Source organism: Dendropsophus ebraccatus, chromosome 6 (assembly GCF_027789765.1).
Source record: "Dendropsophus ebraccatus isolate aDenEbr1 chromosome 6, aDenEbr1.pat, whole genome shotgun sequence".
Taxonomy (NCBI): Eukaryota; Metazoa; Chordata; class Amphibia; order Anura; family Hylidae; genus Dendropsophus; species Dendropsophus ebraccatus.
In genome coordinates, this window is record NC_091459.1 from 32,154,659 (window position 1) to 32,226,747 (window position 72,089).

Genomic DNA, 72,089 nt, shown 5'->3' on the forward strand with positions numbered 1-72,089 from the left:
CACCTTGAGGTTGAGGACCTTTGGGTCATGTGATCAGGTCCTTCACCCTTCTCTCTTTGTGCAAGTCCTGCTCAGTCTCTGATGTTCAGCCCCTCACCCTGCACTACAGTGATCGAGCTGAAAATTTGAACAATGGGTCCCTAGAGGCCCTCTGGGCCCTGGCACTTGCCCTGGTAAGCCCTGTGCTGACGCCGGCCCTGTTTACAAAACATGTGTCCTCCAGCAAAGGTCTTGCGAGTTTGTTTGTAAATTTCAAATATATTTGGCAAACATTTTAACCACATTTTAAATTACAACTACCGTTATTTTAGTTAATTTATTTAATCCAAAAAATCATTCAATACAATATTTTTCAGAAGTCGGAAGCACTTGAAAACGTTGGACACTCTCTGGATGTTTTTTTTTTTAATTTTTATGATTAAATAGGGTGACATATTGCCATACCATTATGATTAAGTCTGCCCAGATGAATTTATTACCAATGATCCGGTCCCTTCATAGCTGGCCTGATATAATCCCGTCCTTGACATGGCGGTGTATGTAGGGGCAAGTGACAATTATAGCACCCAGTGGAGGGAATTTATTAAGACCTGTATACGGTCTTTAATGAGGACTCATCCCCATGCACCCTGCTAGATTTACTCAGAGGCGTATGTAAATCTGGTGGACCTGGGTCTGCCGCATGGCAGGTGCAGAAATTTACACCCTCTCTAGAGAAGGTGTACATTTTTGCATATGTCATGATAAATTTGAGATGGAAAGAGGCCATGACACCTCCCACCTTGATGCCACACCTCCCCCCTCCCTGCTTCATACCTTGGGGCGCAGACTTTTGCACAAACGAGATGGTTTTCCCTGGCATATGCCAGACGTGTAAAAGTTCTCTTCAGTATGTTCCTATGGAGGTGGCTTAATGACATAAATAGCACATGCCCCTCCCTATGCACCATGTCATTGATGGGATTTCATTAGCATAGCACAGTCGGGCCAGCAATGAAGGGGGCAGATCATCAGTAATGTAATCATCGGGGCAAACATAATCATAGCGGTATAGCAATATGTTGACCCTTTTCCTCATTCTCAAGTTTTAAAGGGGTTATTCAGCGCAACAAAAACATGGCCACTTTTGCACCACTCTTGTCTCCAGTTTGGGTGCAGGTTTTGAAACTCAGTTCCATTGACGTAAACGGAGCTTAACTGCAAACCACACTTGAACTGAAGACAAGAGACAAGTGGCCGTGTTTTTGTAGCGCTAAATGACCCCTTTAAGGGGAGTAGCCAACCCCTTCAAAGATCTAATTATTATGATTTCAGCAGGTTTAACTTGGTAATTCTTCATGTTAGAAGCCAATATATTGTATAATCAATTACCCACTCATTCTTTTAACAGTCCCGTGTTCCGGTAAGTAATAAGTGATAATAAATTACCTAGTAATAGTTCCGATATAGAGATACCTGCTTTGGATAGCTGTCAAAATCCTGTTTATTGCTACACGTGTTCTTGACCGATCAATCTTTCCTGGGTACAGTAGCTTTTGATAAATGATACAAACATGTCGGGAGTCTCGGTGCGGCAGCTGTCACTAATCTATGTGCACAAACAGGGGGAGTAAACTGCTGACACAAAGACTATAATAAGAGATACAGGTAAAATATACTCAATTACAGTACCCAAGGTGCTAGTGTGGCATGGTACTCTTCACTTGCAATTAGTAAACATTTCCTTTAAATTATCTCGGCTACTCATTTAATATTATCAGCTACTTAGAACCAATAGATAATTAGACTTTAATGAAGCATGTAGCTGCTTGCTCAAGTCTAACATTTGTTTCTCTGCTGGGACTCCATTTTACTTTGCACTTATCCTTCAGCAAAGCTTCTCTACAAAGTCACTTTGGCAATAAGAAGTATTTAATTAGATTAATGAATTCTTATCACCTCTCGTAGGGACTAAGCTTGTTAATTCCTGGCGACAACAGAACAACAGATTTATATTACTAAATGTTTAGGGATGCTTGTGTTGTCTAACTGTAGCAGTCCTCATAAGTCAGGCAGCTCTGGGCAGATCTACCTCATATCCCAAGATAGGCCTAAAAATATTTGGCAGGGACAACCTGTGCCTTGAGTTAATTTGCACAAGTCAAAATGCAAATGATTTTGTTTTCCTTTTACGCATGCTGTTTTATTTACAGACTCTTCTTTTGAAGTTTTTGACAAAATTTATTAAGGTAGAATTACGCCTCTAATACAATTTGTTTCATTTAAGAGTTTATCATGACTACATTTAGGAGCCGAGCGAGGGCTTAAAGGTTTCATTGTGGTACATTTATTGCTATACTATATAGAAGAGTAAAAATATATATATGCATTTTGCCTTTTAGGGTCTGTTCACTTTGAGCAAAACAGGCACTGCACAAAATTGCCTTTTAAGACAAAATGTAATGTAATGTAAAGTGTGGCTCTGGATGCACTTTACATTGTCTGTTATGGTTAATTGGAATGTAAGCACACCGTAATGTGCCTGCATCCCAATTCAAAGAAGTGATGTTTCTCCAGCCGGTACTGCAGTACTGGCCGGGGTGAACTTCACAGACAGCGGCTGTTTTTGTGACACGCTTTTATACAGCCTGTAAACGAGGCCTTAACGTGCATTCAACATGTAAACAGTTTGCAATCCTAGTTTAGCATAAATGCATGAAATATGCTGAAAAAGTGCTATTGCCTAGACTTACATGCCTCAGTATGCTGAGTAGGGTCAATAATTATAGCAAGTAAATGCAGATGCACAAGAACAAATGTTACCTGTGTGTACACAAAGTCCCAGTCTCAGTGAATTGCCGCTGCAGAAAGACCTTTCAGTTAACACAATGAAGCGAACGGCTCCGGCCACTTTCTTCATTGTGTGCTATGAGAGTTCTGGTGCTGGCGCATCTTAAGTACCGTCCGGGATGATGTTTGCAGAGACCGGCCGTTCCTTGATCCGGACAGGTCACGGAACGGCTGGTCTCTTACAGCGTGTGAACATAGCCTAAAAGTAATCATTTAAAAACAGATCCGTAGTAGAAACATAACTACTGGGGTTAGGTGTGGGGCCAATCTCTATTGTAAAACAATAGTGAAGGTGCATGACAGTATAGGGTAAATAAAAAATTGTGACCTCCTGATCACGTGTTATGCCTCTGCCTAGTAGAAAATAATAAAAAAAATACTTTCATCATGATAAATTGAAGTGAAACATAATATATAAAGGCTATATACTAAATAACCAACCTACCAACCAACCTACCAACCAACTAACCAATCTAATATTTTGTGATAATTTGGAGAAACAGAACTTCTAAGTTCACATTGTGTGTTTCCAGCCCATTTAACGGATCCATTTTTAAATGGTTCCTTTTAACATACAGAAAAACGTGATCCACCACATTTTTGAGTACAGTATTTTTTTAAATAACGGAAGTCAATGGAAAAACGGATCCAAATGGATGCACATCTTTGCATTAATTTTTACATCTGTTTTTTTTTTCTCTCTCTCCATAAAACAGATCGGTTAAACAGACTGCAAAAAAGCAGTGTGAACTCACCCTAACATTTTTTTAGATGTTAATGTGTTTGTTGACTATTTCATTAAATAAACCTTCTGTGCCGTCGGATAAATGAAACATATCCAAGTCAACATTATAACCAAGAAATAAAATACCCTTATACAATGTTAGTAACTGATGTATTCTTTGATCACATGATACATTTTCGATCCCTAATTCTATAGCTATTAAGTCAACTGTAGAATTTCAATTTACTACTTTAAATTTGGTTTACATGCTAGGATTAGAATAAACCATTCCAGTCATTTTCTATAGTAGAATCATCTTGTATCTACTTGTATAGCATAATATGTCTGTACTCTGAAGCCTTATGTTACTCTATCGGTAAGCCTTTTGATACTATAGAAAAAAGCTCAGATAATTGAAGATTCTTTTTATTAGTTTTGCTCATTTATTAAATCCCTAACTTGCACCATAACCATCCTGCCAGTCTTAGCTTACACAAAGATTCTTCATGGTCTTAGCCTTCTTCCATTGCCATGAATATTTCTAGTCTATGCATAATGATGCCGGCTACAAGGCTACTTGCTGAGTCTGCAGGCTTGATACTGCAAGGCCAGATTACATGAAAATTTCATCAAATGAAACTCTTTCAACAATGAATTTTTATACCTCTGTGCTGAAATAATAACACCCAGTGCTAGATACAATAAAGTTATATTGAGCAGCTACCCCGTGTAATCCCCCAGAGTTTAACTATTTACTACGGCACTCGAGATTTTTAAAATATAGTTAAATACCATTATAGACTCTGATCTATGTTCTTAACGTCTTTTTAACTCCTTTTTTATTTTTGTAACAAGGAGCCTGAAATTCATTTTCTATGAAATGAAAAATGATTTGATGGAGAAGTAAAAGCTTTAGCCAGTACTAAATAAAGCCTAGGTTTCTCTACCTTACTCATTACAGATACGGTCATTCCTTGCTCTACAATGGACACATTTTACAATAGTTTCATTTTACAATGGACCTTTCATGCCTGCTGAAAAAGAGAACCCACAGTTTTTCCATCTACAGTAGCAGAAAAGTGGCTTGTGCTCATGGAAAGCACCATCTTTGTAAAAAGAAGAAAAACTTTGTCGCTAGGCCATGGTGGCTGCCATGACTGAGGTACTGATACATTCCGCCACAGGCAGGCTGTACCAGTAGAGCACTGATCTGATAGTCCAATATAAGACGTAAAAAATATATATATACATATATATCATATTTGACATCACCAAGGGCTTGTTCGCACTAAGCAGAAGTAGTGGCCCACGCCGCAGAAGCTGGTTGAAATTCCAACTGTGCCATTCATTTAGTGGGATTTCTCCCGCGCCTCTGCTCTCCACATGTCAATTCTTTGAGCGGAGAAGCACAAGAAACAATGGGACAGGCAGAATTTCAAGTTGCGATGCGGGCTCCGGTTGAAATTCCACCACTTTTGCTCAGTGTGAATGGGCTCCAAATCTGTAAATGTTGAGCAGACTTGCTGAACTGTTTTGGTTCAACAACGTTCCCAACATGAACACTCGTCATTTGACTCCCGGTGGCTGGAAAAGTTAGATGCAAACCTAGGGAGTCCTGGAAAACAAGCCATAGGCTATATCCATGTTTTTAATGCAGCCCTAGGGCAACATCCAATTTCTCCAGCCTACGGGAGTCATATGAGGAGTGTTCATGTTGGGAGAACGTTGCTGAACCAGGAATAAGCCACCTTTAGCCATACATTTACTCTGCTGTACAAATGTAGTAATACACACTACTAAAATGAATGCCCATGTAATATATAAAGATGCTGGTTCTAAAATCCAGGTTTCCCAATCTTATTAATAGTGAGGAAACCTTAGCATAGAACCTTTGCTATGATATTTACATGCAGTTATGAAACAACTCCTTAAAGGGAATCTGTCACTAGATTTATGCCTTAAATGAGGGCAGCATAAACTATTGACAGAACTGCAGAACTGATTGGTGTATTACTTACATCATATTGTTCAGCCGTTCTCCTAATATGCAGGAGAATAGGATTCTTGCCACACCCCTTTGACAGTTGGCTGCCTATACACAGCATGGCTAGATAACTGCCAATCAGCAGCTGGTGGGTGGAGTTTTCTGCTTCTCATGAATATCCAGGACTACAGGGCTCATGCACATAATGGAGAGGACTACTTATTGTCCATGTTATTCAGGAGGATATCTCTGAATCAGCTACACAAAACAATGTAAGTGATACATCATTTTGTTCAGCTTCTCTGTCCCTAGTTTATTCTACCCTTAGAAAAGACTGCATAAACCTGCTGACAGAGTCTCTTTAAACAGTTGCCTATAGAGGTACAGCCCTGGACTGATAGAACAGAAGTGTCTGTCACCAGTTAAACTTTGTACACAAAACCAGATCTTGTAATAGTCCTGTACAATGCAGTTAATATCCCTTCGCAAATTGTACTTCTATCCTTTTTCTTTTTTTGCAAATTGTCATTGTCATTTTGGAACATTAAATGTACCTTTTAGATAGATTTAGAATACATTAAAACATATGTACAGCTTTCAATGATTTGTATAATATTTCAGATAATATTATGTAAGGGGTTTTTTTTGTTTTTGTTTTAGAAACAGAGAATTTTAAATAGAAAAAGCCCACACACAGAGTTCCTTCACTATGTGTGATTCTATGGGAAATATAATGGGAAAATATAATATAATATTATATATATAATATATTGGGAAAATATAAAATATAATATATATATATATATATATATATATATATATTATAATGGAAGAATATAATATAATATATAAAATATAATGGGGAAATATAATATAAAATATTTTTTTTTTCATGTCAGATTCATATATGAAATGGGAAGTACATAGCGATATATATATCACTCAGTAGCCTTTTTTGGGCTCTGTATTACTGCCCTGAACAACCTACAAGTAGAAAATACTGGATAAGGAAAAAGCCTCTATTTAAATATCTAAAAGATCTAATAAAAAAAATGTACATCTGTAAAGTATATGGTTGGCACAATGTTGCTGGGATGAGCCCGAAGCATACTAGGCCTCAGGGCTGCTGTCTCCTATATCTTGTTAATTCTGTCATTTCAAGAAAGCGAGATTAGGTGGTCTTTGGAATTTTAGTCTGTCCAGAGATTTCCGTGATTGTTAATGACAATAACCACTTTAAATCTTGGTCAGTAAGTACAAACTTTTGTAGACATGTGATTTTGCTATGCTGGTTGTATAGTCCCAGCAGTAAATTGCCTGTCAGGAGTATGAACTACGTAATCAGTCACATTGCGCTTCGGCAGGGGACACTCTGATATTGTCTGGTTATGAAATGTTAAGTGCTCATATAGTAAATTCACTCATAATATATTTGTTAAACGATTATTAGAAGACTGGATTCTGGGAGATGAAATACACTTTGATATTGTCAATTGTTTTCGTCTTTGTCACATGCTCCCATTTAATTAAAAAATAGAATGAATGTACCGTTCTGCAAGTAATCTGGTGCCTGATAGATTAATGCTTGACGCTTCATTTCTAAAAAGACCTGGAATCACTTAAGGATCATTTGTTAACTTTTAGGCTGTGTTCACACAACGATTTTGTTTGATGTTCAAAATTAGTGCCAAATAACGGCTGTTATTTAACATACTTTGGCGGGCGTCATTGCAGTTGGTGTTCGTACATTAGGTGTAGGTTGAATGATGGTGGCGTTCAACACCCTTTTGGGTGTGGCTACTTTTAACCCCTTCATGTCGGCAATATGTATATATACGTTCCTACTGTGCATACCCTGTGTAGTAGGAATGTAAATATACGTTCCTGACTCTGAGGGGTTTGATGTGTGCAGGACCGCTGCAGTGAGAGTAGCCCCGCACACATCAGTGTCTTAGGAGCCCAGCATAATGACAGGCAGATGCGATCCCGCAACTGCCTGTCATTAACCCCTTAAATGCTGCAATCTATAGCGACCACGGCGATTAAGGTAGTCAGTGACAGGAGAAGCTCCTGTCACTGACTGATCGGGACCCCTGCAGCTATGTACTGCCGGCGGGGGTAATTCACTTACCTCTGTCCTGTCGGATGGGTGATCTATCCATAGAATCTGCTCTCAGGTAGGCTCTATGCATAGATAAAAAAGGTTTTGAAAGTATTAAAAAAAACACCTTTTATCCCCCCCCCCATTATAAAAATAAAAATAAACATATTATATATCGTAGCATGCGGAATGGTCCGATCTATTAAAATATAACATTATTGTTCCTGCACAGTGAATGGCGTAAACAGAAAGGACACCCCAACGAGCCCTGTAGGTGGAAAAATAAAAGCGCTATGGCTCTTAGAAGGCGGAGAGGAACATTACATTGCATTAATCTGACCCGGGCATCAATGGGCTCTGTCTTGAAGGGGTTAAAGGTCCATGAATTTGTTTAAATAGACAGTGAAAGGACATCCATAAGTAAAAAAAATCTTTGGAGCACATTTATTGTTCGACATTTTTTGCGCCAGGCTTAAGAATGTCCCAGCAGCGCCGACAGTTCGCAGATTTATGTAGAGGCTTCCTTATCATTTTTCCGTCCGAAAAATTAGAAATTCAGCAGACCCTTTCCCCCCTTTCCGTCTCCAACCCAACCCCTTCCTGCCCCTCTTTCACAATGGGTGTAACATGGGCAGATGCAAAAAATATTTTTGCAAACAGGTGTTTGCAAATACATTTATCGACATCTGCCCATTTTAAGCCAAAAAATATAACTTTTTGGCTTGATAAATCCTTCCCTTTGTGTGAACAACTTAAAATAACATCCGTTAATAAATGCCCTGAACATTAATTTGACACCCTTTGTGAACAACGGCCATTATTCTATGCATTGTGTGAACTAACGGCCATTGTTTCCATAGACTTTAATGGAAATCGTTATAGACTGGAAAAAAAAACAGCCATTATTTTACTTAAAAAGACAGGTGTGAACATCACCTTAATGGTGTGAAAGGGACTGCTGATGAAGACAGTGACCCTCAACCCCTTAGGGACCAAGCCTATTTGGGCCTTAAAGGACAACTCCTGCGGGACCCCCCGTCACCGCCGTCCGCCGTCCACCGATGTCTCTGATTTCCGGGTCCCGGGGATGGAAAAGGCTGCCAGTGCGCTTGCGCACCGGCAGCCTTTTCATTGGCTGGAGCGCATCACATGGCTTCCAGCAACCTCAGCCAATCAGGGCTAACGAAGCTGGAAGCCATGTGATGCGCTCCAGCCAATGAAAAGGCTGCTGGTGCGCATGTGCACTGTTGCGCTGTTGGAAAGTATTCACAATTAGGCCGGAAAAAAATGGAAAATAGAAATTTTCCAATAATATATTTGTTAAGATTAAAGTATCTCATTTTCATAATAAACATGAGAGAAAATGCACCCCAAATTTTGTAAAACAGGTTCTCCTGAATACAACGATACCCCATATGTGGGCATAAACCACTGTATGGGCACACAGCGGGGCTCAGAAGGGAAGGAGCGCCTATTAGCATTTCCAGTTCAGATTTTGCTGAAGAAGTTTATGAGCGCCAGGTGCGTTTGCAGAGCCCCTGTAGTGTCAGCAGAATAGAACCCTCCCAAAAGTCACCCCATTTTGGAAAGTTCACCCCTTAAAGAATACATCTTGGGGTGTGGTGACCATTTTGACCTCACAGGTATTAGAGTAAAGTATTCAAAAGAAGACAGTTAAAAGGAAAAAATAGAATTTTTCCAATAATATGTTTGTTTAGTTTGAAATTTCTCAATTTCACGAGGAACAGGGGAGAAAACTCACCCCAATGTATATAACGCAGGTACTCCTGAGTAGAACGGTACCCCATATGTGGGCATAAACCACTGTATGGGCACACAGCAAGCCTCAGAAGGAGGGGAGCACCAATTAGCATTTTCAGTGCATGATGTTTATGAAGAAGTTTCTGAGCGCCAGGTGCGTTTGCAGTGCCCCTGTAGTGTCAGCAGAATAGATCCCCCCCAAAAGTCACCCCATTTTGGAAAGTACACCCCTCAAAGAATTCATCTTCGGGTTTGGTGACCATTTTGACCCCACAGGTATTAGAGGAAAGTATTCAAAAGAAGACAGTAAAAATGAAAAAATTGAATTTTTCCAATAACATGTTTGTTTAGTTTGAAATTTCTCAATTTCACGAGGAACAGAGGAGAAAACTCACCCCAATATATGTAACGCAGGTTCTCCTGAGTAGAACGGTACCCCATACGTGGGCATAAACCACTGTATGGGCACACAGCAGGGCTCAGAAGAGAAGGAGTGTCATTTTAGTTACAGGCAATATGTGGGTGTTTACTGGTTATCTGGGGTGGTAATGGACAATCTCGGGGTGTTTACTGGCTATCTGAGGTGGCAACAGGCAATCTGGTGGGGTTATGGGCAATCTGGGGTGGTTACGAGCAGTCTGTGCCAATCTGGGGTGGTTACGGTCAATCTGGGGTGGTCACGGGCAATCTGGGGTGGTTACGGGCAATCTGGGGGTGTTTACTGGCTGTATGGGGTGGTTATGGGCAATCTTGGGGTGTTTACTGGCTATATGGGGTGTTTATGGGCAATCTTGGGGTGTTTACTGGCTATATGGGGTGGTGATGGGCAATCTGGGGGTTTCACTGGCTATCTGGGGTGGTGACGGGCAATCTGGATGTGTTCACTGACTATCTGGGGTTGCAACGGGCAATCGGGGGTGGTGACGGGAAATCTGGGGTGGTGACGGGCAATCTGGGGTGGTTACAAGTAATCCAGGGTGGTTACGGGTAATCCAGGGCACTTGACTTTGGTGACAGGCGTAAAAAAGTGTCGGCACCATTTGGAACAAGTGATCAGTGGTATATAGTATATACCGCTGATCACTTGTACTGGGACCACACCGGGTGGTCACCGATCATTGCCCCATGCTCTCCGCCACCTCTGGTGGTGGAGAGAATGAAGCTTTGATCATTTTTAGGAATCCATCACTGTGAACAGAGTCTGTTCACAGTGATGGCGGCGGCCATCTTTGATCAGATGGCCACCCTGGGAGGGGAGGGTCAGTGACCAGGTCACTAGGGTTAATTCTGGGGACAGGGGGGGGACATGTTCTCATCTCCTCTCACTGTGGATTCACGGTGAGAAGAGATGAAAGCGTTCAACTGCGCTGGCAATGTCCGTTACCGGTGGCCGCCGTTATATACTAATAAATTACAAATTTTCTTAAAGTTGCCTGGACTATTGATTTTTGCAAAAAAAACATTTATGACAGTGACACTTTAAAGGGAATCTCTCAGCTGCAATTCACATCCCAAACTGCTGACACTGTTAGGTAGCTGTTAGATCAGGGAGACACCTGGTACCTTTCATATATCAGTCTGTGTTTTTAGAATGTAAAAGAATCAAAGAGGCTTTCCCAAGATCCTGAAGTGCAGCAAGCTGTAACAACTCCTTACTCCTCCTCCCTTACTCCCCCCCCTGCCATACCTGACCCTACCTGGGACTCAGCTTCCAGGTGTCAATCAAACAGGGAGGGGGAGAGAGAGTGTTGGACTGGCCCACCAGAGAACCAGAGGATCCTCCTGTGAGCCCCCAGCTCAGAACCTGCACTAACACTGACTGACATGTCATTTCTCACTGGTTCTTCATTGGTGGGCCCCCAGGATAATTTCCTCTGGTGGGCCCCAGGTACCCCAGTATGACACTAGATAGATAGATAGATAGATAGATAGATAGATAGATAGATAGATAGATAGATAGATCTTCTGAATCTTTATTGTTAATGTTAACCCTAATCTACTACTGACTAAGCAGTTCAATGCACTTAATCGATATCACCTAAATGACAATCAATAGTGTCTATTTATTGATATACCCTTAACCAGTTGAGATATTCTTTTAAATCATTTTATTACATTGTAACTATTTGTAATTCATCCTAAATCACAGGAGAGAACATGAAGTGACTGTGTTACTCATGGAAGATCTGCAGCCTTTAATTGCTTACCAGTCATACATTGGTAGACTAGCTGCAATACCAGGGACAGTCATTGCACAATGTACAATGTAATAAAGAGGTCACAGCCCTAGCACAAGCATTGTGGCCTCTCAATAGTGGGGTGCTGGGAACCCCACAGATTGGATATTGTTGGCCTATCATGTGGACAGGACATTCATATTAAAATCCGGAAAACCTCCTTGTTTATCATTTAATGATAGGTTTTATATCACAAAAGATGTTGCTGCTTCCTTTCTCTTTTGCCTTGAACATAGAGTGTAGCAGCAGTCAGCAGTGTCACACTGGGGTCATTACAGGAAATTATTCTGCGGATCTTCCCTCTAGCTATACATTTCTGCATTTGTACTCTTAATTGCATAGCATAGTAAAATCTGATGATTTAAGTTCACATACAAGCCATACTATTACTAATGCAGATGAATAGGTTATTTATGGAACAGCCTAAAAAAAAGAGATAAATCTGCTTTAGTTGCCCCCTGAAGGATCATATGAGTCCTGGGACCAGAAAGATCAATTTTGTTTCCATGACATGATGTGACTATAGGGGGCTGGTTCAAAGCTCAATCTGACAGTTGTCCTTCACCCCAGCATAGTCACTGATACTAACTGCACTGCAGTGGTCAATGGGTAACATGTTACATTTGAGATTTGTAATTTACTTCCATCAAAAAATCTCAAGTCTTCCAATACTTATCAGCTACTCTATGTCCTGCAGGAAGTGGTATTCTTTCCAGTCTGGAGAGCAGGAGAGGTTTTCTATGCTGTGGACAGTTCCTGTCACAGACAGAGGTGTCAGCAGAGAGCCCTGTGTCAGACTGGAAAGAATACACCACTTCCTGCAGGCTGTACAGCAGCTGAAAAGTACTGGTAGAGTTGAGATTTTTTAATAGAAGTAAATTACAAATCTCTGGCACTTGCTAGGTCCTGTTGAGTTGAAATAATTTTTTTGTTGTGAACTTTAATCTTTCAGGTTATGAACTACTGACACTGTTAGATCAAGAAGACATATGGTATCCTTCATATATCCATCTGTGCTTCCAGAATGTAGGAAAATGCTTGTATTCTCTAAAAAAAATGTGTCAAAGACGCTTCTGAAGTGCTGCAAGATGGAATTTCTCCTTACTTCCCTTCCACTCCCTACCCCTGCTTGTTTGATTCACAGTCAGTTGGAAGCTGAGCCCTGACTCAGAGATAGGGATGGGAGGGGAGCGAGGAGGCATTACAACCCTCAGCACTTAAGGGGCATAGAGACTCCTCTTCGACACTGTCCAGTAGAGAATGAAATTTTTTTTCTACATTCTGGAAACTCAGGCGGATATATGAAAGGTACGTCTCATTGACCAAAGGCTATGTGCACACAAGATCAAAAATAGAGAAAAGGCGGACGATTTTGCTATTTAAAATAACGTCCATTTTTGCTGCGATTTAACTGGCTGCAATGGTTATACACTGAAGTCAAAAGAAAGAAGGACATGCAATGCACACAATGTATTAAATAACGGACGTTTGTACCGCGGACGTCAAAATAATGATCATGATCATTATTTTCGGATGTCTTTTGCAAACAGCGGACGTTATTTATTAGTTGTACTGTGGACTTTTATTAGTTGGACTGATTTTATTAGTGGAATCTGATCTGATTGCTAGGGGCAACTGAGCCAGTTTGACTTTACACCAGTTTGATAAATCTCCCCCAATATTTATTGTTTAAAAAAAGTCATCTGTTTACAGCATTAAAAAGCAAAAAGATCCCAAATTGACCCATAGATGTGTAACTATTACTTGCATCTGGTTAAAAACCAACTTTTTTGGAAGCCTATTGAAATTTTAGCACAGTCAACAAAGTGAGTAGGAGACAATTAAGTACAGATTGATACAGCCTACATATTAGAAGCATATGTAGCAGACACATCCCTGGAATTAGGTTTGCACAGGCGTTGAGGTGCAAAATATAAGAAACAACCCCAATACTGTAACAAAAAAGCATAAAAATTACATTATGGCGATCAGCAGCACTTAGGATCCACCATCACCACTACTATTATTACCATCCAGTGTACCAGTATGCTGTTATTGAATAAAATCCACTATATAAACACATATTCTACCTAAGCAGTGGCCGTACAGAAATAGATCCCAGCCCGACACAGTTTCTGCAGACCTTATAAGTGATTATAGTGCAGTTATATTCTCTGACTGGCCCACTCTGTGCTCCTGTAACCTTTTGTCCCCTCTGTTCCCCCATGTGCCCTTTCTGTGCCTTTATGGTATAGGCCTCCTCTCTATCTCATATAGAATTAGGCCCCCTATATAGTTTAGATCCCCACTGTGCCCCCATATAGAGTTAGACCTATAGTATATGCTCTTCATATAGTGCTATGCCTCCATATATTATATCCCTGCATGTTACCCCATGTAGTGTAGGCTCTCTGTGCCTCCATATAGTATGTAGTATAGTCACTGTCTGAGCCTTTCTATAGTATCAAGCTCCTATGTGCACCTGTATAGTATAGATTTACTTTAGGGTGCGTTCACACCTACAGGATCCGCAGCAGATCTGCAGCAGATCCGCAGCAGATTTGATGGTGCAGATTTGATGCTGTGTTCAGTTACTTAAATGAAATCTGCTGCGGATACGCAGCAGAAAATATGCTGCGGTTCCGGTAAGTGTGAATGTACCCTTATGCTTTCATATAGTATAGGCCAATTCTGTAACCCTTTCTAGTATTGATCCCTCTGTGCATATCACTTATAGTATAGGTCTCGTGTCTCTGTATTCTATAGGTCCTCTCTGTGCCTCCATATAGTACAGCCCTTTATGTTACCCCATATAGTATAGGCCTTCTCTGTGCCTCCATATAGTACAGCATCTCTCTCATCCCAGTGCTCCAATCCCAAGCAGCTACTCCGATAGCTTCTGTTGCAGGCAGCCTGCATTACCCATTGTCTCTAGCTATATAACATTATGTTCGCCCGGGGGTTCAGGAGATAAATCCCAGATCCCCAGATGGGCCTCACATCCTCTGTGAAAACATGTAATGGGGGACCGGCCTGGGGGTGCTTTTGCCATCCTATGTACCCTAAGTCCAAGTCTGGGATAAAGGAGATGCAGTCACATGATTATGTAGCACAGCATACATATAGCACGCTGGAGGGATGAAGCACTGGGGGATCACATCAAAAGGGTAATGACTTTCCGGGAGATGAAGACATAACCAAACCCCCTTTATAAGCTGACTGATGACACAGTGACACGGAAGGCAGGGGGGTACGACTTGCTGCTAGCATCGACCTGTTTCGGCACATAATTCTAAAAGAAACTATACAACTTTGGTCTCAGCAGTGCTGCAGATGGATATCTCAAACGGATATGAAATTCTAAATGGTGGTAGATGATGAAAGTATATCTACCACCTTGTGGAATTAACTACATCTTATCAGATCGGATCAATGTCCAGCAAGTGTACAGTATATAGTATCACTATATACATTTATTATCTGATTTTTTTCTGTACATGCATTGGTTGTGTAGGAGCAATGTATACCAACTACTCATACAACATCTAAAACTCTTCCAACAGATAAATATCACTTTAATTGCAGATTCACAGTTATTCTTGCCTATAACCTTTCTGAGATCTGGAAATTTATTTTAGTGGTCAACGAGAAGTTTCTGATTCCCAGCAGTTTTCAACCCTCATTGACATCCCATACCACATGAGAATTTCATAAGTGGTTTAAAAAAAAAAAATCTGTACATTTTGTTCGTTCCTCTTTGGAAAGTTTTGCCGACACCATCTAAAATTGTATATCAAACACAAAAATGCTGCCTACAATATAAAACAAAAACAATTCCGAGAATAAAACAATAAAACGCCAACGTACATATAAGAACGTATTATTGCTTTGTTCCTTTTATTGAATGACAGACTTGTGCCTCTCCGGAGTGAATCCGCTAGCTCTCCCTTCACCCACTAATAGATGTCATTAAGAAATAGACACAAATGCAGCGACAATGGAGACGCTGAAGGCATATACACATGTGAAGGCACCGATGTATGAAGGCATCTGTGAAAGATAAACTTCTTTCCTTTATTTCTTTTTATCTGCAGGAAAGGTGGAGCATTTTCCAGAAAAAAGCGCTGAGTGGATGTCTTTGTGCTAATAATATCACTGTGAAGCCTGTGGCCTGAGTGACAGGTCTGATTCATCAAGGTAACAGGATCTGTTCTCATTCAGATGACTCTTCTCTATGCACACGACAGGCACAAGGCATAATTGCTAGTCTCTTGGTGAAAACATTAGTACAGGACTACCCCCTACTGGATCCTGACTATAAAACAAAAAGACAGACATAAAACACCATAAAATATAAACATTCAAAATTCATACTTGATCTATCTATTTTATTCTTCTCTGTGATGCGAATGCAACGAATACTATTAGCAAACCCAACAGAAATCGTGAGCTGCAAGCACACAGACAACGTTATTTACCCGTACCAAACATAAATGTCGTAAACGTGTCATAATATAACAAATGTCACAAAGACTTGTATTGCCAAACAAAGAGCAAATTATTGCCCATAGATAGGATGCCTTCAGAAACCATCGGTATCCAACAAGTAATCAGAAAGTTTGTGCAAATAGCATTATTTCCATCAGAACAATCCTTGTTCTAGAGGGAGGGGGTAACTTCTTTGTTGCATATTTTTATGGTAACACAATTCATGGAGATTGGTTATAGATCAAGTTTGCCAGATTCAGAAAATGATCTTCTGATTTTTAAAGGGATTATCCAGCGCTACAAAAACATGGCCACTTTTGTTCCAGAGACAACACAACTCTTGTCTCCAGTCCAGGTGGGGTTTGCAGTTGAACTCCGTTCACTTCAATGGAATTAAGTTGCAAAATGCCACCAAAATTGGAGACAAGAGAGGGCCTGTCTCTAAAAAAAGTGGCCATGTTTTTGTAGCGCTGGATAACCCCTTTAATGATTACTGCTTAGACTTCACTCCTAGAAACTCCGAAATGTGTTGAAAAAAAAAGACTAAGAGATGGAGAGCCATATGGCCACCATTAGTGGATACACAAAGACAAGCCATAACCAAGGGCAACCAGTTATCAAAGCAAAGCAGGCACATAGGGAAATTAATGATTCTATGGGGGAAATTTATCAAACTGGTGTAAAGTAGAATTGTCTTAGTTGCCCCTAGCAACCAATCAGATTCCATCTTTCATTCCTCACAGACTCTTTGGAAAATGATAGGTGAATTCTGATTGGTTGCTAGGGGCAACTGAGCCAGTTTCACTTTACACCAGTTTGATAAATCTCCCCCTATACCTTTCAAATTAGACATTTTAAGAAATGCTTGTACATTTGAAAAGTTTGGGCTTGACCGAACCCATATGCACAGCTTTTTACGCCCGGTGGCTGGTTTTTCTCCTCCTTCCCGGTCCGCGGGGAAGGAGGAGACAGCCCGGGTACCGCCTGGAATTCCGCAATACAGACTATTACCTAGGCCGAATCCCGGAATTCCAGGCGGTCCCCGGGCTGTCTCCTCCTTCCCCACGGACCGGGAAGGCATCAGCAATCAAATGTGGAAGGTTCGAGTTCTATAGAACCTAAGATTTTCAGATGTTCGATCATCTCTACTCAGTAGCACTTTATCATTCATAGACAAATAATATGTTGATTATCTGACACCCATAGCTAGTAAATACTATTAAATACAACTCAGACTATCTATGATGAAACTTTATTCCTTTTCTAAGAAGACAAATTATTTCGCCTTTAAGTTGTATTCCCAAAGACGTATAAGAAATAGGTAAGCAATTTTTAAAAAAATTCAGCTGCATGAATTGAATGTGACTTCTCCTTTACATGCTTTCTCTTTATCACATAGCTTGCAGCAAATATTTTAATAATATACTTCCTTATCTTCCCCATAATCATTAGTAGCATAATACAAGGCAACAAAAAGAAGCACTGTAGGATAGAAGGCTTTCTTATCCCAGGGCACTTATTGCCAGCTGTTATAATTTGTATTTCCATTAAAAAAGATATGGTGTTTTTTCACTGCAGTTTCCACTTTGTCGTCACGCATGGGCAGCTAAAGGTGACATTGTGACATGGGAACAATGTCACATCAGCATGAATTCTGAATTACACTAAATTGTCAAGGCAACAAGATAACACAGGGCATAGTTATAATGAACTATTTTGACAATCAGTCGAAAACATTCAAACGATGACAATTACACCGCTGTCTATCACAATGCATGAATAGTTGCCTAATCTGTCATTAAGCAAAGTCAAATCTGATTAATCTCAAACATAAACCTGCATCAGTGTTTCCACACAGTAAAATATGAAAAAGGAAAACCCAAGTAACGTGTAAGCCAAATACTGAGTAGGGGATTTTTTCTTATTCTAGAAGAAACAGTATGAAACATGATTATAAACAATCGGTATGACCTTACAGTTCCATAGCACTGTTATTTTAATGGTGAATGTTAACCAGTCGAGATGAGCGAACCTTGAGCATGCTCGGATTCGGACAAATCTGAGCGTGCGGCATTTGATTACCAATGGCTGGAGAAGTTGGCTGCCTGGAAAACATGGATACAGCTACAGACCATAGGCTGTATCCATGTTTTCTAGGACTCCACAGGGCTGCATCCAACTTCTTCTTTTGAAAAAATGGGTCCCAGCTGGAGTTCACCTTTAAAGGAGAAATCAGGGGATTTCGAAAATCCGGCAGCCAGAAGGGGGGAATTTGATAATGAGTAGGCACTTACCTCTTCCTGTGCCCGCAGTGAGTGTCAGGACCGGCCTTGGGACCCCCAATAGAAGGCATCCCCCCGGCTGATGGACTGGCTGCTCAGCCAATCAGTGACTGGGGCAGTGTGATCAGCTGGGTCATGGCATGTACAACCCGGAAATCTCTGGAAATTGTTATCAAATTCTCCACTGCCGGCTGCTGAATTTTTAAAGTCTCTGGATTCTCCTTTAAAGCATCTGATCTAATTGGGGTTGGCACAGCACCGACCCGGCATGGTCACATCCAACTTCTGGTGGCAAATGGATTTCATGATAATCTGGTCAGCATACTGTACTTCTTGACAGGTACACTTCAATACAGTTTAGAAAACCTATAATACAGTCGATCTTTTATTTGCTTTATTAAAACAGAGAGCAGAGACATAAACTATAGCTTCTGCGCCCCAATACAAAATATGTTACAGGGCCCATTGTCTACTGGGTGCCATTTAAATTTACATACAGGACATGCACAGCTCCAATGTATAATAGGGTGCTTAATAGCCAGTATATAAAAAAAACTATAACAATATTGAACAACAAAAAAGATATGCCATGAAGGCCAAATAGCACACAAAAAATAGATCTAAGTAAAATTACTTTATTACTCCAGGTATGAATTAGGTAACAAAGTCCCAAAAATTTAAAAACACTTAAAATGAATGAATCTTCCTTGGAGCCACCAGGTATGGTGGCATCCAAAAAATGACACCCCTATGCAAGTACAACACACTCCCTGTTCTAATAAAGTGCATACAAATGGACATGCAGCCAAAGAGTAAGTAAGCAATAAATAAGAAATATATATATATACAAATCCTGTGTATACCATACAATTGTATAAGGTGCAAATGATGAAAAAACAATGTGCACAAAAAATGCAAGAAATATGTGAACTCCCAATAAATCATGAACAGGGAGAGGATGGGGTGCCACAACAACAGCCCCACGAGCGCCGTCCACCAAACCGGACTCCTCACTGTATGTTATTTATAATAGTGCTGCCTTGTGGTTGGGCACCATGGCCGCAGGGCACCTCCTATGTCTGTATCCTAGAAATGGATCCCCTGTCTGAGCATATTACAAATAACTTGAGATATGATCCAACATCCTAGAATTGAAACCCAGTTCTTTCACTGCCTTGGTATTTTTGCATGGTGACCTTCAGAGGTATCTACGGTTTATTGCCATCTTGAGGTCTTGGTATGTTCAAAAATGGTTAAACAATGTTAAAGATAGACCTCTTTTTATTATCAAATAAAGGAATGACATGTTTCCATCTTTCTAAATCCAATTTAGCCATATTGTTTGTAAACAATTTATGGGATGTCATGTTCTTCGGGCCACCACACATTTCCTCCTTAATTAAAACTTATGTAAACTAAATGCTGTGTGTTTAAGTATTCATGCAGTCATGCAGAGCTCATTCAATTGCATTTGTTCCTAGCTGGGGTACAGACAGGCTCACTTCGTTAAAATACCTGATAGCGAACGGGAACACATTGCAAACACGTACAGCCTATAACTGCTCAGCTACATGCTTTAATTGGCAGAACCATCTGTTGTAGTTCTGCAAAGAATGAACTATACTAACTGGAGGTCATTTGATCATGAGTTTTTAATTATCCTAATCTTTGTCCAAGGGTAAAACTGTCACTAGAGCTTCCACAAGAGAAAAATATTAATGTAGCAAAAGATGTTCTGTGTGGAACCGAGGACGGAAGGTGCATTTAGAAAACCTCTTATTCTTTTCTGGAATAACTGTTTATTTTCAGCAATTTTATTACAGGAGCTGGGAGCAAAGTCAGATAGAACTGTGCGCAAAACTGGAATGATCATCTTCCTAATGTATTGTTAACAAGGTAGTTCGTCTTTATAAACTGTTCTTCTAATCCATCCTTCTTAATGGTGGATGTGTTTAATGTATAATTCCAGTCAGGTACTTATGCACATGGACACGTGAGTTGCTTAGGCTGGGTTCCCAATGCGTTTTTCCAGTCCGTTTAACACAAAAATGTGGTCAACTTTGTTATTGTGTATGCGTAAATAAAAAAAAAAACGTTTTGATCTTTTTTTTTTCTTGTAATAAAAGTCAATGTAAAAACAGATCCAAATGGATTGCACACTATTGCATCCGTTTTGCCCCCCCCCCCACCATAAAAGGTATACGTTAAACAGACTGCAAAGCCACAGTGTGAACCCAGCTTAAGTTATGTCCTTTATTTGGGCACAATTTGTATTTAAAGAGAACCTGTCACCCCAGGCAGCCCCCCTGAACCTGCCCCATCCCTGGACAGGGCCCAGCATACATACCCACTCCTGCGTGTCCCGCTCCCGGTATTGCCACAGAAATCTGGCCGTCGGGTCCTCTGTGTGCTCAGTATGCAAATGAGTGCGATGCAGTACGATAGCCATAGGGTGACATGTTCCCTTTAAAAATGTATTTGGTGTAGGTATGCAATGGTGCAATAGTTTTGGTTAAATGTAAGCTGCTAAATTTTCTTTTTTTAAAGAAAAAAATGACACCTTTGTATGCAGCAGATCCAAATGCACTCCCTGTGCCACTATATGGTCTCTAAGTACTGGGCTGTATTATGGAGAATACCTCTATAATACAGCAATACAGAATCAAAAACTGTCTACCTTTCTATGAAATCACAACAAGGAGCTCTAGAATATACTATTCTGTGCAACTCTGAGAGCATAAGGTAGAGCTGTAATAATAATAAGCTGTAAGCACGGATTTCAGTAAATCCAGGGCATCCAAGTGGCAGCCTGTATGCCAGTTTAGAGCTTGGATAGCTGATATATTACCAAGGTGCTGTTATAATGCTTTTGTTGCTGCAATCTTCACAAAACTAAGGCAAGCCAGAATATCATTGCAAAATTTAAATACACTTTAAAGGGGAACTATCAGCAGGTAAGACGTATCTAACCTGCTGATTGCCCCTTAGCACTACCCTGCCCCCAGAGTGTCATCCGGCCCGCCCCCTACATTGAATATCATTAAAAGAAGTGGGCCATCAATGCGGCAGTGCTCCTAGCGGTGCAGCGGAGCGAAGATTGCTCCCACTAACAGCGGAGAACCGGCAAGGTAACACTATCGGCAGGTTAGATTAGTCTAACCTACTATGGGATCCCGGCCGGAGCGTATACACATAGTATACGCTCCGGTCAGGATCCCAAGCGGCGCCGCAAAGAACTGACATGTCTGTTTTCTGCGGCCACTATTCATTCAATAGCGGCCGTAGAAAACCATGTCAGTGCACACTGTGGAGCAAGCAGCTGCGGCCGCTTGCTTCACAGTGTGCTATGGAAAGTTCTGATGCAGGCGCGTGCCGATGCGTCTGCATCAGGACTCTACAGCCATAAAGATCTGCAGTACCGGCCAGGATGATCTTTCCAGAGGCCGGCCACTCCGGCCGGTCTTTTATGCAATGTGAACGTGGCCTAAGGCTGTATTCACACACCGTCAAAATGATGGCTGTTTTTTGGGACAGTGGTCATTTAACGGTAAATAATTATACAAATAACTTTTAAAATAACAGCTGTCATTTTCTGTTAAATGATTGTTGTCCAATAAAATCGGCCGTCATTTTGACAGTGTGTGAACACACAGTAGCTTTAAAGGGAACCAACCACACTAAAATTGCTGTTACAGCTCTAAAAATGTCCCTATATGCCCCCAGCAGTGTTTCTGGACAACGATGTGAGCATTATTTAGCAAAAAAAAACTACTATGTAAAACTCACCCATCTAGTCATCTGGGCATTCCAGAGCTCCTAAGTAGTCATGGCTGGTGGGAAATCCTGCCGGCAATCACACCTCCCTGGCAGCGTCGCCCCTCAGGCATGCCCCCTGTGTGATGCTGCTGGCTCCTACATGCTGATCGCCCGCCAGGCACGACTAGTTAGGAGCTTCAGAACACCCACATAACTAGATGGGTGAGTTTTACAAAGTAGTTTATCATAGATATATACTGTGTTTCTCTCGAAAATAAGACACCCTCCTAAAATAAGACACCCCAGCTACTCTACCCTGTAACCTAAAGTAAGGCATCTTCGCGAAAATAAGGCCCCCCTACTCTAAACTAGGGCTCCCCCAAAAGCAAGGCGTCCCCCGAAAGTAAGGCCGCCCTCCTGCCCCCCCCAGGACTTACCTAATATCCTCATGGACCTCGGAAACCAGCACCACAGACAGCCTGGTCCATGGCACCCACATTCTCTGCACGTCCCAACGCACAGCGCCGCCACACGTCACCCTGCTGGCCCACCACACATCACGCCACTGATCCACTTGATTTACTTGTACGTCTGTGAACAGCGCTGTGGGGCATATAGAGACGTTTTTAGAGCTGTAACAGCGTTTTTAGTGTCGGGTATCAGGATCAGCTATTAACTCAAAAACGTTAAGAACGTAAGAACTGAACGTAGATGTGAAAGTTCATGGTTAGGAAGATTTGGATATTAAATGTAAAACTAAAACCAGTGATATTATTAAGAAATAGAGGTATAAAGAAAAGACTAAAACTGTATGAAACATTGGGAGAAGTGCTGTGCCTTTAATTGAGTACACAATAGAATCTATGCTACATTAAGTGGTTAACAAGGCTGTCATCTATCTCGTAACACCACTCTCATTTAGCCTCACTTTGCAGTTACAGTTTGACAGATATGACAGTTACAACAAAATTATATATCCATAAATATAAAGTATGCTACACAGTGATTATTAAACATAATCATAGGTGTATTCATTGTAACTGTGGTTTTACACCATTGAAATTCATTGAAAGTAAATTGGATTTTAAGAACTGTTCTCTGTAACAAGCTAGTAACCATAACATACTTCATTAAATTAGCCTTGCAGTTTAGGGAAATCAGTAAAAAGGCTTCCTTAAAGCCATATGCTAGTAAAAAAAAGGATATAAACATCATTGGAGTTAGGTATAAAAATTGCAGAGGCAGCTCGGACCTTATAGTGGCCTTTAACATTTGAGTATTCTTTGAAGAATTGTTGGTCTTTGTATAAATTTTCATAAACAATAATAAATACAATAACTAAATAAAAAAATAACATTTATTAAATACTTCTTTAAGGGGGACACATTATAAAGTAAGGCGGGTTCAGTTTTTCCTTCCTGTTTAACATATACGTTTTATGGGGGGGAAAAAACAGATGCAAAAAACGGATGCAATTGTGTGCGATCCGTATGGATCAGTTTTTCCATTGACTTTTCAACGTACACAAAAATAGTGTTGACTACATTTTTCTGTCATTTAAAAGTAACCAATTAAAAACGGATACGTTGAACGGATTGCAAAAACGTAGTGTGAACCCAGCCTAATAATGCTGGGGAGGAAAGCTGGTAAATGATTGGCTAAATGGATGTGGAGCAGGTTTGGTATTTTATTTAGATATGAGATATGCAAACAAAAAGAGCCAGAATTTAGTTAATAAGGAAGTCACAGTGCTGATCTTATGAAAAGTTAATCTCAAGGGCCTCAAACCACTATATTCCGTTATAAGTGGCTTTGATTCTCTTGACAAATCCCCTGCAATAGTAATGTGGGAAGAGGCCTTACACTCCACTTACTCAATTAAAGAATGGGAACGAGCCTGTATAAACTCTCTCTGTGATCAGCACATCGCAAAGAGAGGCAGTGTTAAAGACTAGACTGAACTGGTATTACACCCCCCAGAGACTTCATTACATGGACTCCTCAGTCAGCCCCTTGTGCTGGCGTGGCTGTGGGGAAACGGGTTCTCTCCTACATATTCTCTGGGACTGCCCACTCTTAAAGTTGTACTGGTCTCAATGGCAAACCATCCTGACCACTATATTTCAAACGCCCATAACACTCTCACCAGCTATGGCTTTACTATATTTAGATATGGCTACTATCCTATGCGTTCAATTCAATGTTTGTATCTATCTGATCTATGCTACATTTGGCTAACACAATATTTGCATTTGCTCTATTTTTGTTTGTTTTGTTTGTTTTGTTAAAAAAATATTTTTTTTTAAAAAAAACCTCAATAAAAACCTATATTGAAACATTATTGATATAAAAATCTCTATTATCCTGCTTTGGTGTGGAGGTCCCGATATATCGCTTACGTAGATTTTTCAAATAGGGTTAAGGGAAAGGGAAGGAGTAGAAGATTGGGCTTAAAGCGAATTGGTTTGGGTATTATACCTTAATGGATCGGCGCCAATGTGGGGTGCCGGTTGCAGGGTTCTTTATCTTTAACCTCTGCCCAGTTCCAGTGCACAGCACCAGTCTTTTCAGGAGCACTGGCCCACCCCAAAGCCCTGGGGGCAGGCCCACCAGCCCCTGGTGTGGCAAAGCTCCCTCCCCTCTGTGACACGTCTCCATTGATTCTAACGGAGCCGCATCACAGAGGGGGAGGGAGATCTGGGGGCCTGCCCCCAGTGCTCCAGGGTGGGCCTGTGTTCCTGAAAAGACCAGTGATATGTGCAGGAACTGGGTGGAGGTTTAAAAAAAGGACTGCACCACCACTGATCCATTAAGGTATAATACCCAAAGCAATGTACCTGATGGTACATTCACTTTAAGTTTAAATAGTAATAAGAACAAGGGGCGATTAAAGTGGTGTACCTTGTTGGATAACATGCAATATGTGAGAAGAATTCTGAAAATTAAAATTGAAAGTGAGTGACGGATTATGTGCCCAAGTTTTAAGGTTACTAGTTCCTCTGCCACTGTATTGGAACTTACAGTTGGAATACCACAGCAAAACAGGCTATATGTTTGTAGATATGTATGGTGACGGGGCAGTTCTGTGAATTTTGGGAACGAGCGCTCTTAGTTGGCACAATTTAAAATGGACCAAAAAGTTGGTGCTTTGAAGAACGCATGAAGAACGGGAAACTAATGGAGAAAATATATATATGTTTGGTATTTAGAAATATAAAATAATTTTTAGGGCCTGTTCACATAATGACTTGGCTGCACACACTAGATACCATCAAAAAGGTATTCCAAGATACACCACCGCAATGTCATAGCCATAGATTCAATAAACCAAACATAGTCTACTTTTGAATATATTTATGTTTTATACCAGTATACCTTTAAATTTGTGGGACTCCAAAAGTTCTATGTCCTGCAAGCAAAACACAAACGAGGCATAATGTAGTCACGTTGGCCATGTCCACACATATTATTTCCATCATGTCTGTCAGGAGATGTTCCTGATGATTGCAGAATAGCCAATGTTATACCCATCCACAAGAAGGGTAGTAGAGAAGAGTCTAGTAACTACAGGCCAGTGAGCTTGACATCTGTAGTAGTAAAAATTATGGAAACTCTTCTAAAAAGAAGATAACAGATGGATATGCTTCTAAGACTTAACAATTTGTTGGTTCCACATCGCAAAACCTACTGGTTGGAGACTGCATGTATCATTTAATGTTGGGATATTTTCCATGCTCATGATGTGTTTAATTCATTTAATTTGTTTCTTTTACTGTTTAATCATGCCTATACCTTTGCAGACCATGGCTTCTATCTCTATGTTATTAGGGCCCTTGCACACTAAGGAAATCATGCGGATAACTTGCTGCAGATTCCATGCGAGTTCCCACTTGTCTCTCTACCCATGCCATAGACTTCATTCTATGCTCGGGCAGATTTAGCCGTCTGCCCTAACAATTGACATGTCACTTCTTTGGGCCAACGACGGAATCCATCTAAACATTGATTGGAGCCTATGGGATTGGCGGAACTTCAAGTGGGAGCACGGGGGGGGGAGGAGCAAGAAACGGATTCCGTGGCAAGCTATCCGCGTGATTTCCTTAGTGTGCAAGGGCCCTTACCATGAAACAGAGGGCAGGTTGTGGCTTTAACCATCATCTGCTGCTATAGCACATTTACGTCTATGTTACATACTCCAATTATGTCACCTTTACAGGCGGTGTTACAGAACTCTCATTGCTATAATAGGACAAAAGAACAAAGTTTATTTTGCAACTTTGTATCTATTTTAGAAGTTCAGTATAAAGATCTACAGAATTACAGTCTAAAGAAAAGACTTTTTATGTATCATTATTTGTGTGTGTGCCCTTTGTAACTCTGTTTTTCTTCATGGAACCCAGGAATATAATTAGCTTTTGGTCCCTTTATTCGCCACTTGATCCTATTTAAATGAAGCCTCTAGTGGATTCACAGAATTCTTTAAAGCCTTGCACAGCTTGCAGATGTCTGTCTGTTTAGCCACATGGCAGGAGCAAGCCTTAAAAATCCCTGGAGCTTAACTCACCACCAGCAATTTTTTTTTTACTGGTGTTTTCCAAAAAAATGCAAAATGCAAAAAGAACATATCAGAATTTAACTTAAAAACAAGCACCTATTGTTTTCCATATTTATCTGGCATCATTTCTGCTAGTTAACAAAGGGTATTACATTTCCAAGTGCCCCAGCGTAGTTAAAAGGGCTCCAAAAATTGTATGACAGATGGTCTTTGAATGATATTCACAACCTCTGCCCCTGGGCTTGTTTGCAAGAGATGCTTTGAATGGTTTTTCCAAGAGTTAAGGTTGTTATTTTATATGTGATTATTCTATAATAATTAGAATTATTTCCCTGATTTTGAACATTCATTTCATCCTTTCTTTAATTTTTGCACTCACTGACTTGTAACATGCTGCATTATTTCTATTTTGGGATTAAAATCACGATCAATGTACCTTCCGCTGTTCTCCAATATAATTTATAAAATAATTCATTACATCTGGCTTCACGAAGAGGCAATAAGCAAAGTGATATCCTCCAGAGGATTGAGGAGACCCATAATAAAACTCCTATTTTGCGATTTAACTCCTGCATATGTGATCAAATAAACATGGGTAGAGATCACCGGCACTGCTCTCTATCGGCGGCTTACTTGTAGAGCACTGCCGTATACTCTGGACTATGCCTCAATTGCCCAGGGGGTGCTCCTCGTAAAACAGTGTGCAAACAGTCCAAGTAGAGAGAGAGAGAGAGAGAAAGACAAGGGCACTCACCCATCTGTGGCATAATGACTTCTTTATTCGCAAAACGTGCAGTAAAAGTCCATGAAGACATCAAAACATGCGGGCAGACGCCATACCACTTTCACAGCGCTAACATGATGGCCATTTCACGCGCATGCGCGCTTCTACGGATCTGTAGAAGCGCGCATGCGCGCGAAATGGCCATCATGTTAGCGCTGTGAAAGTGGTATGGCGTCTGCCCGCATGTTTTGATGTCTTCATGGACTTTTACTGCACGTTTCCTACCAGTCTGATTCCAGCACTTGCTATGTGGTGATTGACAGGTTCCACCAGACCCCTCTGGTTTCTTCTGCGAGCCCTAGTCGGGCTGCAGATGGTTTAGACTTAGTAATGACGGACAGCTGCCTTCTCCATATATCTACCTTCCCTGTCAGTCTGTATGGCCTGGATGTTAGAGGCCCGGTCCAATCATGCCCTGGACTGGGACTCCACTTGTGCTCTTGCAACACTGCTTGCGATAGTCTCTTGTAGCTTGCATATTGAAGTGCTTGAAATTCTGGCCTCTTTACCTGTCCTTCTGACCTCTCTTTTTGCCTGCTGTTTTTGTACCATTCTGCTATCTCCGGTTTAACCTGTATCTGCCTAACTATTCTTTATTGTGTTTGTCTGTCTTGTCTTATTCTCTGTTTCACTTACCTAGTGAAGGGAACGTCGCCCAATTGTCACCGACTGCCTAGAGTTGATCTGGAAGGTAGGCAGGAACAGTCTCGGGAGGCCTATCACTAGGGCTCATGCTGTCTGTCCCTGTCTTTCAACCAGGTCCCATGTTTCCTTACCCTGTAATTAGGCAACATCTTGAACAGTCATGACAGACTTAACAGGTTGGAAAATACAGAAAGAATAAAAATTATTTAAAGCCATTTTTCTGTGACTTACCTTTGTCCCCCACAGCTACAGCTGTGAAATCTTCTGGTTCCATGCTTGTCACTCTTCTTCCTGCTTCTAAGATGACCCGCTCAGCCAATCACTGAATGTGGTAGTGTTCCGCCTCAGTCAGTGATTGACTGAGCAGGCAGTCAGTCAGAATCAAGTAAAAGTTAGAAGACATGGACCAGAAGTGGAGGACCAGAAAATTTCACATCCGGAGTTGCAGGGGACTGAGGTAGATGAGAATGTCTTTTTATTATTTTTCAGGCACTCCAAGCAAAAAATATTTTGGTCCCTGCATAAGCATTTTAATAGCAATAGGAAAAAAATAGATTTACTGGTGCCAAAAATGACACTTCAGATTGGTGAAAAATGAGCTTAATTGATCTGGCTAAACAACATATAAACTTTTGCACATTCTCAAAAAATATGACTAGAGGGAATGCACAGACGGAAGGTGACATTATTTTGGATTATTTTATTATTCAGCTTTATACTATATGCATAGAAGAAAGGCGGTGTGCACATACAGCAGCATTTTAAGTATTCCTTAACACATTGTAATGTTGGTGCATTTCATAGATCTGAAACTATAGGTGTATAATTAGAGAAAAGAAATCTCATAATATATCCAGAGATATACTATGTTTATAAACCACGTCTTTAACCTCTTAGTGACCGCCAATACACCACTTTGCAGCGGTCAGTAAGGATTACGGCAGGCCGCCATTGCCGGAGCTCGGCTGTCAGTATGACATTATAAAGTCATTACAAAGTCAAAACAGGTAAATGGCTGACGGTATATAGGGGTAAAGGCCATGCCTGCAAGGGCTTACAGTCTACAATCTAGTCTCTCAGTCAGAGAGTCCTTTAGGTATTTCATTTATTTATTTATTTATTTGGGGGGGGGGGGGGTGAAAACTCCAGGAGGGTTTTTAAGTATCTTTTATTGAAATGACACTTTTATCCGACCACTTTGCCATAAAGCCCAGTTTGGTGGAGGCTGCAGTGATGGATGGATCTTATACAGACATTGATGTATCTTTCAAAATAACCAATCATCTGAAAGTGACTCCAATCAGGGTGTAGAAACATCTCAGACATAATCAATTTTCCTTATTTAGCAAAGATTTCTAAAATTCTGTTTTCCCATTCTCATGGGGTATTGGGTGCATATGGGGGGGGGGGGGATCTTGAACTCTCCAAAGGCATTGCATATTCAAAGCGGTTGTCCTGGACATTTCTATAGACTAGCATTGTACTGACTTCTGTGGGTGTTGCTTGCTATATGTGGGTGTTGCAGGTGTCCCTCCCCATAGGGCCTCTGGAGTTCTGCCTTGATTTTAATCTTGCCCACGTAGCGGGGATAATGTTGGTGATCAGTTGAAGCTGTAGCAGAAAGGGCAGTATGAAATGGAGGAAAGTAGGGGCTAATAGCTGCCCTGTTTGAGACCAGTACTACAAGACAACAAGGTTAACTACTGTACCATCCACAAGGTAGCTATCAGTTCTTGCTCTCCTCCATGTCATGCTGCCTATTCTGCTACAGCTTCTACTGAGCTCTAATATTAGCTCCGCCTAAAGGGGCAGGGCCATCTTAACAGCATTATGGGCCCCTGGGCAGAGGTGCGAATTGGGCCCCACCCCCCGCGGCCGCCGCCATCAAACCCCCCCATCTTTGCAACCCCGCCCCTAGCCAGTACAATTACGTACAATAAAAAATACAAATTATTGTTAACATAAACTTTAATTCACAACACAGTCTTTCAGCAGCGCAAAAACAAAAAATAACCGTGTGTGCCTCACCAAACCAGACCAGGTTGGCTTCAAAGTATCCAAAAAACGCAATGGAGACAGCACTTCCAACAGCAATCTGCAGGGTTTATTGTCACACCAGTGCAACATATCTCATATATACAGAGGGGCAAAAACATGACTATTATATATGAGAACCATGTTGTCTGCCTGTATGTATACTGTATAATACAATATACAGGGAAATAACATGGCTTATATATAGAGAAGGGCAAAACAACATGTCTCATATATACAGAGGGGCAACAACATGACTATTATATTATATATGAACCATGTTGTCTCCCTGTATGTATACTGTATAATACAATATACAGGGAAACAACATGGCTTATATATAGAGAAGGGCAAAACAACATGTCTCATATATACAGAGGGGCAACAACATGACTATTATATTATATATGAACCATGTTGTCTCCCTGTATGTATACTGTATAATACAATATACAGGGAAACAACATGGCTTATATATAGAGAAGGGCAAAACAACATGTCTCATATATACAGAGGGGCAACAACATGACTATTATATTATATATGAACCATGTTGTCTCCCTGTATGTATACTGTATAATACAATATACAGGGAAACAACATGGCTTATATATAGAGAAGGGCAAAACAACATGTCTCATATATACAGAGGGGCAACAACATGACTATTATATTATATATGAACCATGTTGTTTCCCTGTATACAGAATACAGGGAAACAACATGGTTCATATATAATATAATAGTCATGTTGTTGCTCCTCTGTCTATATGAGACATGTTGTTTTGCCCTTCTCTATATATATGCAAGATAACAAGCAACAAATATTACCACCGCATACTGACTAACACCACCGCTGCTACTGACTAATCCACTGTACACAGATCACTATCACCTCATCCAGTCATATAGAGGTACCCAGCTGTACACAGGTTCTGTACACCATATACATTACAGTGCAGATACATCAAGTGACTCACATGGGACGTCTTCTCTGATCAGAGTTCTTCCCTTTTCATCTTCTTTTCCATTTGCCCTGTGCCGTTATGAGAACTTCTCCGAGCCACGAATCCACAGAATCTGCCAGACAGACATATTAGGCTCTACACTCTGTCACCATCCTCATCTCTCTACACACTGCACATCTGTATTGGCCCCTTATAGATAGCTCCCCCTGTATTACCCCCTTATAGATGGCTCCCCCCTGTATCCCCCCCTATAGATGGCTCCCCCCTGTATTACCCCCTTATAGATGGCTCCCCCCTGTATCCCCCCCTATAGATGGCTCCCCCTGTATCCCCCCCTTATAGATGGATCCCCCTGTATTACCCCCTTATAGATGGCTCCCCCTGTATTACCCCCTTATAGATGGCTCCCCCCTGTATTACCCCTTATAGATGGCTCCCCCTGTATTACCCCCTTATAGATGACTCCCCCTGTATTACCCCCTTATAGATGGCTCCCCCCTGTATCCCCCCGTATAGATGGCTCCCCCCTGTATCCCCCCCGTATAGATGGCTCCCCCTGTATTACCCCCTTATAGATGGCTCCCCCTGTTTTACCCCCTTATAGATGGCTCCCCCTGTATTACCCCCTTATAGATGGCTCCCCACTGTATTACCCCTTATAGATGGCTCCCCCTGTATTACCCCCTTATAGATGACTCCCCCTGTATTACCCCCTTATAGATGGCTCCCCCCTGTATCCCCCCCGTATAGATGGCTCCCCCCTGTATCCCCCCCGTATAGATGGCTCCCCCTGTATTACCCCCTTATAGATGGCTCCCCCTGTATCCCCCCCTATAGATGGCTCCCCCCTGTATCCCCCCCTTATAGATGGTTCCCCCTGTATCCCCCCGTATAGATGGCTCCCCCTGTATTACCCCCTTATAGATGGCTCCCCCTGTATTACCCCCTTATAGATGGCTCCCCCCTGTATTACCCCCTTATAGATGGCTCCCCCCTGTATTACCCCCTTATAGATGACTCCCCCTGTATTACCCCCTTATAGATGGCTCCCCCCTGTATTACCCCCTTATAGATGGCTCCCCCCTGTATCCCCCCCCGTATAGATGGCTCCCCCCTGTATCCCCCCCGTAAAGATGGCTCCCCCGTGTTTCCACCTTATAGATGGCTCCCCCCTGTATCCCCCCCTATAGATGGCTCCCCCGTATTCCCCCCTTATAGATGGCTCCCCCCTGTATCCCCCCCCTCGTATAGATGGCTCCCCCCTGTATCCCCCCCTATAGATGGCTCCCCCCTGTATCCCCCCCCTCGTATAGATGGCTCCCCCCTGTATCCCCCCCTATAGATGGCTCCCCCCTGTATCCCCATCTCATATAGATGGCTCCCCCCTGTATCCCCCCCTCGTATAGATGGCTTCCCCCTGTATCCCCCCCTATAGATGGCTCCCCCCTGTATCCCCCCCCCTCGTATAGATGGCTCCCCCTGTATCCCCCCCATAGATGGCTCCCCCTGTATCCCCCCCCCCTCGTATAGATGGCTCCCCCTGTATCCCCGCCTATAGATGGCTCCCCCCTGTATCCCCCCTTATAGATGGCTCCCCCTGTATCCCCCCCTATAGATGGCTCCCCCCTGTATCCCCCCTATAGATGGCTCCCCCCTGTATCCCCCCTTATAGATGGCTCCCCCGTATTCCCCCCTATAGATGGCTCCCCCTGTATCCCCCCTATAGATGGCTCCCCCCTGTATCCCCCCCTATAGATGGCTCCCCCCTGTATCCCCCCTATAGATGGCTCTCCCCTGTATCCCCCCTTATAGATGGCTCCCCCGTATTCCCCCCTTATAGATGGCTCCCCCCTGCACAGCAGATAAAAAAAACAAACACCCAACTCACCTACCAGCGCTCCCCCGTCGCTGCTTCCTTTCCTCTTCTGCCCCCGGCTAATGCGTCGCTCCCTGGGGGATTCTCCGGGAGCGCACACATCCGGAAGCTCAGACCCAGGCCGGGACTTCCGGTACAGGATGCCCCAGCGACGCGCACTGAGGTTCCTGATGCGTGCGCTCCCGGAGAATCCCCCGGGGAGCGACGCATCAGCCGGGGCCGGATTTCCTCTTGCGACCGCAAGCAAGAAAGTGCTTGCGGTCGCAAGAGAAGGGGGGAGGGGGCGCAGGGCAGTCTTACCCATTGGGCATGGGAGGCGGCTGCCCGGGGACCCTTGTGTCCTAGGGGGCCCCTGCCCGCTGTCACAGCGGGCAGGGGCCCCCTAGGACGCAAGGGCCCCGGGCAGCCGCCTACCATGCCCAATGGGTAAGACGGCCCTGTAAAGGGGCAGGGATTAAATCAAGGTAGAATTCCAGCCAACCCATGGAAGGGACACCTGCCCCCCCCCCCCAATGCTGTTACAATTGTGAATATGTTCCTATATGCCCCCAGCATGGTTTCCAGGCATGTAAGTAAACACTGTGAGAGTTACTTTTATGCCTCAAAAACATACTTTGTAAAAACCTACCGATGTAGTCATGTGGGTGATCCAGAGCTCCTAACTACTCATGGCTGACAGAAAATCTTGCCGGCAATTACATCTCCTTGAGAGCGCCAGTGTTCAGGGACCGCCCCTCTGTGATGATGCCGGCTCCTATACGCTGATGCTCCTAGGGACTTGTGACTGCCAGCAAAATTTCCAGCACAGTGCTCGATCAGGCATCGGGTTGCTCAATCAAGCTTGATGCTCAACCAAGCACCTCGGGTTGCTCAGGGTGTTTTTTCTTTTATAAATGTTTGCACTATTAGTGGTGCTTATATTTAAACAGTTTTGAAGTTCGAGGGGATGACTGTAATTGCCAGCATCCCGCTGGAGTTCTAATTTGTGTTGCAGAAACCTATTACATTTGTTTGTTTTAATTTTTGTATATTGAGCAAGGGGCACCTGGTTAAATGCTCAAGTTCTCAAATTGTCGTTGGTCACTTGTTGATAATTCACAGATTGCTTCGTCTAACTAGTTTTTCAAAGATTTACCCTAGTGTGTGAGATGGCCTTAAGCTATTTTAAACCGATGACAATATTCTCTTTCTCGAACAATTAATGTCTTTCTCTAAACACTGATTGGCATAAAAACCAAATTGTTGCTTCAAAATGGTTAAATGATTGATTGAGTGATTTATTGCTCTGTGTAAATGGACTATAAGTACAAAGCAGAGTGCTGGCTGGTTGGCTAGTGAGAGATCTATTGTTGTGGGACTAGAGGGGTTAAAGGGGTACTCTGGGCTAGGGGGCTTTTCTGGCTATGGCCGGGGAAGAGGTGGATGAGGCCAACGACGTCCACTTACCTTCCCGGTTCCAGGGCCGGGTCCTGAATTGCGCTGCTCCGGTCCACTCTGCCCATCCGCTTCCAACCCGCTTCCTGGTGTCTGACACGGGCTTGAGACGTGACGTTATAAGCCCGGCCAGCCAGTCACTGGCAGAAGTGGGATCTGACCCTATCCCGGAGTACCCCTTTAAGTTTCCTAGGGGAGCAAGAATGGCCTATAAGTCTCCACACATCTATATGATGCTCTCCACGAAGGAGAAACCTAGGTCCTTTTATCCCAATGTTTTAAAAGAGAAGTGCAGCAATATTTTTATTAAAGTATTGTATTGCCCCCCAAAAGTTATACAAATCACCAATATACACTTATTACGGGAAATGCTTATAAAGTGCTTTTTTCCCTGCACTGCATCAGTGCATCAAAGCTTCACTTCCTGGATAACATGGTGATGTCACGACCCGACTCCCAGAGCTGTGTGGGCTGTTGCTGCTGGAGAGGATGATGGCAGGGGGGCACTGAGGGACACAGCGCACTGGAGGGACACTGTGCATCCCTCTGCCATCATCCTCTCCAGCAGCCACAGCCCGCACAGCTCTGGGAGTCGGGTCGTGACATCACCATTTTTTCCAGGAAGTGACATCTTCATGTTATCCAAGGAGTGAAGCCTTGATGCACAAGTAAGTGCAGGGAAAAAAGAACTTTATAAGCATTTCCAATAATAAGTGTATATTGGTGATTTGTATAACTTTTAGCGGGCAATACAATACTTTAATAAAAATTTTCGACGGACTTCTCCTTTAAGGACAAACGCAAATGAGTCCAGGTACATAGGGCTGGGCGATATTGGCCTAAATCAATATCGCGGTTTATCGCACATGTAGCCGCGGTAACGATAATTGAACGATAATTATGACACACCCCTTTTTTGCAAACCACAACCACTTGCCGTGCCAAACTGGCGATATTTTGATTCAGAAATGTAAAATAGAACTCACTGAGCAGCAACCCATGGTTAGTCTATTATCATTATTATTATTTGTCATTATTAGGGGGTCTCAGCAGAGACCTGGACATGTGTATATACAGGTATACAGCCTCTACAGGGTATACACAGGTCACAGAGGGATAGGTGTGTATGACTATATGGGGGGGATGGATTGGGGTGTATTACTATACAGGAGGTTGGGATCGGGTTACAGGACTATACAGGCAGCGCATAGGGATAGGGGGCGGATAGGGGTGTATGACTAAACAGGGAGGGCGGATAGGGGTGTATGACTATACAGGGGGGGGCGGATAGGGGTGTTTGACTATACATGGGGGGCGGATGGGGGTGTGTGACTATACGGGGGGGGCGGACAGGGGTGTATGACTAATAGAGGTGTATGACTATACGGGGGGGGCAGATAGGGGCATATGACTATACATAGGGGGGCGGATAAGGGCGTATGACTATACGGGGGGAGGACAGGGGTGTATGATTATAAGAGGGGGCGGACAGGGGTGTATGACTATACGGGGGGTGGACAGGGGCGTATGACTATACATAGGGGAGAGGATAGGGGCGTATGACTAAACAGGGGGGCGGACAGGAATGTATGACTATACAGGGGGGGCGGATAGGGGCTTATGACTATATGGGAGTGACTGAAGGGGGTCTGGGGCAGGCAGGGGGTGACTGGGGCAGACTGGGGGTGACACAGGGGGACTGGGTCAGACGGGGGGGCACAGGGGGACTGGGGAAGACACAGGGGGACTGGGGCAGCTGGGGGGGACACAGGGGGACTGGAGCAGCTGGGGGGGACACAGGGGGACTGGAGCAGCTGGGGGGGGACACAGGGGGACTGGAGCAGCTGGGGGGGGACACAGGGGGACTGGAGCAGCTGGGGGGGGACACAGGGGGACTGGAGCAGCTGGGGGGGGACACAGGGGGACTGGAGCAGCTGGGGGGGACACAGGGGGACTGGAGCAGCTGGGGGGGGACACAGGGGGACTGGAGCAGCTGGGGGGACACACAGGGGGACTGGAGCAGCTGGGGGGACACACAGGGGGACTGGAGCAGACACCAGGGGACTGGAGCAGCTGGGGGGGGGACACAGGGGGACTGGAGCAGACACCAGGGGACTGGGGCAGCTGAGCGGGGACACAGGGGGGCTTGAGCAGCTGGGGGGGGACACAGGGGGACTGGAGCAGCTGGGGGGGGGGCAGGGGGACTGGAGCAGCTGGGGGACACAGGGGGACTGGAGCAGCTGGGGGGGGGGACACAGGGGGACTGGAGCAGCTGGGGGGGGACACAGGGGGGCTGGAGCAGCTGGGGGGACACAGGGGGACTGGAGCAGCTGTGGGGGGACACAGGGGGACTGGAGCAGCTGGGGGGGACACAGGGGGACTGGAGCAGCTGGGGGGGCACAGGGGGACTGGAGCAGCTGGGGGGGACACAGGGGGACTGGAGCAGCTGGGGGGGACACAGGGGGACTGGAGCAGCTGGAGGGGACACAGGGGGACTGGAGCAGCTGGGGGGGACACAGGGGGACTGGAGCAGCTGGGGGGGACACAGGGGGACTGGAGCAGCTGGGGGGGACACAGGGGGACTGGAGCAGCTGGGGGGGACACAGGGGGAATGGAGCAGCTGGGGGGGACACAGGGGGACTGGAGCAGCTGGGGGGGACACAGGGGGACTGGAGCAGCTGGGGGACACACAGGGGGACTGGAGCAGCTGGGGGGGACACAGGGGGACTGGAGCAGCTGGGGGGGACACAGGGGGACTGGAGCAGCTGGGGGGGGGACTGGAGCAGCTGGGGGGGGACACAGGGGGACTGGAGCAGCTGGGGGGACACACAGGGGGACTGGAGCAGCTGGGGGGGACACAGGGGGACTGGAGCAGCTGGGGGGGACACAGGGGGACTGGAGCAGCTGGGGGGGACACAGGGGGACTGGAGCAGCTGGGGGGGACACAGGGGGAATGGAGCAGCTGGGGGGGACACAGGGGGACTGGAGCAGCTGGGGGGGACACAGGGGGACTGGAGCAGCTGGGGGACACACAGGGGGACTGGAGCAGCTGGGGGGGACACAGGGGGACTGGAGCAGCTGGGGGGGACACAGGGGGACTGGAGCAGCTGGGGGGGACACAGGGGGACTGGAGCAGCTGGGGGGGGGACTGGAGCAGCTGGGGGGGGACACAGGGGGACTGGAGCAGCTGGGGGGACACACAGGGGGACTGGAGCAGCTGGGGGGACACACAGGGGGACTGGAGCAGCTGGGGGGACACACAGGGGGACTGGAGCAGACACCAGGGGACTGGAGCAGCTGGGGGGGGGGACACAGGGGGACTGGAGCAGACACCAGGGGACTGGGGCAGCTGGGGGGGACACAGGGGGGCTGGAGCAGCTGGGGGGGACACAGGGGGACTGGAGCAGCTGGGGGGGGGACACAGGGGGACTGGAGCAGCTGGGGGACACAGGGGGACTGAAGCAGCTGAGGGGGACACAGGGGGACTGGAGCAGCTGGGGGGGACACAGGGGGGCTGGAGCAGCTGGGGGGACACAGGGGGACTGGAGCAGCTGGGGTGGACACAGGGGGACTGGAGCAGCTGGGGGGGACACAGGGGGACTGGAGCAGCTGGGGGGGACACAGGGGGACTGGAGCAGCTGGGGGGACACAGGGGGACTGGAGCAGCTGGGGGGACACAGGGGGACTGGAGCAGCTGGGGGGACACAGGGGGACTGGAGCAGCTGGGAGGGACACAGGGGGACTGGAGCAGCTGGGGGGGACACAGGGGGACTGGAGCAGCTGGGGGGGACACAGGGGGACTGGAGCAGCTGGGGGGGACACAGGGGGACTGGAGCAGCTGGGGGGGACACAGGGGGACTGGAGCAGCTGGGGGGGACACAGGGGGAATGGAGCAGCTGGGGGACACACAGGGGGACTGGTGCAGCTGGGGGGGGACACAGGGGGACTGGAGCAGCTGGGGGGGGGACACAGGGGGACTGGAGCAGCTGGGGGGGGACACAGGGGGACTGGAGCAGCTGGGGGGGGACACAGGGGGACTGGAGCAGACACCAGGGGACTGGAGCAGCTGGGGGGGACACAGGGGGACTGGAGCAGACACCAGGGGACTGGGGCAGCTGGGGGGGACACACAGGGGGGCTGGAGCAGCTGGGGGGACACAGGGGGACTGGAGCAGACACCAGGGGGCCTGGGGTAGCTGGGGGGGGACACAGGGGGACTGGGGGGACACAGGGGGACTGGAGCAGCTGGGGGGGACACAGGGGGACTGGAGCAGCTGGGGGGACACAGGGGGACTGGAGCAGCTGGGGGGGACACAGGGGGACTGGAGCAGACACCAGTCGGACTGGGGCAGCTGGGGGGGGGACACAGGGGGACTGGAGCAGCTGGGGGGGGACACAGGGGGACTGGAGCAGCTGGGGGGGGGGGGGACACAGGGGGACTGGAGCAGACACCAGGGGGACTGGGGCAGCTGGGGGGGACACAGGGGGACTGGAGCAGACACCAGGGGGACTGGGGCAGCTGCGGGGGACACAGGGGGACTGGAGCAGACACCAGGGGGACTGGGGCAGCTGGGGGGGACCCAGGGGGACTGGAGCAGCTGGGGGGGGGACACAGGGGGACTGGAGCAGCTGGGGGGGACACAGGGGGACTGGAGCAGACACCAGGGGGACTGGGGCAGCTGGGGGGGACACAGGGGGACTGGGGGGACACAGGGGGACTTTGCCCTCCTCTTATTCAGGCACACAGGTTCCCCTCCCGGCCACACATGCAGGTCGGAGGAGGCTGCAGAGACTGTAATGGTGATAGCGTTGCTGCCATTACTGGAGCTGTAGAGCGGGATCGGGGGATGCAGATCCCGCTGTTCAGCTCCAGGACCCGCAGGACGCTATCACCATTACAGTCTCTGCAGCCTCCTCCAGAGACCGGGACCTGCATGTGTGGCCGGGGCGACGGGACGTGATATGTAGAGCTGGTCAGCCGCGGCTGTTAGGCGGAATGCCCGACCGACCTGCACCTCACTTCCCGACACAAGTCCCGTCCGAGCGGGGCGGGGAGGGCAATGCTGTGTGTGCAGGGATGCCGGACGGGACCGGACTTGACGGGTGGGCGCATGGACGGACAGGTGCGGCGGGACGGGGCCTGGACGGGTGGGGAGTGAAGTGGTGAGGGCGCTCGGACGGGCGGGGGGCGCTTGGCTGCGGGGGGCGGGCGGCTTTGTCACCTGCACCCTGCTGCTCCTCCACCTCCCGCTCTGATACTGGCGTCCCTGCACAAGTTATTGTGCTGTGTGTGCAGTGACGCCGGCATGTCCGAGCTGGAGGAGCAGCAGAAAAAATACAAAAATACCGCAGGTACCGTCCTGGCTAAGTTGAGGTCGGTTAACCGACGCCAGTGACGGTATCGGTATTTTTGCGGTATACCGCCCAGCCCTACAGGTACATATAAAACAAGAATTAAACATGTGTTTGCTTTGACCTATCCAAAGCACTAACATGCCATAAAAGTCAAGACTTTTAGTTTTCAAAACATTTTTTCCCTTTGATACAACAATGAACTTATTCTAATGATTGTAAATAAAAGGTGCAGACAATTTACTTTAAGGTGAGCTCGCTGTCATTTCCTGCTCCCTTTGTCTGCAGTTGTCTCACCAGTCTCTAAAAAGCAGTTCGAGCACCAAAATAATAATTTACTTATTGCTGTGTGTTTTATTGCCTGCTGTGGTGTACATCTTATGAAGCCATAAACCATATTTGCATTTTCCATAACAGTCAGAATCAGATCAATCACTGAAGGAAAGGATTCACAACCTATTTTCATCAGTTCTGGAATAAACTAATGAATTTAGTCCTTCTGAAAGGTGCCAGACTGACAGCTCTAAATTAATGCAGCACAAGATTTTGACAGAGATACCATATGATACACTCTTCAGACTTCAATCAAGTATAGTGAGAGTTATTATAGAAATATTTTTTCTACTGATATACCAAGAAGAAACTAGCCATTAATAAAGTTTACAGCATTTGATATTTATTTATTTATTTAATTTATTTGTGTGTTTGTATTTTAGGGATGTTGCCACTTTACAAAAAAATTATTATTGGAAAGAACATTCTGTTAATATTTCAATTATACATTATTATAGTATCTTATCTTATATTATAGTATATGTGACACATTATCTAGCTTGGAGCCTGTTTACTTCTTAGCAAATACACAAATCACAGATATAACAACCATCAATGTTTGTTTAACAGCTTTGTGCAATATGTGTCAAATGAATTATAATAAATTATTTTAATTAACTGAAAAAAACATTTTTTACAGCTCAAGTAGAGCCCGACGGAATCACTTAATGTGGAGAAAAATACTATGGAACCATCTTATCATTTTCATTTCGAAAACAAATATCAGCATAAGTCTAAAAATGCTTATTAGTGAGTAGTTAAAAGAGACGGGGGGCAGATTTATAGAGGTTTCTTATAATAAGATTCTCTTTGCAATCCATCCAGTCCAATCACATCTCAGTTTTTACTTTATCAGAGCAATATGAGAAATGAAAGCTGAGCTGTGCTGCTGCTGTGGACAACACAGAGAACCAACCTGTAGACTAAACTAACTGAAAGACAACAACATGTGAGTTGTTAATTGAAGAATTATTAGATAAAAATTCAAAAAAGACTGTGGAAAAAGATGTCATTTGTTCTCGGTCAGCTGTTAGTAAAATGTGATGCAAGTTTAACCTCTTAAGGACACATGATGTACCTGTACGCCAATGTGTCCATAAGAGGGTATAGAGTGGACCCTTTCTATACCTGGGCTCTTCGGACCATGACTCATAGCCTTACTCACCATATAGGACCTCTTCTGCATCCTGGCTCTGTCCTGGCTCAGCGATTGGTAAAGGCGGCCTTCAGCAGGCTTTAACATTCGAGAGATGATAACATCGATCAATGCAATACATATGAACTGCAATGCTCTCTATCAGCAATCATGGTATTGCTCATAGAAGTCCCCAAGGGGGACTACAAAAAAAAAAAAATAAAGAAGAAAATATAAATCCATTCCATAATAAATGTTTGAATCACACCCCCATTTCTAATTTTGTAAAGAAAAAAAGAAAAACATATTTATAAACATATCCCCCAAACCATCAAAATAGCACATTCCTGATCTTGCATGGTAAACGGTGTAAACACAAAAACTCAAAGTACAAAATTGACTTTTAGTCACATCACATCCAGAACAAATTGAATAAAAAGTTGCATATATGCAAGTATGGTACTGATATAAAGTACAGATTATGGTGTGGGGGTGGGGGGAGCCCTTAAAAAAAATAAAAAGCATTATAAGGATCAGAAAAGAATGTGAATGTACCAGCAGGTATATCACTTTAAGACCTTTACATCAAGAGACTGGCGTTGAAGCGGGGATGCCGCTGCCGCAGTCCTTTTTTTTTTGAACCATGGCCTTGTTCCCACAGGGTTTTAATGTGTGCAGGTCCCTCAGCTGCCTGTCATTAACCCACTTAAATCCCGCAATGCATAGCGATTGTGGCGTTTAAAGTATTCAGTGACAGGACAAACTCCTCCATCATGTCGGATCTTTGATCTATGCATAGAGTCTGCTCTCAGGCAGACTCTATGTACAAATCGCTGATAACACTGATGAATGCTATGCTATGGCATAGCATTCATCAGTATATGAAATCAGAGCATTGCATAAGTCCCCTAAGGCAATTATATATGCAATATAAAATGTGTAAAAAAAAAAAAGTATTAAACCATATAAAAAACCCTCTAATAAAAATGCCCCAATAAACATTTTTAGCCCCCTCCCCCCTTTCCTATTATACAAATAATGAAATAATATAAAAATAAACCTATTATACATATGTATATGGTAGCGTGTGGAATTGCCCAATCTATTAAAATATAACAATATTGTTCCTGCACGGTGAACGGCATAAATGAAAAGCAAAAATAAAACCCACCAGGATTGCTAATTTTTTTAAAAAAATTATATATTAGGAAAAAAAAAATCACTACAATACTAGTAAAACTAGAGATCATGGTGCCCTGTAGGTAGAAAAATATAAGCCCAATGGCTCTTAGAAAATGAGGAGGAAGATTGCTTCAATTTGACCTGGACAACCGCACATCAATGACCTTTAGTCATGAAGTTGTTAATTATAATTTACATATGACATGGGAGAGTTACAATTTAAAGCTGGTATTGGTTACTTAAATGGTTGGAAACAGTGCTGGACGCTATATTACACTGTAGTTATAGCTGCAGGCAGAAATGCACATATCATGTCTGAATTGATTTTAATAGGTTGCCAGGGTTCTGTCACGGTGCCCAAGCTTTTACCAGACAAAAGAGTCTAGTATGTTGTTCTATTTTGTCTTTTCAGTGAAATATTCAATGGAGCCTTATAAAAGAACGATTAGGGTCAGTATTAATCTAGCCCCAGCCCCCTGCTAGTCCCCCACAGCTTGTTTCGCCTTGTCCAGTCTCTAATTTTTTTTTCTTCTTCCTTCTTTCAAAACAAGCACTGGGAGCAGGACCTTCCAGCTCAGCCAATCACCAGTTGGAGTGGGCAGGACCTGCTTTAAGCACTTGTGTCAGAAGCAGGAAGAAGGCGGAAGCTGAACAGGAGCTGCGGTTGACCAACAGGGGAACAGAGCTAGGTAAGTATAGATGTTTCGTCTATTTTTTGTCATGGCCCCAGCGGCATATATATATATATTTCAAAAAGCGCCTGAACAGTGTGTGTTCTACTGTAAAATATACTTAAAATTTACATTAGTATGCTCTGTTCACATCTCAGGTGCAACCACTTACATCAAATCTCCCAACCTATACCACCAATGGAAAGCTGCAATCCCACTGTACATGCATACAGTTCACACTACGTAAAAAAACACGGACATATTTCATAAAAATGGCCGTAATTGCGCAAACAATGGCCATTATTTCATTGTTTACGCAATTATGGCCATTTTAATGAAATACGGCCGTGTTTTTTACGTAGTGTGAACCCAGCCTAATACATTATCCATAGGCTTGTATTGTTTTAAAAAAAAAAAAGGAAACTATTTTTATTGTAGTGTATTTTTTATTGTATCGACTTACATAGTAAAACATAGTAAACTAAGCTTTCCAATACAGTGAAAAAAGGTACAGTCAACGCATAGCAGTCCATGTATAGACTAAAATCCATACATTACATATGCGAATGTGGCCTAAAAACAGTAAAAGGTTAATAACCCTAGTCTGCCGGTAGACTTTTAAAAGGCTTCTCTGTTAGATTCCTCCCCAGGGAAGCTTTTTTCACACCACAGTGCTTTACTAGGTGGCTTGATACTGAGCCAATTAATGCTATTGACCTTATTGGCCTTTCTCCACCAAAGAGATTGCTTGCATCCAGTCAGAAACTACAAAGATTTTTCCTCTCCACTCGGAGTAAAACTAATTGTAACAAAATTAATATTTTGTTTGTATTCTATAAATTATTATAAGAGAATTAAACAAAAATTTACATTGATTCTAGCAATTTCTCTAGTAATGTTTTACTTCCTCTATTCTTTTATTTATTTTTATTTTATTCTTATATTTATTTTAAAGGGGTACTCCAGAGAAAATCTTTTTGCTTTCAAATGACCTGGTTTCAGAAAGTAATATAGATTTGTAATTTGCTTCTATCTAAAAATCTCAAGTCTTCCAGTACTTATCAGCTGCTGTATATCCTGCAGGAAGTGGTGTATTCTTTCCAGTCTGATACAGTGCTATCTGCTGCCGCCTCTGTCCAATACAGGAACTGTCCTGAGCAGAAGAGGTTTTCTATGGAGATTTGCAACTACTCTGGACAGTTCCTGACATTGACAGAGGTGGCAGCAGAGAGCCCTGTGTCCAACTGAAAAGAATACACCACTTCCTGCAGGGCATATAGCAGCTGACAAGTACTGGAAGACTTGAGATTTTTAAATAAAATAATTACAAATCTGTATACCTTTCTGAAACCAGTTGATTTGAAAGAAAATTATTTTCGCCATCATAATATCGGCACCGGTCTGTTTATATAGAAAAAAAGGCATGTACTTAGTGGTACATTCGCTTTAAGGTTTATGGTGCGTTTTCACAGAGGGATTTATCTGACATTTTTAAGCCAAAGGCAGAAATGGATTTGAAGAGAGGAGAAATCTCAGTCTTTCCTTTATGACCTGTTCTCTGTTTATAGTCTGTTCCTGGCTTTGGCTTACCAAAATCTGGCTTAAAAAATCTCCCCTCTTCTTATTGAAAACACATGCACGCCCAGCTGAGTGGAGCCTAAATTTGTATGGAAGGATAAGGGTGGGTTCACATTGAGGAATTCTCGCTGATAAATTCTGCTCACGGGCGCGCGCCTTTCTGCCGGCTCATAGACACCATTCTATGGGCTGGCTGATTCCACATTCCGCAGAAAGAACTGACATGTCTATGGAGCCGGCGGAAAGGTGCGCGTCCGTGAGTGCATACAGCCGGCGGAATTCCGCAGAGTTTATCCACGAGAATTCCTCAATGTGAACCCACCCTAAGGGGGATAGCTGTTGCATCTGTATATACACCATTTCTATGATTAGAGTACCTAATGCAAAGCTCCAGCACTAAGGGCTGGAGCCATTAGGGCCGTATTACACAGCCCGATATTAAAGGGGTTATCCAGCTCTACAAAAACATGGCCACTTTCTTCCAGAGACAACACAACTCTTGTCTCCAGCTTGGGCAGGGTTTTGCTGCTCAGTTCCATTGAAGTAAATGGAGCTTAATTGCAAACCGCACCTGAACTGGAGACAAGAGTCGTGTTGTCTCTAAAAGAAAGTGGCCATGTTTTTGTAGCGCTGGATAACCCCTTTAAGGAGCAAGCGAGCGTTAATCTGTCAGGTCAACGCTCCGTTGCTCCTCATTCCCCACTATCACTCACACATACATCAAGAGAGGAGGATTGGGGGGCCACGGGGAGCAGCAGGAGGGGCTGCCTGGACAATCCTTAGATCGTCCGGTTGGCCCATTGAAGATTGCGGCAGTTACACGAAGCTATCCTTGTAATTTTGTCTTTCAACATGTTCTCAAATCATCGTTGCCTGTTCGCTAAAAATTTGCAGATCCCTTTGGGTAAACAGTCTTTCAAAGATTCACCCTATGTGTGAGATGGGCTTAAGCGATCTTAAAAAACGATCGCAATAACAATTTTTCGAACGATTATTCTAACAATTTTTCGGACGATTTATTCTTCTAAACGCTGATAAGAACCAAATCGTTGCTTCAAAATCGTTAAACGATCAATTGGGCGAATTATCGCTCCATGTAAACGTAGCATTACTCCATCAAATCCGCAGCAGAACAATCTTTCCTGTAATTTGTCAATGCTGCCTATAATAGGTAAAGGTAATAACCTTAAAACAAGTAAATGCTTTAATAATAATAATAATAATAATAACAAGCATTTAATAACAAGTAAAAACTATAAATTGTTTGTTTGTTTATTTATTTATCTATCTATCTATTTATAATTGCCCTAGATTGGAACGCAATAGAGTTACCTGTCTTGCATGGTGACTGACAAGTGAATTGGGTATGCACAGTTAATGGAGTGTGCAAGTGACACCCTCACCCGTGTGCAAAGGTGTAACTTCCTGAACCAGCATGTCACTTACACAACTCATGCTAGGTGAAGAAATAATTTCTCGCAGACATGGGCTGAAATATAACCAAGGTGAAAGTATAAGTGTTTGCTAAATGCATTAACACTGAATATAAGAATGAAATGGAATATCTGGAAAGATTAATTTACCTTGGCGACAACTCAAGTGTTTTAACAATTTGTAAAACATCCTAAAGTCTGTGTTTTCATCATCTGTCAACTAAGACTTTTTCTTTCTTTTTTTTTTTTTTTTTCAGAACAAACTACTGCGATATTCCAGCTTAGAAGGGGTTTCCAGTTTTTATTTTTTAATATAAATAAACATTCATCATTTAGATATAGAAATGAATATGCATATTAATGAATATTGTACATGTTGTTTAAAAAAAGATACATTAAGGGTCTATTCACATGTACAGGTTCTGCAGCATGGCCCCTAACAAAACAATTTCCATTGTGTTCAGGTAAAGTACATGTTGAATCATCCCCCCTCCTGGAGACTAACAATTCATTCCATACTTGTTATCTTTTCAGTCTTCTTCTCCCAGTTCTGATCTGCTGCTTTCTGCTGAAGACAACGAAAACTGTGTGTGAGCTGTTCACTCTGTCTCCACTCCCCTTCCCTTCCATAATGGCTAATGTAAATATTGTCCCTGGCCTGTTGTCTCTGCACTCTGTAATGCCGGGAGGGTTAATCTCAGGTCAAGTTGCTGATGACCTCACTGTGATAAAGACTTTGGGTAAGATTTATAAAAAATGGTGTAAAGGGAAACTGGCTCAGTTGCCCCTAGCAACCAATTAGATTTCACCTTTCATTTTCCAAAGAGTCTGTGTGGAATGAAAGGTGGAATCTGATTGGTTGCTAGGGGCAACTGAGCCAGTTTCACTGTACACCATGTTTGATAAATCTCCCCCTTTATCTTTGATCTGTAGGTCAGTCTGATTACAACCAGGTTCCCTCCTTTACTTACTATCCCCAGTAGCCAGGTCCTCCCCACATTACTCACCTACCTCCTAGCTTCAGTACAGCACTTTGCTGTCTTCTCCTCTTACCTTCTTATACCAACTCCAGAAGCTATGTAAAAAGCGTAGGTCACTGGGCTATGCCATTTGCGCAACCCCAATTATTGTCAATGGGAGTTGCGTCGATTGCATAACTCACAAGTCGATTGCATAACTCACAGTTTTTTGACCCAGTCTGGGGGCTGCAAAAGGGCCGGAGGGGACCAGAGGACCACTATTAACCAAAAAGGGTATATATAATAGAGATTCCCAGTATTATACTGACCCCAGTAGTTTTGCCTGTGAGTGGTGGGGACGAGTTTGTGCAAAAGAAAGGAGAAAAGAGAAGAGAGAGCACCTCCTATTGGTCAATAATAACACATGGTACACATAAAACATTAACCCATTACTGACTTCAGCTGTGCAATACATAGATATATAAAATACTGACACCTAGTGGTGAAACCTTCAGAACACTTCATCACCACTTTTAAACCTAAAAAAGGAAACTTTCTGAGAGGTGCACAGAAGAGTTTAAAAAAAACCCGTGGTGGGACACCACACTGGGCTTAAAGGGGTAGTCCGGCGCTAAAAAATTATTCACCGAATAACACACATTACAAAGTTATACAACTTTGTAATGTATGTTATGTCTGAGAATCGCCCCCTTCCCGTGTCCCACCACCCCCGCCCGTGTACCCATAACCCGATCGCGGCTGAGCAAAGTTATGACGAGGCGGAGGGGGGACGGCGGCAGCGATTCGGCCGTCCGTCCGAAGATGACGTATGGCACAAGATGGCGGACGGGCTCGACACGGATCAGGTAATGTATAATGCACCAACACTTCCGGGTACACGGGCGGGGGTGGTGGGACACTGGGAAGGAGGCGATTCACAGACATAACATACATTACAAAGCTGTATAACTTTGTAATGTGTGTTATTCTGTGAATAATTTTTTAGCGCTGCACTACCCCTTTAACGGCAATAGCAACCCAACTCCCGGCCGGGGAGGGTGGTCCAACTGCCATGAAGCCCCTCCTAGGTGATACTGTCCACAGAAGAAATGAAGAGATTTTAGAGCACCCAGAAGATGAAGACAAGTTTTATACAGATACAGATCGAATGTGTAGCAGCTAAGCTTGAGTTTAATGCAAGGAATCACATATAGAGAGGGGTGGGGAGGTGTGACAGTATGACTTTAGAAAATGCAAAAATTAAAATTGGCCTCATCCTTATGGACTTATCAGCAAGAAATTAGAAATGTAAAAAAGACCATAGCTTAACCATATATAAGGCTTCTTATCAGTATTCCAGACATGCTTTTCCATCTCCATAGTCTCTTCCAGTGCTAAGATATGTCTTTTTGTTAATATGCAAATGCATTTTTACAGCAGGATTGAAATAAGTTGCTGCAGGGTTCCCACACTGGGATCACTGCAATATGACAGCCTGACTCCCACTGTAACTACCCATTACATGCTGGGATTATGGCAATCACGGAGTGTATTCTATCAGCGGTCAGTGAAAAGTAAAGCTAGTGCAAAGTTTAAAAAAAAAGTAAATAAATACTATACACGTAAATAAAATGTTTATATATATATATATATATATATATTTTTTTTATTTTTTATTTTTTTTTTATGAAAATTGTTTCTATTGTGTAATTATAGACTCAGAGAACATATTTATTATTCATTTTTACCGCATGCCGAATAGAGAAAATTTATTATGCAAAAAAACATAAAAGACATTCTTTACAATAACCAACCCTCCACTACCCCAAAAAAAGACTTAATAAAAGATACTAAGCATGTTACATGTATTCCAAAATGGCTCCATTAGGGTGCGTTCACACCTACAGGATCTGCAGCAGATCTGCAGCAGATTTGATGCTGTGTTCAGTTATTTAAATGAAATCTTCTGCAGAAAATCAGCTGCAGATCCTGTAGGTGTGAACGTACCATTCAAAAGTAAATTTTGTCCTACAAAACATGAGCCCACATATGGCTTTGTTGACAAGAAGTTGCTTGGTCACTAATGCCCAAAATAGGCCCATCACTAAGGGGTTAAGGGTTTTAAGGGATTGACCAACTAAAAAAAACATTTTCATATACCCTATTAGAGGGTTAACAGAGATGGGTCCCCTGTTCTGGAAGAGTGGGGAGTTGTTATAAAAGTGCCCGCCTCCCCCCCCAACTGTAGAGGATCTGTCCTGTATTACATCACAAATATATTTTTTAAATAGGCAATGTGTAATTCATGATTCACCACTTGGTGGCGCTGCAGGAAAACCAGACCCTTAGGGGGATATTTATCAAGACTGGCAGACAAGTATGTCAGTCTTAAATAGAGCCCTGCCCCCTCTTCCCCAGACGAATTTACTAAGATGTGTGTGTCTCTAAGTACAGTAGGCCGGCCCTGCACCGGACGAAAGCACTGCACGCAAATCTACACCTGCTCTGGAGCTGTTTCGAGGAGAGGCCATGCCCCCCCCCCCCAACCTTGAGCGGCGGTTGCAGCTGGTATACGCCAGATAGAAGTCAAGAATCTGTGCAGAAACTTTGCACAGGGCCCTTTTTATTGTAAATATATGCCTAGAAATACAACATTTGCAAATAATAAAGTGTACATATCCCCCTGGCTACCTCGGCATCGCTGGTATCTTACCAATCCATCCTCTTCTGTCTGCCGCTCCTCATTTGTGTCTCAGTGTTCCTCCTTCATATCACTCTGATTTTTTTTCTTAGTGCCGTCTCATCTTCTTTCCCTACCCACAGTGCTTTAAAGTAAGATAATTCTTTCTACCAGTAGAAACCACTAGGGGGGGCTCATGGGATACAAATTTATACAGTTAACAGTGATCTCAATGAGAGCTGTATAAATATGTATGCAGTGAGCTCCACCTAGTGGTGTAACAGGGGTTGGTTGAAAGGAAAGAAGGTTCTATTACATTATATATATATATATATATATATATATATATATATACAAAGTTATGTCTGTTACAATGCAGGAAGACAGAACAAACATCTGGTTGCTGGGGGTTTCCGGAGCAGGATCTGCAGCGATCAGCTGATTGTTAGGTTGGTTTTAATGTTTTATTACAAATAAAATTATTAAAATTATTAAAAGACTGAATTGACTTTTCCATCCTATGTTCTTATATTAAAAATATAGCAAGAAAATGCAACTACCTAAAAGCCAAAAAAAAAAAAACCCTCTGTCCATTCCTTTCATTGGAGAAATGTTGCTAGGCGGTGCGACAGAGTGTCATTGCATTTTCATAAAGTATCAATGCACATGAACAATTAACGGAACGTAGATGGGCAGATGCAGGCGTCTAAGCAGCGAGTCACTTTAAAAATGGGATGATTTAAAGATCACATATTACACAATCCCACCAACATTTCTCAGGTTGTTTTTTTTTTTCCAGAATCAGAAAGGCCCATAAATATATTCACAGATGTTCCCTTGTTTATTTGTTGACTCTGTGTAATTTGTTTGCCCTAATTTGTTTTTGTCTACCCTGGGACTCCTCTTTTTAATTTCCCTTTCTCTGTTTACCACTCTTTGTGGAGCAGCGGTCTGTTAAGCTGTGAGAGGCACATGCCAAATTAAAAAAAAAGACACTGCAGATTGTTTCAAGCATTGGCTGCCCCTTTGGGCCTGAAGGCCTTGCTTGAAGCCTGCACCTGCTCCTCCTCCTGAGACACAGGGCTCCTGATCTTTATCCCCTGCCTTTAAGCTGCCTGATTCCTATTATCCAAAGTCAAACAGCGTTCTCTACATTCACGCCTCCAGCACTTGGCATGAAATTAATAAGGCTGGCTGATATATTTCCCTGGAAGCCTGCCAATCTTTAACAGTGGTGTTAGATTAAAAATGTTGGCATGGTTAATAAACATAGAAAAACAAGAGCCAAAAGTTTTTCACAGTAATGCAAAAAGCCTTTAAAAGGAAGAAGGGGCGGAAAAAAAAAAGAACATCAACTTTTCTTCTTTTGTTCCGTGACACTTCTATTGCTGTATAAACCAGAGATGGAACATTATACCAATACGCTTCAATATAGAAGATGTAATATAAGATGGGAACAAACACAGGAAGATAGATAGATAGATAGATAGATAGATAGATAGATAGATAGATAGATAGATAGATAGATAGATAGAAGATAGATAGATAGAGATAATAGATAGATAGGAGATAGATAGATAGATAGATAGATAGATAGATAGGAGATAGATAGATAGATAGATAGATAGATAGATAGATAGATAGATAGATAGATAAAAGCTAAATAGATATAAAAGATAGATAGATAATATATAGACAGATAATAGAGACATATGAGATAGATAGATAGATAGATAGATAGATAGATAGATAGATAGATAGATAGATAGGAGGGAGATAGATAGATAGGAGATAGATAGATAGATAGATAGATAGATAGATAGATAGGAGGGAGATAGATAGATAGGAGATAGATATATGTGAGATAGATAGATAGATATGAGATAGATAGATAGATAGATATGAGATAGATAGATAGATAGATAGATAGATAGATAGATAGATAGATAGATAGATGATAGATAGATGTGAGATAGATAGATAGATAGATAGATAGATAGATTCTCTCAGGTTAACCAGTGGGAGATGGAGTACCTTGTTTCCCCACTAGGAGTCACTACTGTTTTTTATGTCTTTTATGCACAGTTGTAGTGTATAAGGGTTAACTGTTTCATGCCATGTGTTGTATGCTGACCAGTCACAGATGTTCTACTTGCTTATCCTATCCTTTTCTTCTTTTCTCTCATCCACAGTCCCACCACTAGATATAGCCCCTGTAGGAGGAGCTAGTTCTGCGTGGGAGGAAATGAGTCAGTTTAGACTAGGACTTCAGTGTGAACGGATGTGTGAGAAGATAGCTCCCTAGTTTCCCTTATGCAAGCAACTACCACAGTTACTGTATGCAGTGCTAAGTTCACCGCAGTGGAAAGAAGCCACCTAGGATCACCTTAGCCCACACCAGGAACCTCTCAAAACCGTGCAGGGCAGTCTCCTGATACGAGAGGAGCTGTCCCCAGTAGGACAAAGTTACCAGAATAGGTCTACTTATCCTACTGCGCAGTGTAGGAAAACCACGTAATCTTGGAAGTCTGCTACACCCAGATAACCGAAAGCTGGCTCTCATGCTACCCACCTAGGATGGGTTCTACGCAATTAGGGAGTAAAAGGTGGTCAGACTATAGTCTAAACGTGAGTACAAGTATCACTTACTTCTCCTTATCTACACCTTATTTCCAGAGTACAGATTCTACATTGGGCAGGGCTCCTCTGGCAACTCCTACCCTCTTCCTTCTCTTCACTAAGCACTTACTTCTAACAAGCACCTACTTATAAAAGCACAGTTTATTTTACTATCAGCAACTATGTTTGTCAACATTTGTACTACTTGTATTGAGTGTACTGTTTACCTGCAATGTTATTCAGTAAAGTGTTCTATTCTTGTATGAAACGCACGGGACTCTGCCTGTCTATTTGCACACACCACTGTCTACTTTGGGTTATTTTTCCCCTTCTCTGCGGGTGGCGATACCGACATCCCGGGTTGGTCTACTACCACTCCAGGTTGCCGTGACAAGTGCCCAATGGACCTGCAACATTGCTGGAGGTTACTGACCATTTGGCCAAATCAGGAATTAACATTATACCTGTGTACTACTACAGGACTGGCGTCACGAATAACAACACAGGCCGAGTACCATAGATAAAGCAATAGATTGATACTCCAAAGGATCACCCACAGCACTCCAGGTAAGTAGCAAAAATATGTGTTTTTCTTTTCATTGTGATGCAGCTCAGCAAACAATTTAAGTGCACATGACTTGCTTGCTGTGCTGCATCACTATGAAATAAAAACCACTTTTTTTGCTACTTACCTGGAGTACTGTGGGCAATCCTTTGGAGTATATTGTGGACATTACTATGTAGTGCTGCTCAAAGATATTAAGACTTGCTATTAATAAATGTGGTACCTCTGATGCAGTACTGCGTAATACACACTGTAGCTGATAAAGAATCTCTCTATTAAAGGGAGAGTGTCAGGTAACTTAAAGATACTCCGTTACTTCTTGACAAAGAGGTTTTGTGGCAACTTTAGTGTTTATTATTAGGGATGGTCCGAACCGAGTTCGGTTCCGGTTCGTACAAACCCGAACCCTCGGTAATGATTCCCGCTGTCTGCCCGCTCCATGCAGCGGGCGGATCCAGCGTGAGGACCGCCTGGAAAACTGGGATACAGCCATAGCCATAGGCTGTATCCCAGTTTTCCTGGCGTTCCTCCCGCTATATCCGCCCGCTCCACGGAGCGGGCAGACAGCGGGAATCTGCTGCCGAGCGTTCGGGTTCATACGAACCCGAACCTCGGCAGGTTCGGACCATCCCTATTTATTATACAATTTTCTATTACAGCTAACTGCAGTGAGAACTAGGGCTACACACTGCATTTCCAGTTACATGACCTGGATCCACCATGTTGCTCTGCTTGTTGCGCTGCCTGGTCCCATGACTCTGGCTATTATTCAAATTAATTGGATTTGTTTGCAACCTAAAAGTGGCCACGACCCCATAGTAACAAAAAAATACATCCAGGTGAAATCATTAGAACAGGCAGCACAGCGGACCATGAATCATTGTGTAACCCTTTCTATATACATTACATCCCCATCAGCACAATGGACTCATATAAGATGTTCAGGATAAAATACTTAGGCATGAATACTATTATTCCCAATAGGGTAAAGTGGTGTTCACATGGTGTGGTTTTGTTGCGAGTTTAGAAAAAAAATGTGGCAAAAGAAGGGGACCTATTTTACGTGATTATGCAAATGGTGGATAAAAATGCATTGTTTTTACTATTATTTGCATAACCTTGGTAAAATAGCTTCATTTTTTTTGCAAAAGCAAAATCGCATTTTGTCAACACATTATGTGAGTCTGTTAGTCCCCCAGAACCTGTATTTCACCGTATATCAGTTGTAGTCAGGACCCACATTACATACAGGCCAAGGGAGGGGGTAAATAAAAAAAGGCAACATGCACTTCCTGGCTCCCACACCATTGCCCATATCACTACTGTGTGGCAATAATGCTGTATTCACTTACTCTAGATTTCAATTATACAAAATCTTGTATATCATAAAGAGTTGACTGATTGTATCACACACTTCTCTCTGAAAAGAAATGAAATGTTACTATTGCCATAAAAATATATGGACATTCAAAAAGTAATTTTTAACATTTTACAAAAGAGAATAAAAATCCAATGGTAGCAGCAAGTACCTAAGACAATAAAATCCAAGGTACTGTTTATAGTGCTGAATCTTACATTGAAAAAACAAAACTTGGTGCAATCCTAAGGCTGGGGTTACATTGATCCGTTGCATCCTTTTCAGTTTTTTTTGTAAGAAACTGACCCCAAATGATGCTGAAAAGACACCAGTTGTCATCCAGTTCTCTCTATTTTTCCCCCCAATAAAAACATCAGTTGCCATCATTTTGCCAATGTACTATTGGGGTGCAGTTCACAGGGGGCCATTTACTATAGGGGTACAACACACAGGGGGCTAGCTATTATATGGGTACAACACAAAGGGGGCCAGCTACTATAGGGGTTCAACACACAGGGGGCCAGCTACTATATGGGGTACAACACACAGGGGGGCTAGGTACTATAGGGGTACAACAGACAGGGAGCCAGCTACTATAGCGGTACAACACACAGGGGGCCAGCTACTATAGGGGTACAACACAAAGGGGGCCAGCTACTATAGGGGTACAACACAAAGGGGGCCAGCTACTATAGGGTGATAGCTCACAGGGCGTATCTGACAGGGCATATGTCAGAACGCTGCAAGATATGTTCTGACGTACGGCCTGTCCGGCGATTCGGCAACACTATAAGCATGCTGGATACTTCCAACTGTTCCACTGAAAGCAATAGGATCAATTAAAAATGTGTTTCCCTCTGGCTCTTTTATACTGTACCGGAGGGAATTGCTGCTGGATCACTAGAATAATGTAAACACTGCCTTATTTTTATACATCATTAGACTGCAGAATTTTGGGTCCACTAAAAGAAATAATTATTGGGGCCCACCCTTTAGCGCTCATACGTCTCCGTTTACAAGGGACAAATAATAGCACCACATATTACCACCACATAATGACTATTACCACAACAATGCTACTGAATAAAGTCCACTATACAAAGACCAATATTCCCCATACAGTGACTATATAAAGGTAGATATCAGCTGTACACAGGGTCAAGTGATTACAGTGCAGTTACATCCAGTGACTCACAGGTGACTTTCCCTTTTGTTCTCAATTCTGTTTTGGCCATCAAATAGACTTCTTGCTATGATCAGTCTCTGCATAATTTGCTGAACAAACATAGTATTGGGCCCACCTCTGTGCCCCCATTTAGTATTAGGCCCCCTCTGTGGACCTATATAGTATTAGGCCCACTTTTGAGCCCCCATATAGTATTAGGCCTCCTCTGTGTTTATTTGAATATTTCTATCTTCATAGTTACAAATTGCGAACAAACAATGGGCCTTCTGATTCTGAAGTCATGGTTTCATTTGTACCTACTTCTTTTTACCCTCCAGATGTATGTGAGAAAGAAGCATTGGGCATATGAGAGAATTAGCTGATTTATACAGCCACAACTTCTAGAGGTAAATAGATGGAGATGAGTAAATCTCAAGCATGCTCAGGTTCGTGCTCGTGGCCGTAACCATGTTTTTTAGGACTCCCTAGGGGTCCAACCTCTGTAGCTATTCAAATGATGAAATTTACTCATTTCCATTCAGCATTGCATGCAGATAAAACTCGATTCAGACGGAGGTGTGGACACCTGCTTACAATAGCATTGGCTAGATAAGCTCCACCTTTCGCTTAAAGGGGTTTTTCAAGAAAAAACTATTGATAGCCTATCCACAGAATAAGCTATCACTAGTTGATCAGCAGGGTGTCAACATTACCTATCCTGCCGATTAGCTATTCGGCACCCACAGTACACCAAGAATGGGGCCAGAAGCAGTTGACTCATTTCCTTATGTAGTGGCTGTACCCGGGTTCTGCAGCCAAGGCTCCTATTCAATGCAAAGTAACTAATATAGCCTGCCACAAGGATAGGCTATCCTAACGTTGCAGTTGCCATATGTGGTTGAAGCCATGGCACATGCTTCACATGCAAGTTCATTTAAAGGGGTTGTACAGATCGAATAAATATGGAAGCTTAGGTGGAAAAAAAAAAGTTCCATACCTGCCCACAGGTTGTATGCTGTATTGCTCTGTAGCCTCATTTACTTCAATAGACCAATACGAGACACAACCTATGGACAGGAGTGGTGCCATGTTTTTATAATCCTTTATTACTTCTCTTCGGCTTTAGGCACACTTCAAGCTTCGTATTAGAAGATCCACCATCTATATGTCTATTATTTTTCCAAATCTGCAAAAGTATTTCTAGTGCATAGGGAACAAAAATTCTCTGAGAAAGATAGTCTTACAGGTGCTAGGAGTAAATCTAATATATAGTATGCCATGACAACTTAGTGTATGCATTTCTCTTTATCCTTTGTTACATAGAGAGATTTAATATGATTGATTTCCACACATGTGGCACAGCATTCAAGCTTTTATTATTGAGCCACGCCATATGTGCCATTGGCATGTCTTATACCTAAATTGCTGCAGTGCATGGTAAAATGATTAGAATGAATAACATCCTGGCTATTTCTGGAACTGACATCCAGTAGTTGTAGAATGCCAGCTGTCACCTTTCCACCAGGTTAATGTACCTGATCCATCAAGTACAATTAGAAAAAAGAGCAGAGATGCCGCCTTATGTATGAGTTATCTCATTAGTCCTGTCAAACTTTGGCCAAGGTATTAGGAATTTCTGAATATAAAGATAGTAAAAGTATACCAGGTTCCTGTAAAGAATCCCCTCTGCAGATGCAAATAAAATGAAAGTCATATCCAGTCCCATATCATAAGTGATCCTATTATAGTATTTAAAGGGAACCTGTCATCCCCCGTGTCGGGGTGAAGACCGCCCGACCCCCCCGCTAGAGACTTATACTTACCCCTTTTCTCCAAGTCCCGCTCCTGGAGCCGGTCCCGGGATGGAGATATCCCCGTTGGAAGCCCGGCGCGCACACTGCAGAGATAAGTTCGACGCCCATAGAGAATGATGGCTCCATTCATCCCTTGGAGCGAAGGGGTAAGTATAAGGGTCTCTAGTGGGGGGGTCGGGCAGCCTTCACCCCGACACGGGGGGGGGGGTGTTGACAGGTTCCCTTTAAGTTCGCTTTAAGTGTTTCACATGAATAAACGGTCCCGGCACCGGGAAGCCGGTGCCGCGTTCGTTTTGTTTTTGAACCGCTGCCTGGTTCCTGCACATGGTGTTGCTCTATTACCGAGCACCGGCCCAAGAAGTAGCACTTAAGGTGGGTCCGCCCAACCCCAGTGGGATGAAAGCCCCTCTCCTCTATGTCGCAGCTCAATTAGAATCAATGGAGCCGTGTCATAGATGGGTGCGGGTTTCCTCCAACTGGGGGCCGTCCAGAGTTCAAAAAAGGACTGTGGCACCGGCTTCCCCTCGCCAGCGCCATTTTATTCATGTGCAACACTTAAAGGGAATGTACCTGATGCTACATTCGCTTTAAAAATCTTCAACATCACGTTTGTTGGATAAGCAGTCTTCTAAGCCAAAAATATGACCATAACACTTGCCACTTTCTTCCCCGTATACACAAGTCTTTATAAAGTATAAGTATACAGTATAAGGCACTTTCCCTGTCTCTTCTTGCTAGGAAGCATAATTTGGTGACTCATGAAATATATGAAGAGTAATACAAAAGTAAAATACAGAACTAGGTTCCCACAACAGGAACGGGCCGTCCTTTAACGGCAAAAGGCAGTCGTCTATTGATAACAATGGCCATGTATAATAATCATTATTTGCGGCTGTCATTATCAAATGGTAGCAGCCTTTTCCCACTAAAGTCCTGTAGTTGGAACATAGCCTAAATGACTGATTAGGTTTCTAGGATGAGCACAGGTAAAAATTGAAGAGGCTGCAGTAGTTTAGGCCATCAATTCTATAAGGCTAGAAAGGCTAGAGAAGATGCAAGGGGGTCTGAAAGCAAGAACGCAGTTTCTCAAACCCTGGACTACAAGAAGAGGAAAAGATGAATGCAAGATGGGTCCTCCTAGTATGGAGTGGAACCAAATTGCTGGATAGCTGACTTGATGCACTGACAAGGGTAACTCCACGGACTGTTTTGTCTCTCCGCAAACTTACTTATAGACTACAGGGACGGTTCCTATTGGTGGAGAGTGGCCTGAAATAACTTGGACTCTGATAGGCTTAGAGACATAAGGTGATGGTGAGACCAACTCTGATGCTATCTATCCACTGGTACCATCTGTCACTGTGACACTTTACAGCAGGCTCTTCTTATCACCAGACAAAACAGGAAGTCTCAGCCTAGTTTTAGACCTACTTGTAAGTATGAAAACTGCTAAATTTCCGGATTGGAATGGAAAATTAGAAAAAAAAAACCAAAAAATCTTTAAAAATGTGTTAAATATAAAAACTTGATTTAAACAATAGGTCATTTTCTGATGGTACATTCCCTTTAGGGTGCGTTCACACATACAGGATCTGCAGCAGATTTGATGGCGCAGATTTGAAGTTGCAGATTCAATGCAAAGTAACTCTGGGCCATCAAATCTGCTGCGGATCTGCTGCAGATGCAAATGTGCGGCATCAAATCTGCTGCAGATCCTGTACGTGTGAACGCACCCTTAACCCTTAGGCGACCCTGGATGTACCCGTACGTCCAGGGCCGCCTCCATGTGTTCAGAGCGGGGCCGCGTGGTGGCCGCGCTCTGAACCACTGCGGTCCCGGGTGCCACTTGTAGCCCGGGACCGCAGCTATTAGCGGGCACGGTCCGATTGCCGTGCCCGCTAATAAAGTAATCGGATGCAGCTGTCAATGTTGACAGCTGCATCCAATTACTTGAATGCAGCCATCCCTGGTGTCTAGTGGGGTGGATCGCTCCTCCGGAACATTGTCCTGGAGGAGAGATCCACACGTCTTACTCCTTCCGGGGTCAGCGCCGTAATGCCACTGATTCCGGCTCGGCACTTGATTGCTTCCGGCTGCAGCAGCCGGAAGCAATCAATGTGTCTATCTCATCGATCTATGCTGCATATCTATGCAGCATAGATCTCAATAAAAGATCAGTGCACTTATACTAGAAGTCCCCCAGGAATAATAACCCTAACCCCAGGGGGGCTTCTAGTATAAGTGTAAAAAACAAAAAAAAACAAAGTGTTATTATCAATAAAAAGCCCCCTCCCCTAATAAAAGTCAGAATCACCCTCTTTTTCCCATGTTATAAATAAAAATAAATAAATAAATAAACATGTTTAGTATCGCCGAGTGCGTAATCGCCCGAACTATTAATTAATCACATTCCTGATCTCGCACGGTAAATGGTGTAAGCGCAAAAAAGTGCAAAATTGCTAATTTTTGGTTGCATCAAATCCAGAAAAATTGTAATAAAAAGCGATCAAAAAGTCGCATATGTACAGAGGGCTAACGATAGAAAGAACACATCGTGGTGCAAAAAATGACACCTCACACAGCCCCATAGACCAAAGGATAAAAGCGCTATAAGGCTGGGTGCACTGTTCACACAATGTTGAAATTGAGTGGATGGCCGCCATTTAATGGCAAATATTTGCTGTTATTTTAAAACAACGGCTGTTATATTGAAATAATGGCCGTCATTTACTGTTATATGGCGGCCATCCACTCAATTTCACCATTGTGTGGACAGAGCCTTTCTGTGTTTTTAATCCACTCCTGGTTTTGGTTGCAATATAAGGACCACAATACAGACTGAAATATACGTAGTGTGAACCCAGCCTCAGCCTGGTAATGGAGCGATTTTAAGGAACATACTGTATATTTGTTAACAATAGTTAGAATTTTTTACAGGCCATCAGATACAATAAAAGTTATACATGTTACATATCGTTGTAATTGTAACAACTTGAGGAACATATATAACAAGTCAGTTTTACCCCAGGGCGAACAGCGTAAAAACGAAAAAAAAAAAAGAAAGAAATGCGTTGTTTTTTTTCAATTTCACCACACATTGAATTTTTTTCTGGTTTTGCAGTGCTTATGTGGGTTTCTAGGTGAAAAAATGCAAGTGCTATGGCCTTTTAAGCACAAGGAGGGAAAAACGAAAACGTAAAAATTTTAATTGGCCCGGTCCTCTAAGGGTTAAAGTGTAACTGTCCTTAGTTTTTGTTGGTTTTTTGTGGTTGTTGTTGCTTGCACAAGAAAAGCAATTTCTAACTTTGTAATATATTTCATTAGCCTTTACAGTTTTGTTGTTAATGGGAATCTGTCACCAGGTTTATACTGCCTTAAATAAGGGCAGCATAAACTAGTGGCAGAAATGCCATCATTCTGTTCAGCCATTCTCCTAATATGTAGGAGAATAGGATTCTTGCCACACCCCGCCCTCCAGATGCTGATTGACAGTTAGATAACTGCCAATCAACAGCTGGTGGGCGGAGTTTTCTGCTTCTCATGAATATTGAGGACTACTGGACAGCGGCATCTATATCCACCCCCTCCCCAGCCATACAGTAAAAATACCCCTAGCCCTGAGTAACCCTTTAATTGTGATAACAAATGCAGCAGACTTCAAACATCTACAGCTGTGGGGTGAAATTCACTGTGAACCCACAATGTGTGAAGTACCCTTATAATATGTCTCAGCCAAACAAATTTACACTTAAGTTAAAGCAAACCCATCAGCAGGATGTGTAAATAAGACATTGTTTTATTTCAATAGTCCACCCTTTTGTTATTATGCAAAACAGGCTAAAAAAAACCCACTATGCCCAAAATCGACTAGCCCCATCGGGCCATGGGCTTATTTGTACCCCACTGTTCCTGCTGACAGCTGTGCTTTAAGGCCTACCCACCCTTTTATTATTGACCTCCTAGGACCCTATAACACGGCCGATTCAGCAAATTATTGCTGTGTGTAACAGAGAGATCGATCAGCTGATGAAATGATCATCAGTTGATTGTTTCTTTAGGTCCAGACCTACCTTACCTTACCTTACCATGTTCCCTGGTGTCCTCAGGTGTTCCCTGGTGTCCTCAGAGGCCTTCCCCAGTGTGTGCAGCTCTGCCTCTTGTTCTGGTCTCTGCACTGCACAGCTGAGGACGATCAGCCAATCACTGACCGAGACAGGCCAACGGCCACCTAGCCAATCACTGGCTGCGGATTGTCTCGGACAGTGATTGACTGAGTGACCGCAGCCTGTCAGTGCAGAGATTGAAGCAAGAGGCAGAGCTGCACACACTGGGGGAAGGCCTCCAAGGACACCGGGGAACGTCGCAAGGTAAGTGAATACTTTATTATTTTACAAAGGTAAGGGCTGAAAGGACATCACTAACAATGTCTGTGCAGTCCTTGCTGCTCAATAGTCGGCCTGTGTAATGGCTCAGTTAACAAGAGATGATCTAGCAGATCGGCGCCCCTTTACAGTTTATGATCAGGCTGTCTAATAGGACCCCTAGTTATGCCAAAATAGCTGGTTAGTGCATAATTAAGTGATGTACCTGATCGCTGCTGGTCCAACTGCTAGGTCCCCCTCGACAATGGAGAGGCAGTCACGCATTTGCACTGCTGCTCCACTCATTCTCTATGGAAGCTGCTGAAGATGGCCAAGTACAACTCTTGGCTTGTCTCTAGCTGTTCCCACAGAAAATGAATGGGGCAGTGAGTAATCATGCATGCGCAGTCCATTCAGTGGGAAAAGATGATTTCCTGTTCTTGAAGTCTGTTAGCTAACTTGATTTCATGCTATTGCTTGAATAATAAGAGTCAAACTCTTAAAGTGTCACTGTCGTTTTATTTATTTATTTATTTAGTTATTTGCAGAAATCAATAGTAAAGACAATTTTAAGAAACTTTGTAATTGGGTTTATTAGTCAAATATACCATTATCTGCATTCAAAAAGGCTTTCCCCAGGTCCCCCCCCCCTCCTCTCTCTCATTCACTGCTCATTATCAGGAAATCTCGACTGTTTTACATCAGTTGGGCCCTGTCTGTTCTATTAAGGGGGGAGGAGGGAGGGGGAGATTAGTCGCCAGCAGAGAGCAGACAACAAAGGATTACACCACAGGGAGCTGCATGAAAGAGTTTTCAGAGGTCAGAGAGGTCAGTGCTGACTTCAGAGGAGATAGCCCGGTGATGTAGCTGTAAATTAACTCTTTGTTGTCCTGTTTTGGTGCCTCATCTCCCTCCACCCCTCCCCTCTCCTTAGAAAATCATGAAGACAGGGGGGAGAGTTTTAATCTACTTTTTCATGATAAAAATGCATTTTTTGGCTAATAAACCCGATTACAAAGTTTCTTAAAATCGCCTGGACTATTGATTTCTGCAAAAAAATTCAAACGACGGGTACACTTTGAGGCTAGGTTCACACTACGTAAGTTTCCGGCCGTAGCACGCTCCGTGAATTAGCGGCCGGAGATTTACGTAGTTTGTGTACAATGGAAAGTTTAGGATCTACGGCTGCACAGTTCACACTACGTAAGAACTTACGCCCGGATCGTATGCGGCGCTGTAAAAAATGAACCAGACCATTGTTTCGGGACGGAAATGCTGTAACTTACGCCCGTAGCGTAACATGCGGTCCCGTACGGAGTGGTGATTTCTTCTTTTCTACACTTTGACTTGCCGATCCAAAAGGTTCTGTGGGGTGTCCGGGGCTAGCCGAAGATATCCAAGTAAAATACCTCTGTCAGATCGCTACGTACGCTGCTTGGGAAGCGTACGTAGCTTACGGGCGTAAGTTTGCGGACCGTACGTAGCTGGCCGCAACTTGCGTAAATCTTGGCCGGAGTTTTACACGTATATGTCCGGCCGCGAAAAATATGCGCCCGGACATATACGTAGTGTGAACATAGCCTGAAATAAACAGCACTGGCTGGATTATTAGGATTGCAACAGTAAGAAAGGGAAACATTGATTCTATCTGTACTATGTTGTATGAAGACCAGTCCTTTACACCACCTAACTACAGAAAGCTCTCGAAGGGTCCTGCTGATAAACCAAGTCTGTCAAACCATTCATTTATAACCCGCCTGAAGCTACAACACATCATCCTAATATACAAAGCACTCATTAAAGATCATGTATACTATTTCAATGGCTGCAATATCTTTACTGGCCTCTTCCATCAACCCTGGCTCCAGACTAGGACTGATAAACAGCATATTAATGACTTAAAATGATGAGAAAACCCAGTAGCATCGACCATACTGTATGTAATGTGTTGCTTACAAACATATTAATCAGTAGCTGTACAAATATATGCCTCCCGCTGGGAGCGTTGCTTTTCTTCAGTATCGTGTTTGCAAAGTTTGTTTTATGCTATAACAAAAGGCTTCTGTGCTCTTTGTTTAAGCACTCGGAGGATTTCTAGCACAGCCATGTTTGTATTTCTTCTAATTAATGTATAAAACAGTAGCAATATCTGCATGAATTAGTCTATAACAAGACAAGACTTACAGAAATAGCATTCTGCCATATTTTATCACTACAGAAAAAGATATAGGGGAATGAAGAAAAAAAAAAAACTTGCAATATGTAAATTAAGAGATACAATAGACAATATCCAGATTTAAAGGGAAATTGCCGTCTCTAGATCATGCTCAGAGCTAAGGGGTCATGGAGGCTGTGTTGAGCCTCAGGATGCATTTCTCCTCCACCCCACCTTTGCTTTGACTGATTGAAGTGCAGGCTTCAATGCTGGAATGTGAGCTCCGTCTGACAATCAATGAAAACAGGGAAGGGTGGGGGAGAGAGGAGGTATGTATCCTGAGGCTCAACACAGCCTCTTTGACCTTTTAGCTCTGAGCATGATCTAGAGCTCACAGTTTCCCATTAACACTTCCAGATTTTTGTTGTATTATGTATAGTTTTTATTTTTATTTTTATACCGCTTTGTTTGTGATATAGCTTAGCTGCTGTGATTTACAGATCTACTTAATGGGAACTAAAGCCTCTATTACACAGGCCAAAAGTGATCAGCACTTGCTTGCTCTTCATTCCCCAATCGCTGTGGGGCTATTACACGCACCGTCAGCAAGCGGTTAAGTGCGGGGGGAAGCGGGGAGGCGACGGCCAGCAAACCGTAATTATTGTTCAAAAATCTTTCAACATGTTGAAAGACAAGGATCAGCCGACATCATTCATGCCGGCTGATCATTGCCTTTTAACAGGAGCTAGTACACCAAGCGATTATCGGCCATAATGGCCGATAATCGCTTGGTGTAATATGGCCTTTAGTCCAATTAGGGTACTATTACACAGAACGATAATCAACAGAATTGGCCCGATCATCGGCTGATAGTTGATATAGGTTTGGACCTATAATTCTCTGGCACCTACCGCGCATTGCTACATGTAATAGTGGTGCGCAGCTGGCGGCTGACGATTTGCAAAGTGCATACATTACCTTTCCATGGTCCAGGGCTCCTCTTGCGCTCTGCTTCTCCCCGAGTCCCATACGCTGCAGCTTTAGAGCAGCCTGTCTTAGATGACAGGCCGCTCAGCCAACCACCGGCCGGGACCGCCGCGGCCAGTGATTGGCTGAGCAGCCTGTCAGCTAAGACAGGCCGCTCTAAAGCTGCAGCGTATGGGACTCGGGGAGAAGCAGAGCGCAAGAGGAGCCCTGGACCATGGAAAGGTAATGTATGCAGTTTAAGCAAGGGCTGCAAGGACATTGGTAACGATGTCCATGCATCCCTTGTTAAACGATTATCGGGCCGTGTAATAGGCTCAGCAAATGAGCGCCGATCTAGCAGATCAGGGCTCGTTTACAGTTATTATCGGGCCCCCATCGGACCATGTAATAACACCCTTAGACTCTGCTTACAAAGATCTTCACAGCTTGGCTGACTGTGAAGGAAGGGATATTGTACTCATAGAGGAACTCTGCAGATCTGTCACATCATTCTTGGTGAGACCCAAACTGGAGTACAATCACTTAAGGTCCCAATACTCCTTTTAAACCATGTAATTGTCATGGGGCCAGAACTCTGCCCTTAGGTGGATGCATTTTCTATTATAGTCAATGTCCAGTACAGGCTATCTACTCATACTACATAAAGACACATTTACAAATCGTGGCTGTAGCCTTTATATGACATATATATTCTACCATATACTTACATAAAAAAGAAACCAGTTTTTAATTTACTTATAATGGATAAAGAGGGTATAAAGGATGATGACACAGGCAGCTGCAGTCAGTATATACAGTGAGTACACTTACTAATACTGTACACTGAGCAATTTTACTATAAAGTGGCCAACCCCTTTAAGAACCCACACAAATCAGCAACCTTGAAGCGGTGTGTGGGCTTATGCACTCTGATCAAAATATAACTAACTCCTGATGTTAGTAGTATATAGTGTTGAGAAGCAAAGATCAACTTTATGGATGTGCTACCATGTCTGTTTTTTATCTCTTGAGTATCAGTTGTTAAATTTGAACTTTCACTTGTAGGCTGGGTTCACACTACGTATATTTCAGTCAGTATTGTGGTCCTCATATTGCAACCAAAACCAGGAGTGGATTGAAAATACAGAAAGGATCTGTTCACACAATGTTGAAATTGAGTGGATGGCCGCCATATAACAGTTAATAACTGCCATTATTTCAATATAACAGCCGTTGTTTTAAAATACCAGCAAATATTTGCCATTAAATGGCGGCCATCCACTCAATTTCAACATTGTGTGAACAGAGCCTTTCTGTGTTTTTACCACAATACTGACTGAAATATACGTAGTGTGAACCCAGCCGTAGCCTGTTTTTTATGTGTTTCTTCCAAATAAACAGGAACATCTGTTTCTCACATAAGATTTTAGAGGAATTTTGGAAATTGTGTTAACAGAAGTTCCACTCAATTTGATGTAACTGATTCATTCTTCTTGACAATCATTAGGGGTCTGAGTTTACAATCCCCCAGTAATGTTATTTTCTGACATGTATTTAACAAAAATGTGTTCTTTGTGTTAACAGTGTAATTTGTTAATATGCCATTAGGACTCCGTCATTTCAATAAGAGGTAAATTCTTAAAGGGATCCTTCCACAAGACAATGCTATCTATTCTATCACCATCATGTTATAGAGCAGGAAGAACTGAGTAGATTGATATATATCTTTTGGGGAAAAGATTCAGTATAACTTGTAACATGTTGATTTAAATTGTTTTAAAGAAGTCCAGTGGGCGGTGTCACTCAATGGACTGGACTCTTAAGCATGGAAACATCAGAGATTTCAATTAATAAATTACAAGTCATACTGAATCTTTTCCCATAAAGATATATATATATATATACTGTATATATATATATATATATATATATATATATATATCTCAATCCGCTCAGCTCCTTCTGCTCTATAACATGATGCCCATAGCTTAGGTATAATTTTCATGGTGACAGGTTCCCTTTAAGAAAGACAAATACAACAATACAGCATTGTATGAACAATTCTATAAGCTAAAACCCACCAATACTTTTTTCTTCTACTTTACATTCTTCTTCTAATACTACATCATAGAATTGTAAACTGTGTCAGTATCAGTGGGAAGAACAACAGCAGGCTTTATGTTATTTTGTCCCAGCAGTAGGCTCCAGTAATTACATTTCCCAGTAGGCCCTCCATACCACATAGTACCATTGGAGGTAGACGGCAATCTATACGTTTGTTTACATCGCCCTGTTCTTCATCCAGTCCCACTCAGTTAGATCACCTCTGCACTCTCCTCCCACCTATATAGAGCAGCAGATGGATGTTGTGACCACTTGCAGTTTGCTCTTAGTGCTGAAAACAATGAATTGTTATAAGGGGATTAAATACCTAGCACAGCATTCGTGCATTTGGTAAACCGTTCAGGCTTTGCATTCATGGTTAACTGACAGCAGCACGGCCCCCTGGTACTGCATTAGCACTGTAATCTACTTCTAACCATCCATTATCCCCCCAGTTTGCATCCTGAAGCCCTGCTCTCATTTTGTATTGCTGTATCATTGCCGCAGAAGCAGCAGGATGTGTTGGTAAAGCTTGGCAGAACATGTGTTTGTTTCCCCCTGCTTTCTTTTGCTTTAACACTACTTAAGCCTTCTGCTGCTGGTGGGATCTGAAACGCTTCCATCTCAGCTCGCCTTCTGGATACACAGACAAGCCTGCAATTCTTGTTGCTTCACCCCTGGATGTCACTTTAAAGTGACATTGTTAGCAACTTTTGAGGAAAGACGCAGTTTCATATTTGAAGTGTTAACTGCGACTTATTTAATAGTCTACGAGCCTTTTTTTTTAAAATCGTACTATACTAGCATGCTGGAAAATAAGAATTTATATAAGCAAAGATAGAAGAGCTTTAAACAATAGGTTTGAGAACACTAATAAGTTATGTAGCGTTGTACAGAAAGCAAACTTACCATTGTCCCTTGTCCAATCAACTTTTTTTTTTTTTCCCGGCAATCGTTGTTATAAGAAACTTAATTAAACATAAACACAGCTCGATTTAAATGTTACCATGGCCATATGCAAGCAACTTGTAAGAGTTCAAAGGCTAAGGGGGCTTAAGGCCCCGATTTATTGGGGGAAGCGAGCGCTGACCTGTCAAATCAGCGCTCACTTCCTCCTCATTCCCGCTAGCTATCTGGGCTATTACACGCACAGACATTGAGCGGGGAGAAGCAGGAGCGGCTGCGCACAGATAGGCGATCATTAGTTCGGCAGGGTAGCCCATAGAGGAGAGCGGTGGTCTGCTGACGGCACTCCTATTACCCTGCACAACGGGCAGCCGACCAAGGCTATCGTCATTGTGATTTTAGAACGTGCTAAAAGACAAGGATCAGTCAACATCGTCAACAGCCGCAATGGCCAAGTACGGCCAATGATCGTTTTGTGTAATAGGACCCTTACTCAGCAACCGCACTGACATCAAGTGAATGGCAAATTTTTCTGCCTCTACCTCTAGTTTAAAGGTTACTGTTGTGGTGACCCCCGGTGTGGAGGTACGGCCAGTCACTTGCTAAGTGGTGAAGTGTGACGCCAGTTCTATGGTGGTTGTCCGAGATAGGAGCTGGGCCCAGTGATGTTATGTCGTGATGCCAGTGCCGGTTGGGCACACAGGTATGGTGGCACACCTGCTTTTTATTTTAAAGGGCCAGTTCTACCTTGTTCCCCTGTGGACTGTGTCCTGCATGGCTGCTACGGGGTCCCTTGGGTTGATATCACGGTTGGCCGGAGTGGAATAGTGACCCTACCGGACTATTGGAACTGCCACCCACAGAAAGGGGAAATGTCTCAAGGATGTAGTGTACACTGCACTGGTGTGGGGCGAAGAATCACAGAGTCTCTTTACCATAAATAATCTCGTCTTTACTTGGAAAGTACTTGTGTGCAGCAGGCAATACAACTTTTTCTTGACAGGGTACGGTAATACACTTGATAGTTCTCTTGATAAAACACTTGATAATACACTTGACAATACAGCAACCAGATCTGTGATAGGGATTCAGTGAAGAGTGCAGTCGTGCTGACTGAGTTGCGTGCTGAGAGATACAAAGAATCAGAGGAGCAGAGAGAAGGATGTCGTGAGAGTTCCAACCCAAGTAGTAATGTGCTCTGCAGGGATGATGGAGGATGAGGTAGAAAACTACTTAGAAGAAGAAGAGATACTTGTGCCCGTATATTGACCTTTGGGTCTTTGCACCACCTAATGCCCTACCAGAGTCAGGGGACCCGTCCTAGTGGGTGACACAAGGCCCCAGACCAGGCTGCTGACAACCGCTGCAAGATAGAGTTCCTAGGCTCCTAGCAACTTTGCTCTATCTGGATCAGTTTCTAGCTTCTTTTGGCTTTAGTGAATACTGTCCTGCACTGTGACTCTCCTAGTCCATGGTGTGGGTTGAGGTGATCTTTGACTTGTCCTCTCCTGTAAGGGGTTTAACACTGCATTGTGTTGTGTAGACAGGGGCGTAGCTAGGATTTATGGGTCCCCATAGCAAAAACGATATGGGGCCCCCCTTCTCTATATATATACTCGGTGATGTAGCCAAGAAATAAATCTCTTGTGGCCAGTGGCAGAATCCTGTGTGCAGCCACAACAGTGACTGGCAGAGAAGAAAGCCAATGTATGCTTGTTCTGTCCATCCACTGTATTTAACTATGACAGCCTATTAGGAGCCTTATGGTTATATACACAGGTGCAGGAGCTGACTAACTTTTGCTTAACCCCTCATGTACTGCAGTGTGTAAGCAACCCAATGTTCTCTTACATGCTGCAAGATAAGCTAAAGACAATTAGCTCTCTCCTTCACTATTCCTGCACTGATAACCACTGTCTTCTGCAGGAGCTCAGAGAACAGAGGTCAGAGGTTATCAGAGCAGTGAGGCAGAGAGCTAATTGTCTATAGCTTATTAACCCTTTTTTGTGTTGCAGCATGTAAGAGAACATTGGGTCACTTACACACTGCAATACATAAGGGGTTAAGCAGAAGGACACAGGAGGCTCTTATCTTCCTTGTGCATCCCCGGGCCCCCCTCCCCCCAAGGGCCCCATAGAAACTGCCTTCCCTGCCTCTATGGTAGCTACGCCACTGTGTGTAGAGCAAACTGAGGAGAAATTGTTAGCTGTGTCTTGTCTTGCTTTCTACTCATACAGAAATCTGACTAAGACTGACCTACTCTTCATTTCTCCCACATAACTTCCTGTCCCCAGCGTATCTAAGGTGCGCTGTCAGTGGGCGAAGAGTGCATTAGAAGAAGCAAAGAGAGAGATGATAGGATAGAAGAAGAAGACATTCCCATAGATTCACAAATCCATGACATACAAATAAACAATAACCCTTTACATACTTCAGCCGTGCCGCATCTAAGTACACATACCTAATACAGCGACATCTAGTGGCGAAACTTTATCACTACCTTCATTAGCATACGGGCAGGAAGTTTAACTTTCTGAGGAGAGCTGATAGGGATGACTTGTTTGTTCAGGAACAGTGCTTTATAACAGGGCCTTTATAACAGTGGATGTAAAGCTGCATGGCCATAATTGGTTCCCTTTACGAATTATGTCACATCGTTTTTTCTCTGTAAAAGTGAGCAGAAACAGGAACACATAGATGGAACCATTAACGTTGTAAAGGAGTTGTACAGCCCCACAGAATTCATAGTTATAGGTAGAGATGAGCGAAGCGCTCATCGAAGCTAAGCAAAGCGCTTCGCTGAATCAGCTTTCTGCTCATCACGCCGCCAGGCTTCCCGCACTGCTCCGCTCCTTGCCACACCACACAGGGCCAGGGCCAGGGAAATGCTGGATCCATTCCTGAAAAATTGGGAGAAGTTTCCCAGGATTGAATCCAGCTTTTTCCTGCATCCTGGGAGGTGTGGCATGGAGCGGAGAAGTGCGGGAAGCCCTGCGGCGTGATCAGCAGAGCGCCGATCAAATAAAGCGATTTGCTTCAGCTCATCTCTAGTTATAGGCTTAGGCTATGTTCACACAACTTATATTTTCGTAAACGTACGGCCATTGTTGCAATGTGTATACAATACACATAGTATACCCTCCGGCGGGGATCTCTCGTGGTGCCATAGAAAGCTGACATTTCAGTTTTCTGCGGCCGCTATTCACTGAATAGCGGCCGCAGAAAACCCTGTCAGTGCACCTGTAGTATCCATAGTTGTACTTTTTAAAAGGACCCTTAATTTTATCATGTGATGTACAGCAAACTAAAAAAAAATAATGTTTTTTTTTTGTGTGGAATGGGAAAAAAAGTAGTGGTAATATATAGCACATTTCTTATTTATGAGCCCAACATGCAGTAAAATGACAGGTTAACTTTATTCAATTGCTTTAGATTTTTAAAACCAAAGTCAAGAACGCACTATAAACAGTGAACAGGTCATAAAGGAAAGACTGAGATTTCTCCTCTTCTCACATCCATTCTCTGTGTAAACGCACCATTACATCACCACATTCTGATCCCTATAACTCTGTTATTGTTTTTTTATTTGTCTTCTTATTTTTGCTATATATTCCATTGGATTTAGATGGAACCTTTTGAGTATTTTTTATGGAATTCACCATTCAGGATAAATAACATAATGTTTAATTAGTTCATTAGTTTGCACACATGGCAATGTTAAGAGAGAGTGAATCAACTGATATTGGAGTGACCAGGTGGGTAAGAGGTAGGTTCAGCTCCTGAACCTCCATACATCCCCACCCAATGTAAACGTTAAATGTCAATATGGATTGAAGGGGATCTCCGGTTAAGAAAGGGTTAACCCTATTTAATTCCCAGCTATAATCTAAGCCTATTTGTACATGAATTGGTCCGATTGTCTGCAACACACCCTGACTAGAGATGAGCGAACCTTGAGCATGCTCGAGTCGATCCGAACCCGAACTTTCGGCATTTGATTAGCGGTGGCTGCTGAATTTGGATAAAGCCCTAAGGCTATGTGGAAATTGTGGATATAGTCATTGGCTGTATCCATGTTTTCCAGACAACCTTAGAGCTTTATCCAAGTTCAGCAGCCCCAGCTAATCAAATACCGAACGTTCGGGTTCGGATCGACTCGAACCCGAACCTGGTTCGCTCATCTCTAATCCTGACTCCTTCCTGGTCCACTCTGTCTCAGCTTTTCTGTTCTCTCCCTTCCTTCTGAGACAGAGGTCACATGATCTCTGTCTCTTCTGTTGCCAAGCAATCTGTTACAC

The 72,089-nt window shown here is 43.3% G+C and overlaps 1 long non-coding RNA gene across 1 annotated transcript; it reads right to left on the reverse strand.

Annotated features, from left to right (window-relative positions):
- Nucleotides 1–15,689: 15,689 nt before the first annotated feature.
- On the reverse strand, nucleotides 15,690–41,460 carry LOC138794742 (uncharacterized). The gene is made up of 3 exons (XR_011363488.1): nucleotides 41,308–41,460; nucleotides 28,138–28,278; nucleotides 15,690–15,951 (listed from the first exon to the last, which is right to left on the reverse strand). It is a non-coding gene; the product is annotated as an uncharacterized lncRNA (long non-coding RNA).
- Nucleotides 41,461–72,089: the final 30,629 nt, after the last annotated feature.